The sequence below is a fragment of the Lotus japonicus genome, chromosome 2, assembly GCF_012489685.1.
Source record: "Lotus japonicus ecotype B-129 chromosome 2, LjGifu_v1.2".
NCBI classification, from domain to species: Eukaryota; Viridiplantae; Streptophyta; class Magnoliopsida; order Fabales; family Fabaceae; genus Lotus; species Lotus japonicus.
In genome coordinates, this window is record NC_080042.1 from 15,827,066 (window position 1) to 15,899,154 (window position 72,089).

Sequence of the window (72,089 nt, forward strand, 5' to 3'; positions counted from 1 at the left end):
TATGAGAAGAACATGTCACGTGATGAAGAATTATATGTTAATCACAACCGTTGAGTTTTCCTAAAATGAAGGGCTAGGATGCGGAGTAAGTTTGAAGAGTTACTCCTGGAGTAAATTGAGCCCTCCTCATTTATTAAATGATAATAACATTAAGAAAAAAATTCCATTACTTTTATGAAAAAAAGTTTATTAGTAAACATATTTAATGTCTTTTTTACAAATAAAATTTTAGCTAAATAATAGCAACAAATACTACTATAGTACATACATATTTAAAAAAACATGTCATTAGGTAGGTACATTTATATTTATTAAATATACATATCTTATTATCATTATTAATATTACAAACAGTTGTTAATACAACAAAATTCTAAATCAAGTATTCATTACAACAGCGCACAATATTCATTGTGTATGCTGCGATTGAGAAAATTGTGAGCACAGATGATTGGTATTATCATGATTGCAAATGTCACAGCAACATACTCTGATGGGGCACTATATTTTTAGACAAAGTGTAACAAGCACATCACTCCTACCATACGGTAAACTCCACTTTGAATGAATAAATTATTTTGTTCAATAAACATTACATTTGATTTAATTATGGAGGTTTACCTAATGTACAAGTTGTTGATTCATGTTGCTGATAATACTGGATCTGCAACTTTGACAATTTTTTATGGCGATGGTTGTCATCTGATCAACAAAAAAACAACGAAATTTTGGATGAAATGGAAAAAGGAAAATACAATTCAAATTAAGCACTTTTACATTGAAAAATTAATTCATAATATATTAATTTATTTCATTTTTTATTTTAAATAAATTCTAGAACGGCCGCATAGAACACCCACCAAGAGAAATTATTGATTTGGTGCACAAGGAATTTCTTTTCAAGGTCGAAGGAAAAGATAGATTCGGAAAGTGGTTTAAATCAGCAGTTAATGGACTGAAAATTTGCATGGACCCACAAATTATTTCAAAATTCAAATCCAATTTACAAGTGCACATATGATGAAGAAGATTAAGGTGGAGAAGATGTAGTACCATTCCTTTAATGTTGCTTACGCATAGATATCCTTTTGTGCTAAACTTTGCTTTGTATTTCTTTATCCACATTGAGAATTTTTACTTTTTTGGGTATATTGACCTCGGTGGTCAATTTGATTCATTTTGACAATTTTTAATATTTCATATATTTACCACGATTGTCAATTTTTCAATAAATCGCTGTTTGTTTGAAAATCTTCGTGCAGAGTAATATATAAGTGCTATTCACCCAAAAACAAATTGATATGAAACAACTACAAAACAAGTGCTCATTTTTTAGTACAATAAACCTATACATTAAACTAACAAAATAACACCCAAAATTCTATTAAAAAAAACAAAGAACATAACTGTATTTAATAAATTAACATTAAAAAATTTGTTCAACAAATTTTTAATAAAAATAATCGAGAATAAATTCCCCCGTGCAAGGCACGGGTATAAAACTAGTATATCTACATATATATTACTTATGTTCTAGTCACTTACGTGACTATCCTCCTCACACATTTTTCCTTTTATTTTAGTCATCTACGTGACTTTCCATTCTTTCAACTTTTTCTCTTTTTTTTTTGGTGATATAATAATATTAATAACAAAATCATAATTATATAAACACACAAGACACAATAAATAGCTCTCATCGCCGTTAAGCCGATAAATAACTAGTTAATTAAACGCTTAATTTATTTGGATCTTACATTCAACGTATTCCATGTGAGAGCTTGAACATCACAAAATATGATTGAAGACTGAGCATAGGAAGAGCTATACGCAGGTTGAGATTCTCTCATGACTTTTCCCTTAATCTTATTTGAATCTGTTGATCTCACTGACTTATCATTTTTCTTTGAATCCTTTACAATCATAAAGGCATGGAGAAACTACTATTGTGTTTATTTATGCTAAGTATATGTCTCTCATGTAAAATCTTTCCAATTCCTTTTACCCTTTTGTATCTGTGATTTCGCTGGTGCCCTTTTGGCTAGATGGTTATTCTGAACTTCTTTTACTTATTAGTTTAGCCTTTTCTTTTTGTTCTCTTTTTCTGTTTATAGGTTGCATTGCATATGTTCTCTGTTTCCATGATTGGTTGATTCATGCGTCCTCTTCACTTCTGTTATCCCACAGGGAAAATGTTTTTTGAGGAGCCGGATAGAGATGGTGATAGCCAAGAAACTCTTTCAGGTACCATTTTCACCCTCCAATTAAGCAACAAACAAAATTTCAAAAGCAGCATAAATTATTTTTAAGGCGAATATTGCTTTTAAAATTTCAAGGGGCATTTTGCTATTAAAATTTTTAATTCAAGATTTCACCAAAACTGACTGTTTTTCTGTACATACGTTTCTCAATTAATTTAGCTCCTTTCTAACCTTTTGATGGCATTGAGGATATGGCATCTCTTGATTCTCTTTTGAGATAATATTTGATTTCGTTGTCAATTATTTTCTCATTTTGACCATGTCCTTAAACCACTATACCTATCAAGTATCAAGCTTCAAATTAGAGAATGAAATCACTATCCTTGACCCACTACCTATATTCCCTAATTTTCATCTTTACAGGCGGGTAGGTGTCTAGGTCTGAATCCTCCTCTTCACCGTGGATGCCACTATGACCTCATCGCCATCTCATGTATGTTCAAGCATGATTTTTTTTTTATTCCTTTCTCTTGCATTTTTTCCCCTCAAGGATGGTCCTTTGCTCCATTGTCAAGGACATGACTGTTGCTGATTTAGTTTGCATTTAGGAGAAACCTTTTGAACTTTAATATACTGGTCACCAGATTTTGATTGATGGATTTCACTTTTTTGATAATGATATTAATGGTTTCCCCTATAGCCATAACCCCATCAATTACTTACGGGTTATTCTATATTGCCTGTGAAGTGATAACATAGCGAAGCGCTTAACCAAGTGGAGTTTCTTTTGAAATTATGCAGGTCGCATGGGTATTGGGAGAAGCACAAAATGATTGGTGGAAATCATGTAGACAAGGAAGAGGATTAAGGAGAAAAAGCAAACATGCAGGTGCAATGCGTTTGTATCTATCTATTTCATATCATTGTGATGCTAAACACTGCATTAGAGAACAAATGTGCTTTATAGTCTTAATTCTGCATTTTTTCTTATTTTATGCCGAATACTGCATGAGCCTCATTTACTTTGGTTTTATTAGATCCTAATTAAAATTACTTCTTTCAGTTTTATAGTATTTTTATCTGCAATCACAAATAGTTTAACTTAACTGATATTAATTGAACAAACTTTACTTTTAAAGCTTCAACTACAAGTTTGACATCTGAAGATATAACTTTGACCATCAACTCCAATGAGCTCTTTCGTTTGTTTTGCTGAGTTTTTATGAAGAGTGAATGATGTAAGAGGTCTTGGAGACACCGGGGGAGCAGAGATTCATGTCTATTATGGATGAAAACTAGAAACGAAGTTATGATGGTGAAGTTCAAACAGTTTCTATGAGTGATCTTTGATTGAAAGGTACTTATTGTTCATTTTGCAGAAAAACTATAAGGGATTTGAAGGCAATGGTTTTATTAGTTCTTCAATTATTGAATATGTCATGTCCTTTCTGCCTAATGAGTTGGACCATTTCAAGCTGTTACTCTTTTGACTCTTATTTATTTATGATTAGCAGTTAAATATTTTGCTCTCTTTTATTTGTTCTAAAGTTCTTCTCTTCTGTTGTTTGTATGTTATTGCTTGAAATGCAAAAAATGTTGCAGTAGCTGCGTTTTTAGAAGGAGAAAGCTCTTTAAGACTATGAATCAGCTGCTAGAATAGAAGGAAAATGATCTTGAAAGTCGTGGCCTCGAGCAGGAGAAGCTTCACTTTGAGATGTACTGTTTTTGTTGGGGTTAGCTATGTCTGCATATATAGAGCTTAACTGAGCATGGTAAGTTGGTAGAGTACTTGAAACCTATTCTTCCTATTGATAGTGGTAAAACTGAAATTTAAGATCTGTATGGTTAAAGTGAGATAGGATCAAGGTTTTATATAATAGTGTGGTTTTGTTGAATTGTTGTAGAATGAGTTCAATTCCATTAATGGAATGGAGAAAAGCTCTCAAATAGATGAGTGCCTGAACCAATTGGAAAGAAATTTCATGTGAGAAGATGAATCTCTACTATGTTACATACATTGCATATTACAACAGAAGAATTCAAGGCATTAATAAAGTTATCTTTAATCAAAGAAGAAGCCTATTAGCTTATTCAAGCCTTTTTATCTTTGATTAGATTTTTAAGACTTTTCAGAGCTTCTAAGTTCTATGTCTTTGGCTTCTATGTATGTTTAAGATTTTTAGGTTAAATACCAGATAGGTTTTTTCCTTAATTTATAGGTTGAAGAATATATCGGCAAATTTGCAATGACAGGTTTACTCCCATCGCTGATCGGGGTGGTTACCTTCGAGACTCGCACGATATCGCTCATATCAGTGCTGTATGTATCAGAGGAAAACTAATATAGCTTTGATTTTGTTACTTTATTTTTGGTATAGTTCTCTATCTGACTGACTTTCTCTTGCATTTTTGCCCTCAAGGATGGTCCTTTGCTCTGACTGACTTTCTCTTTAGAACTTTGATATACTGGTCTAGATTTTGATTGATGGATTGTTACTTTTTGGATAGCATGATATTAATGGTGACATAGCGAAGCGCTAAACTAAATGGAGTAGTTCCATTCTTGCAGAATGAGCTCAACTCCATTAAGGAAATGGAGAAAAACTCTCAAATAGATGAGTTCCTGAACCAATTGGAAAGAAGTTTCATGTGAGAAGATGAATCTCTACTATGTTACATATTACAACAGAAGAATTCAAGGCATTAAATAGAGTTATATTTGATTAGAGAAGAAGACTTTTAGCTTATTGGCTTTGTGGATGTTATAAGAAACAAGGTGAAGCAGGATACTACTGAGACAACTTTCTTCAAGGTGTGTTATTTGTTGAAGTCTGGGTCTGGAGGCTGAAAATGGTACTAATAGAGAATAAACTTGAGTATAACGTCATTAGTTTTTTCATAAATTTTTAAAGGCATTGTAGTTACATTGTTATTAGGATTGTACTTTCGTTCTTGAACAGAGAGTGAGTGAGCAACAGGACAAGGAAGGATCTGAAGTTGTTTTAGAGGATGAAGTGCGAACTCAGACTAATTAACCTCTCTCTATCTGTTTGTATGTTTTATGAGTTCAGGTTGAGATTGGTCATATGTATTCTGTCTCAGGAACTTTTGGATGCACCGCCTCAAGTGTTCAGGTGATTCTATAAAAGAAATGGAGGGAAGTGGGTAATGTGTTCAGGATCTCAGCTATGATACCTTAGTAATTAAAATGTGGCACATCTGAGCTATTCTCAGCAATTCTTATGATAAGATAGACATGTTCCCTTGCTATGTTGAATATGTATTTATATAGTGTGATGCCAACCTATTCGTTTATTCCAAAAACTGAAAGTGAACTTGGTTGTCCTTAGTGTTATAAATATTGTGATGAAATATTTGGAAATTAATAGAATAAAATTTGGTTGAGTTAATAAGGATTGTAGGGTTGTTATAATAAGATAAAGATTGAATGCAATGTAAACATGGTAAGGTAGACATGCAGACATGCAAATAGTTTATGTCTCAAGATGATGGTTTTAAGAAACTATGATAAACTTGCTTATGTTTCTTTCAGGTTTGCAACCATGATGAATGGTTTAACATAGAAGCACTTATGTTAGATGACTTCAAGACTTGGGACTTTCATGACTAATGTTGGAAAAACTTGAAGTATTTGAAATATTAGATTCAGAGTAGTTATTAAATTGCATGAGTTCGATCACCCATTGTTGTACTTTGTTTTTTTTTTTTACTATGAAAAGCTAGGATCATTTAAATTCAATCATTTCTTTAAGAACCGATGTAATTAGTGTGGTCCATTCATGAATCTCTTTCAATGAAATTAGCCCTGCAAGGTATTTATTAAATGTTTTCATCTCTATTGTTAGTAAATCAACCTAAGTTTTGCTGAGTTAGATCTCCTTTGCATGCATTTTTTTTAGAAGTAAAAAATGCATTAAAAACACAGATGTGCAAGAACAGTGTACAAAGTTCATGACTCCTAGGCTCAATACATTAATCGAACCATAGGCAGCTAGAAGGAACAGAACATTATATGATATTACATTAGGCTTCCCACACATATGGAAGGTAAGATACTATGAAATTGGGTCAGAGACAAAGCTACGACAACCCAATCATTAAAGACCCAACGATACCAAGAAAGACATAATGGAAAAGGTCCTTTAACTCCCTATCATACAGATCTGAGGTTCCCTATTCCACTCATAAAAAGATGATTTGAGCCACAACCAATATCTCAATTTCACCAATTACGTGCCTCCTTCCAAATCCACCTGCTCCCCTTTGAAAGCTACTGCATTTTTGTGGATATCTCCTTTGCATGCATATTCGACTTCAAATAATCAGAAACTATCATCAACTTAGAATACTATGTCAAGTTATTTACTTCCATCATGTGAGATTCTACCCGGTGTAGCACATTCAGGCAAATTGAATAGTTAGGGGTAATAAGTTTTCTTAATTAAATTTTTTAAAGCCAAAAATACATTCATAGATTAAAATAAACACTGTGATCTACTTTTATTTTTGTTCAAATTACACGGTAAAAATGTTGTGCGGAGATTAGAAAATATTAATCTATATATAATATTCATTTATGTTTAAATTATACGATTTCAAGCTCCCACAATATGAAAATTACTTTCATGTTAAAATTAATAGAAAAATCTGTTATGATAAAATTTCTCTACATTACAATTTTATGTCATGTTAAGGAGTATCATAAAAATTCAATCTACGTTCAGTTCTTTTACAAATTACAGGGAATCTTCTGTTCTTGGCCCGGATCTCGAGCCAAGACAGGAGAAGCAAGCGGGTTTTCCGATCGGGTGTTGCGAGGAGGAGGTGGCAGCGATTGGGGGGGGAGAGAAACCCTAACAGAGGGTGGCGTGAGAGAATCGGAAGATAGTGAGTGAGTGAGCGAGTGTCGGAAACATAATGAAATCGGTGGAAATGGGGATTATGAAACATGGGGTGGTTTTTTTGTTGCCCAATTGATTATTTGCTTAAAGAATGAAACTTTCTACCATTATTCATCAAAGGCATACCCAATTTTCAAATGATTCTTTGTTTTAGTACTGATTTCTCTGATCAAATTTTCTTGTGCGTCATTTTGGGTGTGATTTTTTTTTCTTCTGATTTTGCTTTGTTCGTTGATTTTAGTTGAGAATAAACAAAAGATGGTAGCAATAGAAGTAAGGAACAGAAGGGCACTCAAGGAGTTTGGTAATCTTGTGGCTGGGCTCGATGAAGGGGTAGGGGTGGTGGTAGGTTTCTGGGTTTGGGGGGGAGGGGGGCTGTGGCGTTGAGGTTGGAGGCGTCGTGGTGGGTAGGGGAAGAAGAAGATGATGAAGAATGAAGCTGCTGGAAATGAGGATGAAGATTATGAGGTTAGAAATTAAATTAGTTAAGATTTGGGGACTTAATTAAAATTAAATTATTAATTATTTAAAAAAATTACACATCATTTCATTAAATGATGTGACATGTTCACGTAGGCCCAAAGTGACACTTGGCCACAACGGCTGGAGCTAAATCGGCGGTAAGGATGGTTTAAAAAAACCGTAAGTTTGAGGGTGTGCATAGGAAGATTTTCCGGCAAGGGACGAAAATCAAATCTTGCTCAAAGTTCAGGGACGGTTTTTAAGTTTAACCCTTTAACAATAAGACATTGTGGCAGTTTTAAAGTTTAACCTCACGTTTTTTTCCTACTACATTACAATTACACCACAGTCGAGCATTTACCATTATTCGAAAGTTGGCAGTTTACTTTATATTTTTTTCTGTTTTCACATATCAGTCTCATAAATTTGCCCCTAAAACACCGTGCTTTGCTGCAACACCTACGCCAACAATGGTATATTTATTTTCTCAAAAAAATTTGTTGCTTCAATAAAAAAGAAACAACAACAAATGTGCAGAAATACAACAAAACCAAACCACGTCACTCTTATTACCCAATAAAAATTAATATTTGAACAACAAATTTTAAATTACATTCAAAATTAAATTCCCCCGTGCTAGTTAAGTGGCATTCAGGAGTTATCGTTCTCCGTCTGTCCCGTCTTTCATGTGTGTTATTAAGTGACATTCAGGAGTTTTCGTTCTCTGTCTGTCCCGTCTTTCATGGTCGTTATTAAGTGGCAGTTCAGGGGTTTTCGTTCCTCATCTGTCCAGTCTTGCGAGACATTATTGATCGATTCATTTTGGTAGTAGCATATAGCCGCATTTAAGGCACTAACATCTGATGCTATGTTGTTCGATGATTCGTCATTTAACTTGATATAAGTTGTTAATTTGATTACCATGCCTTGTAATTAAATTTCAATAGCATGTTTTTCTCTTTTTATGTGAGATAATTGCATGGAGATAACTCTTTCGGTTTGCTACTTGTTGTTTGGGCGCTTAACGCTATTAGGCGATGGAGGTCCTTCCGCCGAAGTTTAGCTATGTCGAGTTGGAGACAAGGATTGTAGACGTCATAGTAGCGACCGGAAAATAAGTTTAACTTTCTTTTTGTAGACTATGTATAAGTCTTCTTCGCCATATGAAAACTCTGTTATTAAAACCTTGTTTTCACCACTGTCTAAATATGCGTACTTATTTTGAACCCTTCTTATGATGTTGTAAATTACTATTACTATATGTCGGGAACGAGTTATTTAATTAAGGTTATGTTATGTTTTCAAACCTATGGTTGAAGTGTTTTACCAAAAAAGTGGCAGGTGTATTCGCTTTAGCAATGTTGTGTTTAGTTCTTTAAAAAAAAAGGCTTAATAGCACTTTTGGTCCCCCACGTTTAAAAAATGTGCAATATTAATCCCCCACGTTTGAAAATAGCATAATGGTACCTCAACGTTTGTCTCCGTTAACAGTTTTGGTCCCCCACCAATTTTCCGTCCAAAAACTAACGTTTTTTGCTGACTTGGAAATTTTAATAAAATTTAAATTGATAAAATTAATAAAATTAATAATAATAAAAAATCTGGGACACTCATCTTCTTCATTATCTTCTCATCTTCATCTCTGTTCTCTCTCCTCATCCTCATCTTCATCTACAAAATCAACATTTTTCTTCTTCTGTCATCCTACTCCCTTCAAATTCCCCTTCTTAAAAACCTCTACCCAGAAACCTCAAAAATGTTCATTTCTCCAACCCAGAAAAATCAAACCTAGAAAAAAGAGCACCCACCCTGATTATTGGTAACTGCCTCACCGTAACGGCTCACTCCTCCGTTAGGAGCCGCCATCCCCAACCAGTCACACCCAGATCTAGCCACGACCAACCCAACCCCATCCAGATCGAGCCTACGATTAAAATCCCAACCGAGAAATCCACAGAAACCCCAATCGAAAAATCATACTCGATCTGATGCATTTGTTAGCGTTCAGATCTGGAGAGTGAGAAACACGGATTTATCCTCTGGTGAGGGTGGTTTTGGTGAGCTAAGGAGCGGTGGGTTGGGTTTTGGGGAGGGATTGTGGTGGTTGGGCAGTGAATTAGTGATGAAGCAGGTTTGAAGAAAGAGAAGGGTGGTGGGTGACGAGAGAGGTGACGGAAGGGATGAGTTAGAGAAGAAGAAGAATCACCTGTGTAATAACCTGAATTGATATTACACATGAAAGAAGTCAATGTAATGCTACTAACATGTCAAACAATCTGCATATAGAAACCAAATGGGTTTGGTCACGAAACGTAAAATTAGATTTCCAGCTACAGGGTTCTTTTTGATTTCATATTCATGTAGCTCTATATCTGGTCTGTCTCGTTTTAATTTATTTTTGCTGGTAATTGCCAAAAAAATAAGTTTGTTGTGGCTGGCAAAGAAATTGCATTGTTGAAGACCAGCCATGGAAGAATGAATCCAAGTGTTTGATCTGGGTTTTATGGGCAAGGTGATATATTTGTAGGGAAGATGAAGATGTTTTGGAGAGGAATATTTTTTTTTCTGGGTTTTCTAGGTTGATGAAGATGATGAAGAAGGGGATATTTTTCTTGGTTTTTAAGTGTTGTTAATATTTTAATTAATTATTTTTTTGCTCAATTACATATTTACCCTCAGAACGGTTAGTTTTTGGACGGAAAATTGCTGAGGGACCAAAACTGCTAACGGAGATAAACGTTGAGGTACCATTATGCTATTTTCAAACGTGGGGGATTAATATTGCACATTTTTGAAACGTGGGGGACCAAAAGTGCTATTAAGCCAAAAAAAAAATCACTCTTGCAAATTTAGGATTGCAAATCAGTCCTTAGACTTTGATAGGTTTCCAATGTGATTCCTCAGTTGAGAAATTGGGGCGTTACATTGGGCCTCGGTGGGAGAGGCCTAAGTCCTTGGCGTGCTCCCTGTACGAGGTTAGCACTCCTGGGCGAGGGACCCTGGGGTCTCGCCTAGTTCACAAGTCCACAAGACACCGAGCTCGAGGCATGAGATCTAAGTGTGTCTTTAAGCAAAAAGCTAAGGCGAGCTCCGTATGAAACTAACTGATGCCAAAACCTAAAGTTTTCAACAAGAATAAAAGACAGTAGCCAACATGGCTTAGGGAACAAAGCGTTTCTATAATCTTGTACATTCCAGACTCCTTGCTGCGTTGCCTCCTTTCCGGGTGAATGGAGTCCACAAGTAGTCTTAAAGCAATAGTTCCTGGCTCGCTCGCCCCATCGTAGCCACGCATGTGCTCTGAGTCGTCACGCTTTGACACGCGTCGAGCCCTGAGGTAGTGTTAAGGTCAGCAAATCCCTAGAATCCCAACTGCTATTCCTGAAACGTCTCTTCGAATCTCTGTGAATCCTGACGTATCCAGTTTTAGACCAATAAGCTTTAACTTTGATGGCTTTTCATTTAATGCGTCCTTATCTATGACTCCAGCTCAAGTGGCCTAGACAAAGTTTCAGAAGGTGTTTTGGCGACGATTCTCCACGCCCTTCATTGTTACAACTGGTCCGCTCAGGATGTCGAGGGACTGCAATCTAAAGTGGCTCGCCTTCGCGATCTTAATGCTAAATTATCCGAAGAACGCGGAGCGCTCCATGCCCAGCTGATTGCCAAAGAAACCTCCTTCTCCCAAGAGCGGGCCGAGCAGGCCAACCGCACGGCGGTGAGCCTAGAGTTCCGAGATAAGAGAATTTCCGACTTGGAAAAGGCCCTTGGGGAGCTGTGCCAGGAGGTGCAACTAGAAGCTAATGCAAAGGCCGACATGGTAGCTTCCAAAGACCAAGCCCTTTCTTCGTTGGAGGCTGACCTTGAAAACCTTCGTCTCGAACTGGCAAAGAGAGACGAGGCCTTATCCTCAGTGAATACTCAAGCCCAACTTGACGCGAAGGTCTTAGAGGAGAAGATGACATCGGATGCTATCGCAAATGCCGTTTTCGAGCAAGGCCGTGGCTTTTTCCTCGCCAAAGCCCAAGTTGAGCACCTTCATCCACTGATCGACCTTCGCCAGATGGGGGCGTTCAAGAAGGTGACCTCAACAGGTTTAGTTTGGATCGAGGATCCCCCAAGCTTTGTCACTGAGCGCTTCCTGACTAAAGAAGATGTAGAGCCGTAAGGTCAATTCTGTACAGATGATTTGTTCCTTTGTTGTCTTAAATGAGAATTCCCCATCTTATGTCTGTATACTATACTCCTTTTTTTTTAACTGAGTAAGTTCGTGCCCTTATTCTCCGCCGATGTTGTTCTTTTATAAACTTTGGGCACGATTATCCCGCCAAGGAGGCTCTGTGCCGTAAATCACGCGAGTTACCCTTCTCAGAAAACCCCGACGCTTGCTTAAGTGCTTCTTTCCAGATTCCAACGGTTATTGTTGACCACCGGCCATGAAAGCTTAAGCCTTTATTGCGAGTCGCTCCTTTCCGAAGAAAAACTCCTCAAGAAATTGCTCCAGCAATAACTTCTGGAGACTGAACCGGGCTTATAAATAGAAACCACAAACACAACAATCTTCATATCTCACCCGCTTTCTAACTTCACGCACAAACGTCTTCACCGCTTCCCACCTTCTAAAACATCAAGGAAATGACATCCTACATTGCTTGTTTGGAAGAGCTCAGGAAGAAAGCTTTTGATGAAGACATCTTCATCAACGTCAGGCATCCGGAAGATCCCAACGTCGACGACCTGACCAACAAACTGTTGGGAATGGATCTGAGTTCTGAGATGGACGCTATCCTCCGAGATTTTCTCTGCTTCGAGGAGGAAATTCAAGATCTCTATCGGCGGGAGCTGGATCTGCTAGAGGAGAAAGAAACGATGATAACAGCTCTGGAGACGGTGGAAGAAGGTCATGAGAAGCAGGAGCTGAGCCGGAAACTCTGCAACTTAGAGTGCAGGCAATACCGGTTGGAGCTTGAGAGAACAGAGCAGCGCAAAGAATGTAGGAAAATGAGGAGAGACCCTCCCTTATAAATGTATTAAGTCAAGTATTTGAATAAAAGTTTTGTTTCCCGAATTGTTTTGACGTGCACTATTAGAATCATGCGAACAAACAAATAACCAAGTTAGAAAATCGTAACGACGTAAACAGATAAATGAAGGAATGAATGAATAATTAAATGAGCGAAGGATAGTTAAGCGGGCGAGGCGGGTGGCCCGCTACTTATCTTCGCCTTTCGTTCGTCGCCGCTTAGCACGTGTTTTCAGCGCTAGTCTCTTGGTTTTGTGTGAGTAATTTTCGAGAGTGTGCTACACATAACTAGGACTTTCGCTCGGTATTTTACCGAGGCTTTCGTTCGCACCAATATTTCCCGTAAGAGCAGCTGCGGCCCTTCCAGCATTATTAGGTGGGGACTTACAGTTGCTCGGGGCCTAATGGCCATATGAGTTTACCCGAGACTTTTGGCCTAGTTAAAAGTGCTTCCCGCGTTTCAGGAAGACTCGACTCGCCCAAATTTCGGGGAGGTTCTTTGGATAAGGAGCTTTATTCGCACACGCCGCCAACGAGTGGCGACGGGAAGCTCATCCGCACACGTCGCCTGCATGGGCTACGGTCAGCGCCGGACTTTCCGGAGCGATCCCCAGACCTCAAGATCGTGTTGGGATCGCCACCTTCATGAAATTTTTCCCACCAGGCTGCCGTCTCAGTTCGATAGCTAGGAGTATTGCTAAGAATATCCTTTTGTATTTGATTTGTTTAAATTTTTACATCGAGGGATGCCTCGTTAAAGAACTCTCGTGTCGGAGAAAAAGTGTGCATCTTTATTTTTAGTCCTAGCTTCCTGGTTGTTTCCTTGGTCAGAGTATTACACCCAGTATTCCATCCTCGTCGCCCTCCTTGACTTTCATGCCGTAAGAAGGAAACCTTTGCTGCTCATTCTTCCCCTCGGCGCACCGGGCTGACTTTCTTGGCCCCTTTCTCCCGTCCAATGACTGCTCGCATTTTCTCTTATCCTGGCGACTCTCACACTGTTAGTTATTTCCTCCAGCCCTCCCAAAGAATTGGTTCAACGTGGGTGGCCCCCTGGGAACGACTCCTCCTTGCTCCCCGCCAAACAGGTTGACGTTGTTCTCTACCAGCTTACTCAGGCGTCGCTCTTGCTCAATGGTGAGCCTAGGCTCGACCGCCAATATACCTCTACTGGTAGCGTTTACGCCCCGTCTCTCGCCGTACCACTCGCTGTCTTCTTTAGTAGGGGCACACTCTTTCCCTTTCTCCGCCCCGTTCATCCTTTTAACGACCTGCTTTCTTTGCTCGCCCAAGGTGTTCTGGTTCTGTGCCGCTAGATGCTCTTGCTCGCCCTTAGCCACCCGATTCTCATGACTCCTGTGTTCGTCGTCAGCTCCCCTTCGGCCATACAAGTTAAGGCAATGGTCACGACATTTCCTCGCCCCTTCATGATCTATTGTTATCCTCCCTACCCTTCCGCAGGATAGCGGGTACTTTACCGCAAGGTGAGCCGTGGATATAACTGCACGGAGCCGATTTAAGGTGTTTCGCCCTATGATGACGTTATAAACTATCACGACTTGTAGAACCAATTACCTTATCTTCAAAATCTTGGCGTCCTCGCCCCCTCCTAAAACCATGTCCAATTCCACATAGCCGAGTACCTGAACTTGCTTTCCTGAGAATCCCACCAAATTTCCTGTGTATGGCCTTAAGTCCTCGTCCCTCAGTCCCAGCTGTTCGAATGCATTCCCGTAAATTATATCGGCCGAGCTACCTTGGTCCAATAGCACCCTCCGCACATTGAAACCTCTGATTCTCACCATTACCATTAAAGGATCATGTGTATGGGTCTTGATTCCCTTAAAATCTGCGGACGATACCATTATGTCTTGGTGTCCGTATCCAGACCGAGCAGGACATCTTTGCGTCGGTGCTTTTTCCCCTGTCTGTCTTCGCCCCATTGTTGATGCGTCGTCGCCACCCTCGTGACCCCCAGCAATGATTACGTTAGCCGTTTCCACAGTCCCTTCGCCCTCGCCGCTCTCGGCTTCCTCAACTTCCTTTCTCCTCGTCGCCCATGGCTGTCTCGCCTTGATTAGCTACCTGATTTGACCGTTGAGCGTAAAACAATCAGTGGTGTCGTGGCCTTCCAAGTTGTGGTACTCACACCACTTGGGCCGATTCTTCGCCTCGCACCCTAGGTCCATGCTGCACTCACCTTCCTTGTTTATGTCCTCAATTCCTGCTTTCAAGAGTAATTTTGTCAATTCCTTACCTGAGCGTCCCTTCGGCCTCGTTCGCTGGTTCGCCTCAACTGTTCGGCGAGACCGCCGCTTGAGTTGTCCTCCCTTGCTTCTCTTAACAGATCGATAAGCTTTTTTAACCTTTTGCTCGCAACTTGCTTCCTCATCCTGTATCCGTTTCCTCGCCAGCGCCACGCTCGCCGCCCTCTCTTGCTTCCTTTTGTGTGCTTCAATTTCTTCTTCTAGGATGTAGTCTTGCGCTCGGGCGCGGACTTCTGTCATTGAACATGCCAGTTCCCTACTTATTTCGCGTCTAAACTTTCCCCAGGATAAACCACCTTTGAAAGCTCACACGCGCATGCGTGGCTCCAGTTCCTCAAACCTTGCGGATGCAGCACTGTATCGTTTCATATATTGTTCCAAGGTTTCACGCTCCCGTTGCCGCATGTCAAATAGGTCCTCGATCGTTCTCGCAGAAAAATGATCAAGGAATTTTGATGAGAAGTCGCGGAACTTGGCTAAGGATCCTGGAGGCAAAGCCACAAACCACTCCATAGCTGCTCCTCGGAGTGTGGATGGGAACATTCTACACTTTACCGCGTCGGAAACCGCGCTCATCGCCATCTTTGCATTGAAATGAAGCAAATGATCCTTCGGATCGGTTTTCCCGTCGTACGCCTCCAACGCGAGGTGTGTCATACCGTTCGACACAGTCACTTCTCGTACTGCCGCCGAGAAAGGTCTTACCTCAGCAGCGGCCTCAACTTCCTCTTCTTCTTGATTCCACTGCCGAAGGTGGTAGTACCTCAATTGTTCCTGAACACACTCATTTTGCAACCGTAAGTCACCGCTTAAAGCACGACGTGCTTCTGCGCGCCGGTGTCTATCCAATCTCGCGGAACGTGGGGAAGAAATGTAACTTCGCTCTGGCTCCTTACCACGTCGTTGGCGAGAAAGCTCCATCAGGCTTTATTGACGAACCGAGAATTCAACCATAAGCCTCCGAATTGCACAAATTTCCACAGAAAGTTGAACTTCTCCAAATCAAATTGCGAATCGCGCAGGATCCAAATCGCGATCTTCCAAGAAAAACTGAAAAGAAATCGCGCAGAGGAACGAGCTTCACGCAACTGAATCACGTCCCACGCAGTCCAGAAATCGAAGTCTGTCGTTCCCCACAGACGGCGCCAAATCTTCTATCCTATGAACATCAAATGGGGTAGAGTACCCAAAGTGTGAAGGAAACGGTATGAATGTTTTAGAGAGAGACTGAGTAACTGAATTGCAATCTGAATATTCCTCCCATGAGCTAAGAGTCCATTACAATTGATATTTCCCTTCTATTTATAGAGGCTGAGTTGGGCTTTTGTGCCTTTAATCTATCTAAATGGGCGGTTGGGCCTCGGTGGGAGAGGCCCAAGTCCTTGGCGCGCTCCCTGTACGAGGTTAGCGCTCCTGGGCGAGGGACCCTGGGGTCTCGCCCAGTCCACTTAACATAAATCTATTCTTCAACTCGAGTAGTCAAAGATCAACTCCAATCAATCCTCCCATCATAGTCGATGCCAGTTGTGATTTCAAATATCACCCTCTCAATATTAAGTTGATCAAGCTCAATACCTTGAAGATGAAAATTCAGAAAAAAAACCCACTAGTAAGGCCAATGAGTCTATCTCATCAAGTGGTCACATCTAAACTAAGATCATCTCTTAATCTATTCAATCTCTAACAACTCCTGGAATTCATACAAAATCCCACTAGGATTCATTCTTAGCTTCTATCTTTCTCCACTAACATATCTATACAAAACAACTTATAGGCTTAGCAACTTCCCTAAACCCTTTACAACTGTCCTAATCAAAACACAAACAACAGTCAACAGAATGTTTTTGATGCATACTCTCTTCCCCTATCAACAACCTAGAGTCTCTACCTGGGATACCGTATAACAAAACAGGCAAACAACAATTACAGTTAATATTTTGGTGGGGGTACTAACCATCTAGTCAGAAGTTAAAGGGTTAGTGCTCAAGGCAACAATATCAAGCAATAAACATTTAGTAGACAAAATAACAATTAATCATATAATCTATATGGTAACACTCTGTCAATCGATCAACACTCAGCCTATCAGTTACAGAGTTCAAATAACCTAACACAGAAGACCTATTCCCTAACAAGCTCTGGTTTCTCAACCAAAGCTCTGATACCACAATGTAACGCCCCGACTTTCGGGTGTCACCATAGTAACCTGTTAAAATAAATATGCAATGTTTTCCAAAAGGATTTATAAAACGAGTATTATTTTTTCTTCTCAAAGTATTTCCAAAACATGTCATGTCTACTCCCAACTGTAAATCAATTTACATCTAGTCTTGAACAAGGCGAGTACCCGAAACCTCAAATATAAATTCCTAAAAACCCTATGCAAGCTTTAACCAATAATGGTAAACTCTCTATCCCAAGGCTTTAGCCCTACACCCGAATCTATTCTTCGAGTCTTCCACAGTTCTTCAAGTTCTCATCTCCACTCGCACAAAGGTTAAGCTCCATTGAAGATTCTCCATCACATAATAGCGTTAAGCGCCCAAACCACAAGTAGCAAGCAGAAAGGGTTAACTACATGCAATTACCACATATGAAAGAGAAAACATGCTATTCAAGTTTAAGTGCATAACATGGCACATAAGCTAGCAACTTAATTCCAGATAGAGGACGGCATATATCCAACATCATAAAAAATCAAATCAGATATCAACAACATAAACGTAATCAGATATCAACAACATAATAACATAGATTTAAATTAGATAACCATAACCTCAACAATATAACATCAAATCGGATATCAACAACCTCAACAATATAACATCAAACTAGATACCAACAACCTCCACTATATAACATCAGATCAGATATCAACAACTTCAACAATATAACATCGAATCAGATATCAACAACCCCAACAATATAAATCCACTCAGATCTCAATAAAACGAACAATATAAATCAACTCAGATCTCAACAAAACCATAACGTGGAGAATCTCGCAAGACGGGAGAATCTCGTGGGACAAACCCACCTCATCGCCACTTCAAGTAAATCAAAACATCTCATCCAACTCAGTAGTCACCCAAACAACAATCACCAATTGCATAATCAAATCAAGATAATCACATGTTATTCATATTATCAACAAGCATACGTCTCATAAAAATGTATACTAACTCAGTTCCCTATTTCAACATAACAACAATCAAAGAATCAACAATAACCAATGGCTGAAGCCCCAGAAAACGGAGACGCACGTCTCTATTGTTTAACAATGGTCGCAGCCTCAGAAAACGTTTGGCACAAGCCTCAGAAACAATCAACATAAGCAAAGATGCAACATAGCAAAACATGCCAATATTTCAATCAATTGCCAATCAAGTTAAACACCTTCATCTCAAACACATGTAGTGCGATTAAACAAGCAAGACTCAAAGACACTCTAAAACTGAGTTACCCTTACTTTTAATTCTCCATCCAAGCTCGACATCAAAATTCGATCCAAAGTCAAGTTCCTAAACTCCACCAGTTCCCTGGAGCGTCCTCCTCCGTCGTGAAACCTCACAGCTTGCTCCAAAACCTTGTTCACCAGCGCAACTCGTTCCAATTCTTAAGCAAAGTATCCTTGCTTAGTCACTACGAAGCAATATAAACTATTAACAGTAATCAAAACCCGAAAAGAAGCTTTTGAAGCTTCAGAGTTTGACATTTAGGCACGAATGGACAGCAGAAACTCCGTTCGCTAAAATGCGCATAACTCGAGCTACAGAACTCGGAATGACACGAAACCAAAGCCAAAATTTTGAATACTGAAAGGGCTACAAAAAACATCAGGTCATGTTTGCCCATAATTTAATTCATGTCCCGCTACAAGCCCAACAAGTCTCGGCCATAGCAAAAAATAGGGCTTCTCAAACTTTTCTTCTATATAAATTAATTCCTAGGTATGCTTAGGTGATATCTAGGGTAAAACAATGCTCAAATTTTTTTTTATAAATTGCTATGCTACTAGGTGCTTTTGAGTCCAAACTATAAGCTCAAAACTCAAAGTTAAAATTTTTGAAAACAAATTTGACAATGCCGTAGATCGGGGCATTTATAGCAACTAATTCTGAAGGAACTAGGTTAAGTCGTGAATTTTTTGTTCAAAAAGCGGAAGTTTGGTGAATATGGGTATTTCCACAGTTTTTCATATCTACGGCGACTCAATCGAAATCGGCGCGCATCGGTGATGAATATAGGTTGTTGGGTAGTAGTAGAAGGTAGATCTAAAGAAAAATCGAAGTAAAAAGATAGTTTTGGAAAATGCTCCAAACTTTGAGCATAGAAAGACATGGTTTAAAGCTATAGAAAGTGAAAACAAAGTTATGGAATAGCAAGAATGCCTCGCTGTCGATCCACAAAATTTGAAATCGGGACAATCGGACAAGAACTCGCGAAGAAATCCTCTCCCTCTCTCTCTCTCTCTACAACTCGCGACTCTCTCTCTCTAATGGTGGGAAATGAGATATTTCTCATTTCCTGCCCTTTTATAGTAGATGCTTTAAGAGTAAACTTTGAGGTTTTCCAAAACCGATCATTCCGGTACCTCCGTCTAACGATAAGAAGTGAATATCGGGCGACTGAATGCCAGAACTCAAAATGAAGTTCTCATAATTGAAGTAAACGATATAACCGCAGTATTGACCAAAATACGCCAGAAAACTACTTTTTGCAGCTGACGTCGGATGAAGAAACTTCTTTCTGAAGAAATGTTGCAATTGATGAAAGAATTGTGACCGCGCGGATGGAAACTTTGTTTAAAGCTTCGAATAGAAAAACGTTTCCTTAAGGGTGTTAATTAAAGTCCCAGATAAGTTATAGAGTAGCTTCGACGGATTTGCGGGAAGCAAAAACTATCGTGTGTACAGTCCATAGTTTCGTAACGAAACACTGGTCATGGGAAAAATACCCTAAGGTTCTTATTCTTCCTTCAATTCTAAAATTCTCTTAAACAGTGCTCTAGGAGCGGACTTAGCCTTTTTCGGACACTCTCGACCTTAGTTGGGTGCGAATATGACTCGTGCTATTTCTTAAGCTTACTACAGTATCATCCATAGTCATACACTGAACTTAGTTATCATATAAATATTTTTCATAACCCATAATAGGGTTCGAGTCAGAAAATAACATAAGAATAATAGAATATAAATACTCAATTAATTAATATAACGAATATAAATAAATAATCTAGTTATTTATTTCAGGGTCTTACAAGGTTGTTCTTTCTCAGCAATCCCACCCAATTGCCTTCTTTGGCAAGAAACTATCCCTGCAAATGCAACACAAATCAACATATGTGGGGGGGGGGGGGGGGGATGTATGCTATAACTGAGGCCAGCAAAAAGTGGCGTCAATATTTAATTAAAATAAGTTCTAGGTCTTCACTGATCAACAAAGCGTGCGCCACTTGTTTTCACAAATCATGCAAACTCCGGAGTAGCAAAAATGGGCCTCTAAACTGATGGGGTTCGAGTTTGACATCATTTACAAACCTGGTACAACCAACAAGGTCGCAGGCGCTTTGTCCAAGAGCTTCATTCCCGACCCACATGAGCCTCCGATCTTCAGCCTCTTGACCACTGTAGTACCCGCGGTCATTAAGGAGCTCCACGATTTTTAAACCTTGGAAGAAGGATAGAAGGAAACGAATAAGAGGCTAAGTGAGAAAGGTTATTACCAACACAACAAAATGCTGTATTACAAACAGGGGATATTTTTCCTTGACTTACCCGGTCTCCGCACCACAGTCCTCACTGAAGGTATGAAAAACACTAGAAAATGGGGGGGGGGGGGGTTGAATAGGGTTTTACGTTTAAAAACTTTCCCTTTAAGATTTTAGCAAATCTTCTCGGTTTCTAAGAGCACAACGTGCAAGAGATAAAGAGAGGAGAAAAGCACACAAGTGTTTTATCCTGGTTCACTTGATAAATCCCTCAAGCTAATCCAGTCCACCCGTTAATGTGATTTCTTCCTTCGTAGAATGAAAGTAATCCACTAATCAAAGATTGTTGCAATTGCACTAGCTCACCTTCCTCAGTGACTAACAAATCTAAGAACTAGCAACACTAAGACACACAAGTCTTAGTCTCCTCAAGGAATCTGACCTACCCGGTCCTTTAAGGAAATACAAACAGATTTGATAAAAGGTTTGGGTTTACAAAGAGTTGCTTCTAAACAAGAAGGCGTAAACACAATAAGAACAATGAAGAAATATTGCCAAGGTATTCACTGGTAATTTTCACTTGGATTACACAATAGTTTCTTAGCCAATTTCTTCTCTCTTCACCCTTTAGATACTCCAATGTGAAAGTGTTGTGTCCGTTGAAAGAATCTAACCGTTGGAGGGAAATTCTGGAAATTCCATAACCTGCTGTGGCTGAACCTCGTTAAGTAAGGCGCTAGAATAGTACATTGCTTTTGTACTATTGAAAATGATCTTTGCCTTATCCTAGTTGACTTCTAATCTTGGGGACGCTTCATGTTGGAACTTGTGAAGCAACATGATAAGAGTCATGAGGAAGCTTGGATCCTCTCACCTTCATAACTTCTGCATCTGGACCGTTCACTCAGAACTTCTGGTCTTCAGAATCAGAAGTACTTTGGTCTTGAGAGCCAGCTTTCTCTTGGACTTCAGAATCTTCAAGTCTTCAGCTTCTGGACTGTTCGCTCAGAACTTCTGGTCTTGAGAATCTTTAGAACTTGAATCTTCAGACCCCACATCAAAGCTTTAATCTTCATAACATCTGAAGCATTTACTACCATTCAGAAGAACGTAGTGATTGCAGAAGCATTTCACTGGTTACTCTTTGGTCTTTAACTTCTGATGAATATGTCTATGGATCAGAATCAGAACCTGTTTGTCAAACAGCTAAAAGACAAATGTTAGAGTATCATAATTTTTCATACACTTGTTATCATCAAAACATAGAGTTGTACAGCTTGGCCAAAACTTGGTCTTACAATCTCCCCTTTTTTGATGATGACAAAACCATGTATTTTGATGAACAGTTCTTAAACAATAAACTGAATACACCCAGAGTTTAAGGTATCAGAGTTAAACTTATCCGGATATGTATAGTTTATCTAGCTCCTTCTGAATCCAAGTCTAGAGCTTGATTCTGAGCTAAGCTCCCCCGTAATCTAAGACTTAATGAAATCGTTAGAAATGTCTAGATTCTGAGCTAAATTTGAGATATGTGATCAGAATGATATCAATCAGAGCAATATATAAATAGTTTGACATGTGAAATAAGCATTGTAATTGTATCAGAACTATTGATTGATCAGAGCTTATAACCACTTCAGAAGAAGTGAAATGTATTTCATGTTGTTGCCTCATGAAAGATCTATGGTTATAACAATTGATCACTTAATCTCTAAAACTTTTAAATTATCAAAAACATAGGTTATACTCCCCCTTTTTGTCATAAGAAAAAAGAGTGTGAAAAACATAGCTTTAAAAACAAGAAGTACTAGGTACTCCCCCTGGTTCAGGTAAATAAGAAAAAACTAAGTTCACATAAGTTAAGATAAACAAAAGAAATAAAGAGGTTAGATGGTAAACTTATATATATAGATAAAGTAGGAATGTAAAAACTTCAAAAACAAGAAGAAAACAAGAATATAAATCCTAAGAGACTAAGGCTTAGGATCTTCTGGATCAGAGAACTTCTTCATGAACCACTCCATCATCCCAGTAAGACGTTGATTGACAATAGTTTGTTCCTCAATATGCCTTGGGAAAAGGTCGAGTCTGGAGACTATTGCAAAAGGTGCGGCTTGAATAGAAGGTGCAGCTTGAGCAGAACTTGTAGCAACCTCTGAGCCAGAAGCAAGTGCCTGTGCTTTTAAGGCGGCAGCTTCAGATGCCAACTTAACAGCCCTTTCCAGAGCTTCTAAGTGAGCAGCTTCTTTCTTTGCATATTCAGACATTTTAAGGCAGCAACTTCAGACATTTTATTGTCAACATTCTGAAATCTCTTTGCCTTAATCAGATTCATTCCCAGAAGTTGAGCGATTGACTTCTCAGTAATGACAATTCTTTTGCCCAAAACATGTGAGACTACTTGATAGTCATCGCAATCAGCATGCTTCCAGAACTCTTTCACCAGTTTCTCATACACTAGTCCAAAGAGCCTATCAAAGTAGCTCTTCCAACCTTGAGCCATCATCTCAGGAATGAGATTTACTCCATTTGCAGCCATATTCTCAAAATACACTCTCAATTCTCTAAGAACAGTGAGTTCTTCTACCTTGAAGTTGCAGGTAACAGCGGCTTCCTTTTCAGAAATTGGGATCACTTGTTCTTGCTCTTTCATGTCGATTTCCTCTTGTTGTTGCTCTTGAACTCTTGGTGTAGCTTGACCAGTTGGAGCGGATTGCACGTGTAACGCCCCGATTTTCACGAGGGTCACTTTAGTAACCTTTCCCAAAACGTGGGTCAATTTTACCGAATTAAAAATAAACTGACAACTGAAGGAGTACATGGAATGGATAATTCCATTTTAATAATAAAATCTTGATTACAAATGATTCCTTCAATTTGAAAGACATAGGGTAAACTAATCCTCGACCACTCCTGAGCCAACACAAAAAGAAAGTCTCTAGGTTAGTGTTGACCCGGGGATATAAGGGTATTTTTGTGGGTCTTTTATTTTCTTTATAATTTATTTTCTAAGTTTTAATTAGCTTTTATGGTATTTTTAAGTAATTTTCGTATTTTTAATTATTTTAGGATTTTAGGAGTTTTTATTATGATTTGATAGATTTTAGTAGTTTTTATCTTATCATTAATTAGTATTTTTTAAATTAAAGATTTAGTCAGGATTTAGGTTGTTTATTTTTGGGTTATTATCTTCCTAGTATTTTATTTTGATTTATTTTGTGATTTTTATTTTATTTCATTTAGGATTTTCGGAATAAAAAGAAAAGAGAAAACCAGGAAAAGAGATCTGATCCGGAGCTGCAGGTCCACGGAGCTATTGTGCACCCGCAGGAGATCAAACGGCTGTTACTTTGTCCCCGGCCATGTGGCGCGATGGTTGCACAGGCCCACCGTAAGACTGTGGTGCGAGTAGCACTAGATGCCGCCCCTTTTAAAGCACAGGCCAACTGCTGGATGACACGTGGCAGTGGTAAAGGACAGATTTTGACTTTTCCCCAAACCTGGACCACGTGATTTTGAACGGAAAAAACAGTACTATTAGGGATATATATATATATATAGGGGAATGCTAACTTACTCCCACTTATTTTTTAGAAGGAGTAAGTTAGCACTCAACACTTTTTCATTTAAAGAAATTTAACCCCACTTTTTATTTTTAAAAACATTCAAACTTTATGTCTTTTGGTAATTTTGCTTACTCGCTCCTTTTCTCTCTCCAGCATTCCCATTTCTCTTCTTAAATTTTTGTTTCTTTTCACATGTTCAGCCCCTTTTCTTTCCTGCCATCGAAACACAAAAATGTTAGTCTTCCCCATCAACAATTAGTTTCTACCATCTTCCCAATCCCTTTTACTTTTCCTTTCAACTCTTATATGTGTTTCTGGACACTGGAGTAGCAAGTCGAAGCTGGAATCTCCCGTGGCGAAATTCAGTTCTCGTGAGGCTGGAACTACCCAGACTGGAAGTCTGGAACAACCCGTTCCCGCAGCAAAAATCAACATCATTCATTAGCATCTCTGCACCCCAAAATTTGTACAAACCAAATTTATAGATCTCTTTTCTCGATTACTTGGACTTCCATTTTTTTCAAAATCTCCAGATTAACCCACAATCAAATTATAAATCAGAGGTAGAAATTTGAGGTAGAAATAAGCCAAAAAAAAATTAATTCCAGACCGAGAGCTAACACTGACCAAGAGGAGGAAAATTGAAGATGCAATGAATCAAAATTGAAGGTTACACACTTACACTCTAGAATACAAACCCAAAGTAAATTAAATTACTAATTTCTAGAGGTAAAGAAAGAGAACTAAATTGAAATTAGAATCTGTCGGAACCGCCTCTGTCACCCACCACTGCCTCGCCCTCTCTGCCGACAGCTTCATCTTTGGCGTCTGCTGTGGAGCTTTGAACCAGGAAGCCATTCGAGAAGAGAAGTAGTGGAAGGGAAGGTGAAAACTGAAAGGTGTTAATGAGGAGAGAGAAAAATCATTAACTTTGCTTGGTACGAAATTACAAATATACCATTACCTAACTCTTTCCAAGAAAAAAAGTGGGGGTTAAATGTGTCCAAATAAAAAGGTGTTGAGTGCTAACTTACTCCTTCAAAAAAACAAGTGGGAGTAAGTTAGCATTCCCCATATATATATATATATATATATATATATATATATATTTATATTGGTAGAAGTATTAGGGGAGAAGCTTTTGGTGATTGGAATTGAGCACAAACTTCTTAGGGTTTTGAGAGTTTTTTCAAGGTTTCTCCTGGAGACTTTAGGTGATATTTTTCTTATCTCTTGAATTATTGATTATGGCCATGCTTGGCTAAACTTCTTTTAGTACTTGGGTGTTGAACCTTTTTAGTATTATGTTTTGATTCGAACCTTTGCTTCATATGAATTTTATTTATTAATCTACGTAGTTGTTTCAATTTATCTTGATTATACTTGAATGCATGCGAGTAATTTACTGATTCTTATGAGAACGGAAGTTGATTAGGAATTAGAGAAACAAGGAAACAGTTAGATTAGGTGTTCCCTACTGCTTGATTCAAGAGTAGAACCTAATTGCGTTGGCTAGTATAAATATGACTTAATCTTCAATTCCCTGGTCTAGGTGCTCGTAAAACTGACTTAGTAATTGAATTGAAAGTTTAGGGCGTGTGAGTTATCAACATCTTAGAACATAGCTTAAATCGTCGTAGAGGATTTTATTAAATTCATATGAACATTGTTAGAATAAAGGCATAAGCCGAATAGGTGAAACAAGACCCAAGTACTATCTTTCTCATCTGATTTCATAAACTCTTTGATTTTCACTTTTACTTTTTATTAGTGATTGTTACAATCTTTAAAATCCTTAAGTTCTTATTTTCATAATCTAAAAACTAGAAGTTAATATAATTAGTATTGAATCACAATCCTCGAGGGATCGATATTTATTACTACGGGCAACTTTGTACACTTGCAAAGGAGCTATCAAGTTTTTGGCACCGTTGCCGGGGGTTGTCTTTCCAATACTAGTTTTAATTAATCTATTTTGTCTAGATTTTTTTTGTCTTTCAATTTTTTTTTATTTCATCTTTATTGAACGGGTGCTTCTAATTAGTGTGTTCAGTGTATGCGAGGTACAGTTGATCCAGAGACATTTCTTTTTGATCCAGAAATTGATCGCACCTTTCATTACCGGTTAGCACAACAAAGAAGAGCCCTTGCATCTGCAATGGCAGCTGAAACAAATGCTGAATTGGAAGCGCGACTTCGAGCGGAGTTCGCAAGGACTCAAGAGGAACAGGTGCAGGAAGCCGTGCGCCGAATCCAGCAAGAAAGAGAATTAAAGGAGGCCAACCGCCCCCTCAGGGATCTGAATGAGCCTGTCATGAGTTATGATTACCCAGGAAGTATAGCCCCTCAGAATGCCGAGGCTCAGAACTTTGAACTCAGACCTACACTCATCAACCTGATCAGTCAACATCAATATGGAGGATCTGCCACTGAAGATGCACATGCTCATCTAGAGCGGTTCATCAGAAACTGCAGTACTACACGTCTTCCCAACCCCGAGCTTGTTCGTTTGCAACTTTTTCCTTTTTCACTAAGGGACACAACTGAGGAGTGGCTCAACTCCCAACCTCAAGGCAGCATAACAACTTGGGAAGATTTAGCTAAGAAATTCATTAAAAAGTTCTTCCCTCGTACCTTGCTGAGGAAGCTGAAGAACGACATCCTGGTTTTTAAACAGGAAGATACTGAGAATCTCCATGAAGCTCTAGAGAGGTTCAAGAAACTGTTAAGGAAGTGCCCTCAGCACAACCTCACATTGGGAGCACAGGTGGAGAGGTTTTATGACGGCTTGACTGATTCCGCCAGATCAAACTTGGAAGCAACAGCTAGTGCCGAATTTGATGCTCTTTCAGCTCAAGCAGGTTGGGACTTAATCAATAAAATGGCTGAAAGTGCAGTGAACTCTGCTAATGACCGCCAAAACAGAAGGGGTGTACTGGAAATAGAAGCGTATGATAGGATGGTTGCTTCAAACAAGCAATTATCTCAACAAATGACAGCTATGCAACGACAGTTCCAGGCAGCCAAGATATCTAATGTGGATAGTATCCATTGTGGAACATGCGGAGGTCCTCATGCCAGTGAAGAGTGCGGAACAGATTTTGACGAGGAAGTCAAGGTTTTGGGCAATTCCCAAAATAATCCTTATTCCAACACCCACAATCCGGGGTGGAGGAATCATCCTAACTTTTCCTGGAGGGAACAGAACAACTCCAATCAAGGAGGAAATAATCAGAGGCAATATTCAAATCAACGATTTCAGTCTCAGAATTCAAGACCTCAACAAACTCAGGATCAAGAAAGTGGCAGTGGAAAGAAAATCTTAGAAGAGATGATGGAGAATTTCATTAACAAAGCAAATACTGGTTTCAAAAATCATGAAGCTCCTATAAAAAATTTGGAGACTCAGGTGGGACAGATGGCCAAGCAAATGTCAGAAAGACCCCCAGGTATGTTTCCTTCAGATACTGTCATTAATCCTAAAGAAAATTGCTCTGCCATAACTCTTAGGAGTGGTGCTACCTTGAGTGAGCCTAAACAGAAAATTGTAGAAAACAATAATGTCAATGATGAGTTTGTAGGAGATATTGAACCTTTAGGAGAAAATAAGAAAAAACAGAAAGAAAAAGAAGAGGAAAAGAGAAAAGTAGAATTAGAAAAAAAGTTTACCAAAGTCCATTTTCCCCCTTTCCCCACTAACATAGCAAAGAGAAGGTTGGAGAAACAATTCTCCAAGTTTGTATCTATGTTTAAAAAGTTGCGTGTAGAGCTCCCATTCTCTGAAGTTTTGGAAAAAATGCCTCAATATGCTAAATTCATGAAGGAGATACTCTCAAAGAAAAGGAGGTTGAGTGAAGAGAATGAGATCGTTGAGCTTACTGAGGAGTGTAGCGCTATTCTACAAAGGAAGCTTCCACCCAAACGAAAGGATCCAGGTAGTTTCACCCTACCTGTTAATTTTGGGGCTTCAAAGCAAGTGAAAGCCTTATGTGATTTAGGGTCAAGCGTCAACTTAATGCCTCTATCAATGTTTGAGCGACTTAATGTTGGAGAACTGAAGCCGACAATGATGATGCTTCAATTAGCGGATCGCTCCATAGTGGCTCCATGGGGAGTTGTTGAAGATGTGCTAGTAAGAGTAGGAGAGTTCGAATTCCCGGTGGACTTCGTGATAATTGATATGGATGAGGACTCTAAAATACCATTGATTCTGGGAAGACCGTTCCTAGCCACTTCACAAGCGAAGATAAATGTGGGGAAAGGAACAATATCTTTAAGGGTAGCTGATGAGAAGATCAGTTTCAACATATTTGACCTGAAGCCAAAACCAGTTGAGAAGAATGATGTATTTTTGGTGAAAATGATGGAAGAGTGGAGTGATGAGAAGCTGAAGCAGTTCTTCCTTAAAGAAAAAGCTGGAGCATCAAATAAGAAGAAAAAAGAGGACACACAGATAAATCAAACTGAACAAGTCTACTCAATGAACATGATTGTCAACTCTGAGCAGAAGGAGGAGATCGATTCCAAGCAGAAGGAGGAGATCAACTCAAAGCAAACGGAGGAGAAGGTAAAAGGTGGGTGCTTCCAATGGAATCCAAAGCGTAAGAAAGAAGAAAAATCTTCTATCCCTCTTAACTCTAAACTTAATGATTGTGTTTTAGCTCTTGAGGTTGCATGCAAAAATCTAATTAAGGTGTGTACTCAAGTGAAAGATCCCGAAAGTGCAATGCACTATGGGATAAACCCTGGATGACATTCTGAGTCCAGGGGAGTCTAGCAAAGACTATAAAATTGCGCTTCTTGGGAGACAACCCAAGTGATAGTTTTAGTTTCATTTTATTAGTTTTAAGTTTTATTTTCGTCTTGTTTTCTTAGTTCTAATAATTTTTTTGCTTTTGTTTCTTGTTTCATAGTGTTCGTATTATTTATTAAAAAAAAAGGAAAATTCAGTCAGTCATGGCCACTGGAATTTTTGCGTGGAAAACGGCATGAGTTGGTGTTAATTCCGTGCAATTGCAAGAGCAACATTGCTTCTGGAAATTGCAGCATGGAAATGGTGCCATTTCAAGGCTATTTCCAAGCCATAGCATGAGTCAAGGCTAGGAAAAAAACGCTTCTGAAATTTTCAGCATTGAATTTGGCGCGGTTTTAGTGTATTTTCCGCGCTGTTGCACGAGACAGAGGTGGAGGCATTAGTTCTGATTTTTTCAGCATCAAAAACGGTGCTATAGCACCAAGTTTGTGTTAGATAAAACAGTTCTGATTTTTTTCAGCTCCAAAAACGGTGCTATAGCACCAAGATTGTTTCAAAAAAAAAATTTATTTTAAAACAAAAAAAATAAACAAAAACACGTGGGCACGAGGATAAAAAAAAAACTACTTTATATAATAGAAGATTTGGTTTTTATAACAAAAACAAAAACAATATTACTATATCTTAAACTTATCTTTTCACCTAATAAAAAAAAACTATCTTTCTTCAATCAGTTTTGTTTTCAAAAACGTGCTCTTCTACTCCTCTATTTTTTCCCACACAATTTTCTTCTTCTTCTCCTCCTTTAAAATTTTTCTTCTCCCTTTAATCACCTTTGTTGAATTCTTTATTTTCTCAGTGTGTGTGTCTCTCGACCGAGGTATGCTTTTTTTTCTCATATATTCTTCTTGTCCTCCACTCACTTGTTTCGAGTTCTGCTAAGACTTATGGGTTAATTTTGAGTTGAAATTGTATGCTAAATGTTATGCTCACCAAGGACAAAGAAAATTGAACTTGGTTCTGCATTTTTTTGTTAATATCACTCTTTGATTGTGTTTTAAGGTCTTTTTATAGGATGAGCGTGGATAGAGATGATCTGAGCATTGGAGCTGACTGGGAATTCTGAAGCTCAAAGTAGCGGAGCAGCTGGAGAGGAGGATGATGATGATGAGCCTCAGAGCTCAGATTGAGGGAGTTCTTTCCCTTTCCTTTTACTGTTTTATTTTAGCTTTCGTTGTTTCTTATTTTGTTGAGTCTTGCATGCTAGTTAGTTTGTGTTTTGTGGAGTCAGTTTACCCTTATATGCTTGTGTTGTGCACCATGTTACTTGCATGTCTCAAGCGGTTTCACCCTAAATTTAGATGCTTGTTTTGTTTGTGAAAATTGCTGAAAATAAGTTATTTGAGGTGATTCACATGTGGGGAACTCTTTGTGTTAAGAGAATGAGAGCTGGGTAGCTTTGGGAACCTAAGTTGAGTCTTTGAAACACTGTTTCGAGTTCTGATTATGGGTACACTTACCGTTTTGTTTCTGAGTGTTGAGTGAATATTCTGACATACTTGTACCTGCTTGAACCTGTCTTGATTTGCATCTCGGTTGAATATGTGCAGTTTTGTGATTCAGAGAGAGACTTATAGGAATTTTTGTTGGCTTTCAGAATTTGCTTTCATATTTCCCTTAGTAGCCCCTTTGAGCCTTAATGATTATTTATTTGGTGCCTTGCTTTGGTGATTTGTTTGGTTGTTAAGTGATCTTAGTTACTTAAAAATTGGAAAGAGCTTAAAAATTGCAGGCTTCTATTCTCTCAAAAAAATGAAAAGGAAAAAAATGTACAAATTTGAGGTATGTGCCTCGGAACAAAGGAAAAAAAAAGATAAAATAAGTGAGTAAGGTTATGGGGGTGGTCATCCCACTTTCTATATTCCCCAATCACTTCATTGCTTTGTTTCAAATGAAAACAAAGAATTAAGAGAGAGAGAGCCTAAATGTGTTGAATCTATTGCTCTTTTGTGCGTCATGAAAAAAGATCACTTAACCAACATTGGGTAGCCCTTTGAGTTGTCAATTCTTTCAATTCCATACCTACATTGCACCCTTAGCCACGTTACAACCTGATGAGGTCTCTCCTAATTGCTTTACTGTCTTATTTGATTTTGCGTTGAAAGATAGCCAGGTTGGATGCACTGTACTTGTTTGTTCATGAGCTGAGAGATGTGTGCGCTTATTTGTTTCCTTGCTACTTGTAATTCTCACTTACTGAAGTTTATTCACTTTCCTATTTTAGCACTTGCATGAACTACTGTGATGAACTCTTGGTTTTTAGACTTAAAATTTGGCATCTGATTTAGGGGTGATTAGTTCTGAGCTTGAGGACAAGCTATTTGAGTTTACGCTTGAGGACAAGCTGTCGTTGAGTATAGTGGTGTGTTGACCCGGGGATATAAGGGTATTTTTGTGGGTCTTTTATTTTATTTATAATTTATTTTCTAAGTTTTAATTAGCTTTTATGGTATTTTTAAGTAATTTTCGTATTTTTAATTATTTTAGGATTTTAGGAGTTTTTATTATGATTTGATAGATTTTAGTAGTTTTTATCTTATCATTAATTAGTATTTTTTAAATTAAAGATTTAGTCAGGATTTAAGTTGTTTATTTTTGGGTTATTATCTTCTTAGTATTTTATTTTGATTTATTTTGTGATTTTTATTTTATTTCATTTAGGATTTTCGGAATAAAAAGAAAAGAGAAAATCAGGAAAAGAGATCTGATCCGGAGCTGCAGGTCCACGGAGCTATTGTGCATCCGCAGGAGATCGAACGGCTGCTACTTTGTCCCCAGCCATGTGGCGCGATGGTGGCACAGGCCCACCGTAAGACTGTGGTGCGAGTAGCACTAGATGCCGCCCCTTTTAAAGCACAGGCCAACTGCTGGATGACACGTGGCAGTGGTAAAGGACAGATTTTGACTTTTCTCCAAACCTGGACAACGTGATTTTGAACGGAAAAAGCAGTACCATTAGGGATATATATATATATATATATATATATATATATATATTTTGGTAGAAGTATTAGGGGAGAAGCTTTTGGTGATTGGAATTGAACACAAACTTCTTAGGGTTTTGAGAGTTTTTTCAAGGTTTCTCCTGGAGACTTTAGGTGATATTTTTCTTATCTCTTGAATTCTTGATTATGACCATGCTTGGCTAAACCTCTTTTAGTACTTGAGTGTTGAACCTTTTTAGTATTATGTTTTGATTCGAACCTTTGCTTCATATGAATTTTATTTATTAATCTACGTAGTTGTTTCAATTTATCTTGATTATACTTGAATGCATGCGAGTAATTTACTGATTCTTATGAGAACGGAAGTTGATTAGGAATTAGAGAAACAAGGAAACAATTAGATTAGGCGTTCCCTACTGCTTGATTCAAGAGTAGAACCTAATTGCGTTGGCTAGTATAAATATGAATTAATCTTCAATTCCCTGGTCTAGGTGCTCGTAAAACAGACTTAGTAATTGAATTGAAAGTTTAGGGCGTGTGAGTTATCAACATCTTAGAACATAGCTTAAATCGCCGTAGAGGAGTTTATTAAATTCATATGAACATTGTTAGAATAAATGCATAAGCCGAATAGGTGAAACAAGACCCAAGTACTATCTTTCTCATCTGATTTCATAAACTCTTTGATTTTCGCTTTTACTTTTTATTAGAGATTGTTACAATCTTTAAAATCCTTAAGTTCTTATTTTCATAATCTAAAAACTAGAAGTTAATATAATTAGTATTGAATCACAATCCTCGAGGGATCGATATTTATTACTACGGACAACTTTGTACACTTGCAAAGGAGCTATCAGTTAGGTTCGAACCCTACAAGAAAACTCGGCTCACCCCCCAAGTACTAACCCAAAACCATGATACCACTCAGACACATACATAGTTCTACGTCTGACATCCGCCTGTCCCTTGAACACTTCCTCAATCATATAGTACTTTCTCGGCGCGGTCTATCATTCTTTGGCGTTAAGCGCCCATGCAGCACACAGTCAAATAAGCAAGGGTCAACTCTCAAACAACACATATAACTGAAGGTATGAAAAACGGTAGAAAGGGGGGGTTTGAATAGCGTTTTCAGAATAAAACTTCCACCTTAAGATTTTAACAAATCTTTCGAGACACAAGTAAAGTGCTTAAGATAAGAGATGAGAAAAGCACACAAGGATTTTATCCTGGTTCACTTGATGAATCACTCAAGCTAGTCCAGTCCACCCGTGAAGGTGATTTCTTCCTTCTTAGAATGAAGGCAATCCACTAATCAGAGATTTGATACAACTGCACTTGAAACCTACAAGTGACTAACAATACACTGACTTAGCTCACACTAAGATTCACTCTCTTAGTCTTCTCTAGGATCCGATCAAACTTGATCTCCTAAAGGTAAACTAAACAACTGTTTAGGAAATATTGTTTACAAAGAAATTGCTTCTGAAAAGCTTGTAGTAAACACAATGAATTCAATGAAGAAAGAATGCTTAGAAGGTTTGAATATTGCTTGCGCGTATAAGTTTCTTCCAACGGCATCTTTCAGTCTTCAGCCTCTATATATACTCCAAGGATTATGGTTTGAACACTGCATGGGAATGCTACCATTGGAGGGCAGATTTGGGATTTCCAGCTTCTGCTGTGGCTGAGTATGTTAGATTAGGTCGTCAGGATAGTACATTTGCTTTTGTACTTTGGATAGTGACTTGACCTTTAACCTGGTTGACTTCTGATAAGAGGAATGCTTCGTGTTGGAACATGTGAAGCTTGTTGATCAGAGTCAGAGGGAAGCATGGATCCTCTGACCGTTGTACCTTCTGATTCTGAACTCAGAGGAGAAGTACTTGGTCTTCAGAGTCATTTTGCTTCTGGACGTCAGAGTCTTCACTTTTCAGCTTCTGGATCTTCAGAGTCTTCTACACCATCAGAACTTCTGAGCCTTCAGAGTTTCTGGGTTATCAGAACGTCTGGATCTTCAGAACTTCAAGTGAGTTGAGTCCATATCAGAGCTTGATTAACTTCAGATCTTCTGAAGCTTTTCTACTGTTTAGATTGAACATAGAGATTGCGAAAGCGTTGCTAGTATTACTCTTTAAGCAAAGTGCTTCTGATTTGTGTGAGATTATGTCAAGGTCAGAGCCTGTTAAGAGCACACTTAGAAAACACGTTAGAGTACCATAATTGTTCATACTAAAATGTTAACTTGTAATCATCAAAACATAGAGTTGTACTACATGATCAAAACTTGATCTTACAATCTCCCCCTTTTTGATGATGACAAAACCAAATATTTTGATGAACAATTCTTAAACAATAAACTGAATTCACTCAGAGTTTAGAGAAATAGAATTAGGCTTATCCTGATGTGAATGGTTTATTTTGCTCATTCTGAATCCAAGTCACAGCTTGATTCTGAGTTTATCTCCCCTTGAATCTAAGACTTAATGAACATATTAGTAATCTCTAGATTTGGAGCTAAATAATAAAAGAGTTCAGAGTGAAGACGCATGACATAGATGAAATGAAATAATCAGAGCGCATAAGTATTCAGAGTCACGAGTAGGGTATCAGAGTCAACCAATATCACTTCAGAAGAAGTGAAATGTATTCCTTGTATTTGCCCAGTGACACATCTATGGTCATAAAGGTGGAACTCTTAAATTCTCCAAAAGAAAAAGAAATCACACTAACACAGCTTACACATAAAAAACTGGGTTATACTCCCCCTTTTTGTCATAAGCAAAAAGCCTGGGGTGTGAAAAACTTAGCTTGAAGTACAAGGTACTCCCCTTTAGAGAAGGTCTAAGTTTCGAAGAAATAAAAAAATATGATGAAAAAGAGATTAGCGAATTAAAGAAGAATAAATGCAAATGTGGAGCGTTTACCACCGGCCACGGGAGTAAAGAGAAGCTTCAGTTACCAAAGACTTATCCTCGAGAAACTGCAAGAGCAATAACTTTCGGAGAGAGAAGGATGCTTATATAAAGCGATTAGGAACACAGTAAGCTTCACAACAAGATTACTTTCGAATCACATAATGGCTTCATACATGGTTGCATTGGAAGAGCTCATAAAGAAGGCTTTTGATGAAGATCTGTTCATCAATGTGAGGCACCCAGAGGGTTCGAGAACCATACATGAGATGACTACAACGCTGCTGGAAAAGGATCTTAGTCCAGAATTGGAGAAAGATCTGAAAGAGGTCCTCTACTTCGTGGAGGAGATTCAGGAGCTGTGCAAGCTGGAGCTGAATCTGTTGGAGGAGAAGGAAGCAATGGAGAAAGATCTGGAGACGATGGAGGGGAGTCTAGGGAGGGATGAGCTGAGCAACAGGCTCTGCAACATAGAGTACATACTCGATCGTCTGGAGAAGGAGAGAGTAGAGCAGCGCCAAGAGTGTAGGAGAATGAAGAAGGATCCTCCATTCTAGAAAAAAATGCAGATGTATGATGATGTAGTATGTAATATTGAGATATGATATATAAGAAAAGAAATTTTCAGATATACGTTGTGTTAAATGCAAGAAAAACGAAATAAATAATCACATAAGGCAATAATGAGACTAAAAACATAGAACAAATAACTGAAAGTTTATCAAACAAAGAAGAAAACGAGAGAGATCCTAAAAACTAAGGTTTTGCAGTGCAACGAAGGAGTTCTTGAATGGCTTCATTCATGCTGAACAGGAGAGTCTCATGAGAATCAAGACGTTGTTCCAAAATAGCAAGTCTGGAAGAACTTGGCTGAGTAGAACTGGATGGAATATCCTGAAGATTGTCTTGAGCAGAGTGAGGAGCTTGAGTGGAGTGTGAAGCAGCACTTGTGAAAGACACTGGTGCAAGAACTTGACCTCTGAGAGCATCAGCTTCAGCTTGTAGCCTTTCAGCTTCTTTCAGAGCTTCTAACTTTGCATTCTCAAGTTGTTCAGCTTCTTGACGTGCAGCCTCATCTTCTTGTTCTTTCTTCTTTCTAGCTGCCTCAATAGCTTCAAGTAACTCAACCCTTAGTTGTTGTTCATGCATAGCCACTCTTCTGTTGAAACGCTGCCTTGCAGCTTCAATCCTCTGATCCCTTTCAGCTGTGAGATGACTCATCAAGATAGGAACTTGAGCAATCATCCAATCACACAGATGATCCCATTCTTCAGCAACAGAGTCAGGGTTCTCATGAAGGTCAGTGTGACCTTGCACATTGCGAACCATTAATGATGCTTCATAATTAAACACACTGATGCACTCAAGAAAGGAGTTGGGTTTGAGATAGGTATAGGGAACAATGAAAAGAATGGTTTCAGGAGAAGTGAGATGATTACTGCTGTTGGCTTCAGAAGCACCTTGAGGAGAACCAACATCTAGAGTTGGGACATTTGATGTGTTGATCTCAAGGTTAGGCTGAGAGGTCTCAACCTCAAGGTTTGGAGATCTAACCGAGGAATGATTAGAAACCGAGTTTTCTTGTTGTGAGGGAAGTGCTGGTTGTACATGAAGAGATGTTGCATTCAGAGGGACCAATGGAATAGGGTGATCTAGATAAACTAGACGTTCTGGTCTAGGTCCAGGGTATGTCCTTGGGCTAGGAATGGTCTGATAGTACTCAGGGATAGCAGACTCTTTTTGTTTCCTAATTTGATCAAATTGGCGAATGGATTCAGAGTTATTTGAGGGTGAGGAGTCAGCAACATTTGTGGTAAATGATACAGAGGGACAAGGAGCAGTAGTGTCTGTATCAGTTGTTTTGCGAGCAGGATGATCTGATGCTCTGCGGACAGAGTGATCAGAGGTTCTGGGTTCATGGTGAGATTGGTCAGAGATAATGGGTTCAGAGGCTTGTGGATTATATTGAATGGTTATAGGTGAGGTAGGTTCAGAGGGTTTGGGAGTCTGAAGCATATTCCAAAGAGGTGCTTCTTCATCAGAGGGTTGAAAAAAATGAAGATCTAGGTGAGGTAGTTGGAGAGGGGTTTTGGTCAGCTGGTTGAGACTCTTGAATGGGAGAGAGTGGGGTAGCAGTGCGATTAAGAAGGTTAGAAATGGGTAGTGCATCAAATGAGCTTAAATCATCATCAATAAATGAAACAACAAGCTTACTTGATGATCTCACTGCAGACCGAGTAACCCTGGCAGAAGCCTCAGTTCTGATTACCTCAACAGCTGGTTCCACACGAGTTGGCTTCTCCACAATTCTGAATTGCTTTTTCAACTTCTTTGGTGGAGGAGCATCATCATCATCACCATCAGATGGAGCATCTGGCTTGGAGGGTTCCTCATGCTTCCTCTTAGGCTTTTCATTCTTCTTCCTCTGGTCAACATCATCAGAGGGATCAGTCTCTTCAGAGGATTCTTCTATAATTATTCTTCTCTTCTTCTTCTTCTTGGGAGGAGAATCAAATTCTGAAACTGGAGGCAGGGTTCTGAAAAACTCATCCACATCTATTTCAAAGCCTTGTTCCCTTAGATCAGCTAGATAGTGCAAGATAGCAACTGGGTCATCAGCTTGGGACCATAGAGGGTAATCAGTCAGAGAGACTCTTCTCTGTCGGATTTCATCAGAGGTGTCTTCATAAGCAGGTGCAACCTTTGTCTTAATCAATCCCATCTTTTTCATGGATGTGGAAGTGAAGACATCACCAACAATAGTCGTCAGATCCTCTGTGCAGCCTGCTTTGATCAGATCTTCTATCAATTTGCTTTCCAGAAAGAGGTCTGAGAGCAATCTTCCAAAAGGAATGTATCTGATTGCAGACTTTGTAGAAGCAGTTGTTCTAGACTTCTTGATGCAATCTTTGAGATAAGAGAACAGGAAGAAGGGAAGGCAGATCTTCTTGTACTCTTGAATGAAGAAAAGCATCACTTTCTGACAGAAATTGATGTAGTCTGGAGAGCTTCCCTTTGGCCTTTGATTGATGCAATGTAGGAGAATCTTGTGCAAAATCCTCAGCTTAGGATGAAGTTCTACCACTTTGCAGTCACTTTTGCCTGGCTTCCAATTTGTGTAGAGAGCTTGATTAACAGCTTCTTTGGTCTTGAGTTTCACCTTTGATTCCGTCAGTTGGAATCTGTAGCCTGTACTGGTGTTTTCACCCAGAAGATCAACAATTGATTTCTCTGTGATGATAATTCTTCTGCCAGCAATGTAGGAGACCACTTGGTTGTCATCGCAGTCAGCATGTTTCCAGAATTCCTTTACCAGTTTGATGTAAACTAGACCACGAAGCCTTTTGAAGTATTCTTCCCAGCCTTGAGCTTTTACTTCCGGGCGAAGATCAAACCCATTGGCAGCAATGTTGTCAAGATCAAATCTCCATTCAGCAAGAACCTGGAGTTCATCAGGAGAGTAGACACACGTAACAGCACAACCCCTTTGTGCGAGAGGAATCATCTGGCCTGTAGCTTGAGCTTCTGGTTGATTTCGCTGAGTTGCGGAGCTCGATTGACCGGTAGCCTGACCCACCACCATGACAGGAAATCTCCTTCCTTCAACAGTTTCACCTCTGTTGGATTTCACCATTTCTGAAGCGGTTGAAGGTTTGGGTAGAAAGAGAGAGGATGAATGAAGAGAGAGAGAGAGATTGTGGGGATTAAGGGTTTTGCAAACGAGAGAGAGAGAGAGTAAAACAATAAGTGATGGAGAACGTGTGTGCGTAGTGGTTTTTGAAAATAGCCGTTGTTGATTAAAAAGCAAAGTAAAATCAACGGTTAAAAATTAAAGACATCATTACAAACAATTAATACACATATCACACAGTGGAGAGAAGCACATCAACCCTCATTACGACAGATTGTCAGCACGGGCACAAGAAACGATGTATCATAGCTACTGACACACATTTACTGTCTCAGCTTCAGAGTAAGCACCAATGGGTACTTAACCTCTGATGGAGTTACCTTCTGAACTAGACATCTTATGATAAAGAAGCATCATAGTCAGAGGTTCTGATCCATCTTCATGCTGGACAAAAGTCCATATTTAGATTTTTCAGAATGAAATTAAATCTATCCTCTGCTAAGGGCTTTGTAAAGATATCTGCCCATTGATGGTCAGTATCAACAAACTTCAGAAGAAGTACGCCCTTCTGAACATAATCTCTAATAAAATGATACTTTACCTCAATGTGTTTTGCCCTTGAGTGTAAGATAGGATTCTTACTCAGTGAGATTGCAACAGTATTATCACAATAGATTGGGATGTTGCTCTCAAGGATTTGATAATCCTCCAGCTGATGTTTCATCCAGAGCATCTGAGTGCTGCAAATTGCTGCTGAGATGTATTTTGCCTCTGCAGTGGAAAGTGCTATGGTTGATTGCCTCTTGCTTGCCCATGATACTAAGTTACTTCCCAGAAATTGACAATTTCCAGAAGTTTTTTTTCTCTCAGTTCTATCTCCAGCATAATCAGCATCACAATAACCTGAAAGCTTATACTCTGATGTTTTTTTATACAACAAGCCAAGGTTAGTGGTACCTTTCAGATATCTCAGGATCCTCTTAACAGCAGTTAAGTGGGTTACCCTAGGATCTGATTGGAAACGAGCGCATAGATGAACACTAAACAGAATATCTAGCCTAGATGCAGTTAAGTATAGAAGTGATCTTATCATACCACGATAGAGCTTCTAACAAACTTTACCACTTGCATCTTCTTTCTCCAGGATGCATGTAGGATGCATTGGAGTCTTAGCAATTATAGATTCTATCATGTTGAACTTCTTCAGAAGTTCTTTAGTGTACTTACTCTAATGAATGTATGTTCCTTCTGTTGTTTGATCAACTTGTATGCCCAGAAAGTACTTGAGTTCTCCCATCATACTCATTTCAAATTCAGCCTGCATCATCTCAGAAAACTCTTTGCATAGAGATGGATTAGCAGATCCAAATATAATATCATCAACATAAATTTGCACAATTAAGATATCATCTTTGTAAGTTTTGCAAAAGAGAGTTGTATCTACTTTACCCCTTACAAACTCATTTTCCAGAAGGAATGAGCTGAGTCTCTCATACCATGCTCTAGGAGCTTGCTTCAGACCATAGAGAGATTTCTTCAATTTGAAAACATGGTCAGGGTTCTTCTCATCTTCAAAACATGGTCAGGGTTCTTAACATCCATCTGATGAAGAATTATGTTGTGATTCACTGAGAATGAGATCAGTAGTCTGATAGCTTCTAGTCTTGCTACCGGAGCAAACGTTTCAGTATAGTCTATTCCTTCCTGCTGACTGTAGCCTTGAGCAACTAGCCTTGCCTTGTTTCTGACTACATCTCCTTTCTCATTTAGCTTGTTTCTGAAAACCCATTTGGTTCCGATCACATGAATGCTTTGAGGTTTCTTCACTAGGCTCCAAACATCATTCTTGGAAAATTGATTCAGTTCTTCTTCCATAGCCAGAATCCAGTCCTTGTCTTGAAGAGCTTCATCAATTGACTTAGGTTCAATTAAGGACACCAATCCTTTCAGACTGAGCAAAGTCTCTTCAGAGGGTCTGAAAGCTGATCTGGTTCTGACTGGTTCATCTTTGTTACCCAGAATCAATTCCTTAGGATGAGACGCAGTGACTCTGCTCTTCTTCTGAGGTTGTGAATCAGAGGGACCAGCTTCTTCTGGTTCATCTTCCTCTAGCTCAGCTTCCTCTGGAGCTTTGCCTTTTTCAGGAACATTTATACTTAAATCTGCAAACTTTTCAACTAGCTTTGATTGATCAGAGTCAAGCTTATCATCAAATCTAACATGAATATATTCTTCAATAGTTTTAGCATCAATATTATAAAATCTAAAACCTTTAGATCGATCAGAGTAACCAAGTAATAGACATTTAGAAGATTTAACATCAAACTTATGCAATCTATCCTTAGTGTTTAAAACATAGCAAACACAACCAAAAGGATGAAAATAAGAAATGTTGGGTTTTATATTCTTCCACAATTCATAAGGAGTCTTATTCAGAATTGGTCTCACAGAGATTCTGTTCTGAATGTAACATGTTGTGTTTACTGCCTCTGCCCAAAAGTGCTTTGCCATGCCAGTTTCTTGGAGCATGGTTCTAGCCATCTCCTGAAGAGTTCTGTTCTTCCTCTCAACAACACCATTTTGTTGAGAATTTCTGGGACAAGAGAAATCTTGTGCAATTCCATAGGAATCAAACAGACTCTCAAACTTGTCATTATCAAACTCTCCACCATGGTCACTTCTGACACGCACAATCCTACAAGCCTTCTCGTTTTGCACTTGGGTTATGAAGGTAGAGAACACAAAATAAGACTCATCCTTTCAGGATAGAAATTTTACCCATGTCCAGCGGCTATAGTCGTCAACAATGACCATCCCATATCTCTTGCCACCTATAGACTTAGTTTTCACTGGTCCAAACAGGTCGATATGCAGAAGTTTCAACGGCCTTGAGGTAGAGACAACATTCTTTGCCTTGAAAGGGACTTTTGTGAATTTGCCTTTCTGACATGCTTCACAAAGAGCATCTGAAGAGAACTTCAGAGCGGGTAAGCCCCTGACTAGGTTGAGCTTACTCAACTGAGAAATCTTTCTCATACTGACATGTCCTAACCGTCTGTGCCATACCCATTGCTCCTCATTAACAGAAAGAAGGCACTTCACATTCTGAGATTCCAACTCAGATAATCTGATCTTATAAATGTTGTTCTTCCTCTTGCTGTTAAACAGAACAGAGCCATCGATCTGACTTACAGCCCTGCAGGACTTTTGATTAAAAATAACATCATAACCATTGTCAGCTAATTGACTTATAGACAATAAGTTATGAGTTAAGCCATCTACCAATAGAACATTGTCAATGCATGGACTACTATCAACACAAATAGTACCAATACCAACAATTTTACCCTTCTTGTTGCCACCAAAGCCAATTTTGCCTCCAGGCTTAAGTTTTAGCTCTTGGAACATACGCCTTTCTCCCGTCATGTGACGCGAGCATCCACTATCCAGATACCATGATTGGTGTTTTAGTGGAGCTATCAAGGATATCTGTAACATAGATAATCTTATCCTTAGGTACCCACTTTCTGGGTCCTCTTTTGTTAGTTACCTCAGAGGTTCTGATCACCTTGGGTTTCTTAACATGATAGTGTAAAGGAATTTTAGCATGATATTTAGACATGGAGAAAGTTCCCTTTTTGAGAGGAGGGTTAGAAACTTTAACAGGTAATGGTTCAGGCAATATAGTACAAGAGGGTACAAAACATTCACACAAGGATTTAGCCTTAGGCATAGGAGGCTCATTTCTATTGGGTCTAGAATAGCCAATACCATGCATTCTATTTCTGCTTACGCCATAGATCATTGAAGCCATTAAGCTTCCGTCTACGCTTTTAGCCAGGAATCTTTGAAAGGATTTGTAACACCCCGATTTTCGGGTGCCACGGTAGTAACATGTTAAAGTAAATATGCAATCTTTTCCAAAAGGGATTTATAAATGTGAGTATTTATTTATTTATTTATTTATTTATTTATTTATTTATTTATTTATTTTTCTTTTCGAAGTGTTTCTAAAATATGTAATGCATACTCCCAACCGTAAATAATTTACTTCTGTCCTCGATCAAGGCACAACATAAAGTACATGACAAATAAGCTAAGATCCAACAACGGACTCACTATGCAATGACTCCATAAATCCAATATACTCCCTATGATTTCCACACTGGGTAACCATAGGAAAGCAATGCACCGGAACCTACCCAAAACCTCAAATACAAATCATAAAATGATCCTGCAAGCTTAAACCAATAACGGTAAGCTTTTCTACCCAAAAGCTCTAGCCCTACACCCGACTCTATTCTTCGAGTCTTCTATAGATCTTCCACGTGGAGTAGCCTCTGCTCACATCACCTCCTTTCGTCGTCTGGCAGCAGGCCGACCGCCCAAACACAAACATACAACCAAAGCCAAGGCGCGAGGGTCAACTCACAGTATACAATAGATATACAAGCAACATGCGACAAAAGGGTATAGATATATATGTTTATATATATATATATAAATAATCCTAGCATGTTATTGGCTCTAACAATGCTTCAATAATTCAAATAGCATACAATTCCAGTCAGAGTGAATGTATGCGTGAAATACAATCAATATGATCCGGATATATGTGACGCGTTCCCGTTCGCCACAAGTGAAGCATTCCCGTTCTTCACTATGGATGAACCATTCCCGTTATTCATCCTCGACAAAGCATTCCCGTTCCTTGTCGAATATGCATCGGTGAACCATTCCCGTTATTCACCTAATGATGCATTGGTGAACCTTTCCCGTTATTCACCAAATGATGCAATGGTGAACCATTCCCGTTATTCACCATATGATGCATGATGCAATATGGTTAGCCAAACATCGAATCGTCCTCACAACACAAGTGTTTAGCTCAAAACCCAATATCAAAACCCAAGAGTTAGTGTCGGTCAATACAACACAACTCGGAGTTAGTGTCGGTCAATACAACACAACTCGAACAACCAAAACCCAAGAGTTAGTGCCGGTCAATACAACACAACTCGAACAACCAAAACCCAAGAGTTAGTGTCGGTCATCACAACACAACTCGGATAACAAGAGTACTAGAGTACTCGGTGACTTTCAATCATCACCGTAGCTCACCTCAGTGGCTTTCCCCAATTCCCAAAACCCATAACAAAAGTCGACTTTTCCCCGTCTTTCGCAATCATTTTCTCCTTTAGGTTCCCTATATTTATTCGTTTAGTAAAACGTTTCGAATTGGATTAGTCAAGTTATGAGTTTAATTCTCAAAGTCTAAGCCTCCCAAAGTCTCTAGTTTTTGAAATTCTAATCATTCTAAATTTTCCAAAAACCCTCCAAAAGAAGTTTCTCGGGGAAAGTCTAAGTATTCCAACGAATACCAACGAATGGCTAAGTCTCAAACCCCACGTTTGAACTTGCCTAGGGTTGTTCATCCAACCCGAAATATCAAACAGCACCAGTTCAATGAATCCCCACTCCGAAGTTGCGTCAAAACGCACAATTCATCAACATCTCAACATCACAAGTTATGTAAAACATCATAACATCAATTCATCAACATAATCAACATCAAAGCAAAACATAAGTCGAGTTTATCGACGCCTATCATGCAGTCATAGCTATTAGTAAGTTGCCCTAACCTTAGGCGCTTTCCTTACTAAGTTGCGACTCAAATCAAATCCAGTCATATCTTTGCTTTCCCGTGTTGGCTCACTTTCGTTTGTTCTTTGGCTTCGTCGTCAAGCGCTTCCGTTATTTGTACCCTTCATAAGTACACATAACATAATCACTAATTGAGCTACCTACTTTCCAAGTCTAAAGCTACACTCTCAAGCAATTGGCTCGACGAAAACACAAGTTAAACTCAATCTCCTTAATGGTTATAAACCATCAAGATCAACCGCAGAAATTAAGATAAGTCATCATAATGACAACAAAGCAATAACAAAGCTTCAAAATCTTATGACTTAGTAAATCAACTTTAAAACCAAATACTCATATGCTTGTCAAAATAGATAAGTACACATTACTAGTACTTACTCCTCTCATTTTCCTTAGAGATCTCAGTCTCTAATAGGATACTCATTGAGGTATTTTCGCAATACTACACACCACTCCCCGTTAAAGCAATTAACACAACATCTGCAATAGCATTCTCCTATCATCATCCTTAAGTAATCTCTTCCCGTTTTCTATTCCATAATCCTCTTTATCCTCAATACTTACTTATCAAGTCACCTACAACAACTTAATGTCTCAACTCGCTCTCACGATCTATTCCTCAAGCCAACGTTGTATCATTATCAATTCTTATCAAAACCACTAACTCTTATCAAGTAATCCATAAACCATAGTTAACTTCCAAGGCAAACAACTCTTCTTATCTAATGATTATGTACTTATTCATGACTCATAAGCTCCTTCAAAACGATCGAATCATTTCTCTTAAACTTAAACTCGCGATATCTCATTAGACACACAACCCTAGTCTCTTCGAAACTCCACTTTGGTTCTACAAAAATCCCAACTTATAGATAAGTCATCAATCTCTAAGAAATAACTTCTAGTCCTCAATCAATCCCTTAATCACTTCTAAGTCCTTGAACTTCCAAAGTTTCAAATCTAGACCTTCTAAAACCAAGTATTTATAGTAAAGCTTATAGACTTCTTGGAATTCAAGATTCAATCCTAAGTCATCTTCCAACATCAAGATTGCAATCACAACTTAATCCATTCTAATTAATACCTTTTGGAGTCTAATTCCTCACTCGGAAATCCAAACTTAATTGCTCTAACTCCATCCAATCTTGTTATTCCTAAGCATCCATCGAATAGCGAGATAGTATCAATACGCTTATTCCCTAACACTCCGACAACTTGTTCGACTTCAAAACCTTTCGTAATCGCTTTTTAACGAATAAATGTGCGTGAACTCAAACGTTCTCTATTTTCATAAACGGATAAACAACGTACGTAAGTAAGTTTAAAAATATGTTTTCCTACTCCAAGGCATTGCAATATCGATTAAAATAAAAGGTTTTCTCATCTTTTTCCCAAAGCAATTCTTTTCACTTGAAATAACTAATTTTGTCAAACGATTATAAACTGTACAGCGACTTTAGCTAATTTTTAAATACGTCAAATGAACTCCGAAAAATCTAATATTTTTATCCTGGCTTCATCTACAGGTTTTGTAAATCCTCATAAATTTTCAAGTCTAAATTCAAAGTACAAAATTCAGGAAAAATCGAATACTACAGCAGTTCGTGAGAAACGGGGCAGCTTAACCCGTGCTCACCAAAATGCGTATAACTTGAGCTAGACAAATCGAAACGACACAAAACCAGTGGCAAAAGTTTGCTAACGGAAAAAGCTACAACTTTTATGAAGAACACAGTTCGAAAATCTTAACCGAAACATACGAGTTTAACAGAACAGCGGCTACTACTTTTGAAAACAACAACAGTTTTATGTGAGTTTTCGCAAAAGCTTTTCAAGCACATTAAGGGCTGAACCCTCATGCCCTCAGAATTCAACAACCATAACACTATTTAAAACCATATTAATTCATCTAAACCCAGATAACTTTAGAAATCAAATATACAGACATACTAATCAAGAAATTAAGGCTTTTACCAAGGAAAATGAGAAGATGATGGTGAAGGAGCTTAAATCCCTATTTCATGAAATGATCAGATCTTGTTCTAAGAATTTTGAAGCATGTAAATGAAGTTTATCAATCAGAGATAGCAAAGGAAAAGGTTTTACCACCTGAGGAAGTAAAGTGGCATGGTGATGGTGTCTCCTTGTCATGATATGGATGATGAAACTTGAACAATACCATATGATAAATGGGGCTGCACGTTTCCTTGTGGTGCTGGCCTTCTCGTGGTGGCCATGGAGAGAAAGAAGAGGAACATGGTGGCTGCCATGGGGGCTTTCTTGCGTGAAGAAGGAGGAGGGGCAGAACAAGAACATGTTTTTGGTGATGGTTTTCATGGTGGAAAGGAGAAGAAGAACGTGATTATGGTGGCCTCTTGGCTGGACTGTTGCCATGGTGAGGATGAGGGACGGTGGTGATGGTGTGGGTGCTGCACGTGAATGAAGAAGAAAGGAAAACCATGGTGGTGATGGCTGGCTTCGTTGTGGCCATGGAGAGAAAGAAGAATTTGGTGTTGGTGATGAGGAGAAGAAGAGAACAAGAAAGGAAGAAACATAAGAAGAACAAATGAAATGGGTATGCAGCAAAAGAAAGAAAAAAACGTGAAGGATGAAAGAAATGAGAGTGAGCCGAGGATGAGGTGGACGGAGGGATAAGGATGGTGAGATATTTTCTAAAGATATTTTGAGAAGATATTTTTAAAATCGGTATGAATTGATTTAGATACTGAATGATTTAGCTCATAGAGTTAAGATAAAAATATAAGGGTGACATATTATTATCCCAAAAATTATGAGGAACTCTATGAAATGATAAAATATAAATTTGAATCACTTTGAGTAAAATAAAATGATTCATAGACCAAGAAAGAAGTAGAAACTGAGCTAAAGAATAACTGTGAGACAATTAGAACAAATATGACGTCGTCATATTATGCGTATAAGTCAAGTATAAATTATAAGAAAATGACAATAGTACTTATCATCATTTGAAAGAAAAAGACAATTGTCAGATAGCTCACGGAGCGTTGAATTGAGTTTATCGAATAAAACAAAGTTACGACTTATTAAAATTAAGAAGACTAATGATATTATTTCTATTTTCAATGAAACTATAGAAAATAAAATATTTTGAAATTAATTATCATTTAAATGATTTCCTTGATTTTTAATTAAAATCAAGTCAGGAAAATAACTTTAAAAATAATAATAGATTATAAACACTCAATTAATTAATATAATGAAATTAAATAAATAATCTAGTTATTTATTTCAGAGTCTTACAGGATTTTTCATATTTAGATTCATTTTTACTATCAGAGGCATCACAAGCAACAACTTCTTCTAATTTAATAATCTGGTTCTTAAGCACAGAGTTGAAATTCACTAAAGCATGATTATTATTTTTCAATTTAGAAATCATTTTCTCATGTTCAGAAGAAGTCTTAGAAGCAACAGAGAAATCCTTTTTCAACTTTTTATGCTTAGTTAATAAGGAGTTATACTTATCCATAATATCAGACAAAGCATGTTTTAGTTCAGAGGTTGAGAAAGAAGCGAATACCTCATTTTCATCGTCTGAGTTAGGATCTTCTTCTAAAGCTGAGTCAGAGTTAGTTGCATCTTTTGACTCTGCTTCTTTGTCTTTGACGATAGCCATGAGTCCTTGAACTTCACCATCAGAATCAACATCCTCTGACTCTGATTCATCAAAGGTCACCATCAGACTTTTCTTTGTTTTGAAGTGCTTCTTTGGCTTCTTGTCCTTTTTCAGCTTTGGACAATCACTCTTGTAGTGCCCTGATTCTTTGCATTTGAAACATGTGACTTCCTTGACTGAGGACTTCTTCTGGCCTGATGAGGATTCAGACTTTCCTTTGGCCTTTCCAGAGCCCCTGTACTTGCTCTGCCTGTGCTTCCAAATGCGGTTGAGCTTTTTGGAGATCAGAGTTAGCTCATCTTCATCAGAATCTTCTGATGCTTCTTCAGATTCTTCTGCTTCAGCTTGGAGAGCTTTTGACTTATCAGATTTAGACTTCTCAGATTTAGATTTCAAAGCTATAGACTTCTTCTTCAGATCTTGCATCTCTGAGCGCTTCAGTTCATGACATTTCAGTATGCTGATGAGTTCTTCTAAACTCATACTCTCAATATCTCTTGTAAGCTCTATTGAAGTCACTAAAGGCATCCAGCTTTCAGGAAGACTTCTGATAACCCTTATGGCATCATCTTTTGTAGTGTAGCTTTTGTTGAGAGGTCTTATTCCAGCTACAAGCAACTGAAATCTGGAAAACATATCCTCAATGGACTCGTTAGGTTCCATGATGAAGGATTCATACTTCTAGATCAAGGACAGAGCCTTTGATTCTTTCACTTTCTTATTTCATTCATGAGACATTTTCAAGGCTTCAAAGATACCCTTGGCAAACTCACGATCTGTAATCTTCTGGTACTCTTCATAGGAAATAGCACAAAGAAGAATAACTCTAGCTTTATGGTGCTGTGAGTAAAGCTTCTTTTGCTCAGCAGTCATCTCTGATATGGAGATCTTCTTGCCATCAGCATCAACTGGACGCTCATAGCCATCCACAATGATATCCCAGAGATCTGCATCGAAGCCTAGAAAGAAACTTTCAATTCTGTCTTTCCAATATTCGAACCTTTGACCATCGAACATAAGCCATTTGTAACCATCTTTGCATTGTAACCATCTTTTTGCATTTCACTGGTGGTAGCCATTTGTTTTTCACACCGGCCCGGATCGCTGAACACTGTTAGGTGTGGTAATCAGAACATGCGCTCTGATACCAATTGAAGGTATGAAAAACGGTAGAAAGGGGGGGGTTTGAATAGCGTTTTCAGAATAAAACTTCCACCTTAAGATTTTAACAAATCTTTCGAGACACAAGTAAAGTGCTTAAGATAATAGATGAGAAAAGCACACAAGGATTTTATCCTGGTTCATTTGATGAATCACTCAAGCTAGTCCAGTCCACCCGAGAAGGTGATTTTTTCCTTCTTAGAGTGAAGGCAATTCACTAATCAGAGATTTGTTACAACTGCACTTGAAACCTACAAGTGACTAACAATACACTGACTTAGCTCACACTAAGATTCACTCTCTTAGTCTTCTCTAGGATCCGATCAACCTTGATCTCCTAAAGGTAAACTAAACAACTGTTTAGGAAATATTGTTTACAAAAAAATTGCTTCTGAAAAGCTTGTAGTAAACACAATGAATTCAATGAAGAAAGAATGCTTAGAAGGTTTGAATATTGCTTGCGCGTATAAGTTTCTTCCAACAGCATCTTTCAGTCTTCAGCCTCTATATTTACTCCAAGGATTAGGGTTTGAACACTGCATGGGAATGCTACCGTTGGAGGGAAGATCTGGGATTTCAAGCTTCTACTGTGGCTGAGTATGTTAGGTTAGGTCGTCAGGATAGTACATTTGTTTTTGTACTTTGGATAGTAACTTGACCTTTAACCTGGTTGACTTCTGATCAGATGAATGCTTCGTGTTGGAACATGTGAAGCTTGTTGATCAGAGTCAGAGGGAAGCATGGATCCTCTGACCGTTGTACCTTCTGATTCTGAACTCAGAGGAGAAGTACTTGGTCTTCAGAGTCATTTTGCTTCTAGACGTCAGAGTCTTCACTTTTCAGCGTCTGGATCTTCAGAGTCTTCTACACCATCAGAACTTTTGAGCCTTCAGAGTGTCTGGGTTATCAGAACGTCTGGACCTTCAGAACTTCAAGTGAGTTGAGTCCATATCAGAGCTTGATTAACTTCAGATCTTCTGAAGCTTTTCTACTGTTCAGATTGAACATAGAGATTGCGAAAGCGTTGCTAGGATTACTCTTTAATTAAAGTGCTTCTGATTTGTGAGATTATGTCAAGGTCAGAGCCTGTTAAGAGCACACTCAGAAAACACGTTAGAGTACCATAATTGTTCATACTAAAATGTTAACTTGTAATCATTAAAACATAGAGTTGTACTACATGATCAAAACTTGATCTTACAATAACATGTAACATGATTTACATAACATCATAGTAATAAGGTCATCAATTCTAATACATCATTTGCAATCTCATGCTCATGTTATATAGGTAAAGAACTAGCATATAGAGTAATAAACCCAAAAGCATAAACAAGTCCACCTAGAGTCCAGTTAGACTACATGCTCATGCATATGCTAATTTTAACGCCAACAACGACATCTCTGAAGGCGAGACAAAATTCGACTCCACAATTGGGGTTAGTCTACGCTAACGCACCTTCATCGAATCACTCGCACGACTCCACAATTGGGGTTAATCTTAATAACGCACCGTCGCTTTCATTTTTCCACTTCTTCGGATATGTCGTTATGCCCTGACAGAATTTTATATCATGGTTCAACCTAACCGGTTCCGAACCACATCAAAACATGCAGAATGTCATGAGGTCAGTCAACACAACATCGGAACCGTCGTCCTCACAGTCCGAACTTATAAAAATAACTCCTTATTGAGTATCTGGTTGCCCACTAGGAAAGGCATCTCTTGCCAACGCTCACATCTCAAATTTGTCATAAATCACAATATTCAATTCACATGCCAAAGCATAATAACATGATTTCAAGTTTAATACATCATATTGCAATACTTGCATCATCAAGTTCAAACAAACAAACATCATATAAACAAGCATCATATAGCACAATCACATGCAGATAAGTCTAGACCGAGTGCCCTTACCTTAAAAAATTTAATTTCTTTCGTAAATGCTAAACTTCAAGATCCTAGCTCCACTCTCAAAAGCTCCATAATTTATACCAAAAACTAACTCTCTCAAATAGCATTGACTCACATAGATAATCCTATTGTGGATATTGTCTGAGAGTATGGCTTTGTGTGTGTGTTGCACTGATGGAAAAAATTTCAGTACGTGCCTTGCCTTTTATAGGCTTCCAAAGATAATAAAATAATCAAACTTCTTGGTGAAGAAATCAGAAATGTGGATAAAGATGAGGGAAAAGTGAACGTGTGAGCTATGTGGTTCATGAGAGCTAGAGTTGGAGGTGTCAAGTTGTGATAGATGGTAGAGTATGTGTTGTCAAGAGAATGAAAAATGATTCAGCAATTGAATTCAAGTGTCATGCTTAAGGATTCATGGACAACGTGGTTCTCTGCCACGCAAGGAAAAAAAATCTGAAGAAGCTGAAGTTATATAATATTTTTATGAGATGATTTTGGTAGTATAAGATTTAATTCATAGAGCTATAAAGAAAATACGATGAAGATAAATCCCTACCCTAAAAATTATAAGAAACTCTATAATGTATTTTAAGATCACTTTGATCTAGTTTAAGTGATTAAGTGTAGAAGTGTTAACAAAAATATATCTACATATATATTACTTATGTTCTAGTCACTTACGTGACTATCCTCCTCACACATTTTTCCTTTTATTTTAGTCATCTACGTGACTTCCATTCTTTTTAAAACAATAGTGGCATTTCATTTTTTTTTAGTTCTAGTTATAACCGCCATGCTATGGAATAGGAAATTACATTGGCAAGCTAATGGAGGTTTGAGCTGCGAGTAAGCTGAAGAGGAAATTACGTTGACAGAATAATGGCGGTTTGAACCTAGCTCCAATAATCTGAGAAGAAACTATGATGACATGATATTGAAAAATGTTATGTCTTATGACTGCTCTAGGGCTCATGACATCTTAGACGAAAATTTGGTTTCACATGAAGCAAATTCAGTCAAATTTAACAGAGATAAAATCACAACAAAGGGATAAACTGAGACCAAGATGACACCTGGAATGAATTGACTCAGTAAGACAACTAAAGTACGTTTTCTAGTGGTTGATTGTCATGTTTCTTACAATGTCTTGTTAGGCCAGCCATCCCTGAACAATCATGGAGCGGTAGTTTCTAAGCGATACCTCATGATGAAGTTTGTGAATATGGGAGGGGTAGTCATTGCCATTAAAGGAGTCAGCTAGAAACTGCTATAACAGTTTTGATGTTGGTCATGCAAGATTTGACGAGAAAGAAGATCCGGGAAGATGCGAAAAAGAATGAGGACTAGTTGAGACCTCGGATAAAATGATCTATCATCTCTAAGAGGTACCTACTTTTATTGTTCAAAATCGTCTTTAACTTCTCTTGCAGTTTATGTTTCAAAGTATATTTCAAGAATTATAAATCAATAAGCTGAATGTCTGTACTTCGTACTTGAGAATCCGGTACGACCCTCTATTTGTTAAGCTGTTGAATCACAATGAAATTGTGTGGTTATGGACATGGAAGTCACGACGAAGCTTTAGGTTTCATGACGTGAAGAGGGTATTTGCGAAAGAAACTCGACGCTCAAGTCAGTATTTGTGTAAGATAGGTTCTCAAAAACTGAAATAAAATTCTCTTAGTGAAAATGCTTAATATGAATAGCATGTTATGTAAATGAACTATATAGCTTGTATTTACAGGGTCAAAGTCATTGACGATTGTCTCTGCAAGAAGGAAGCCCCTTAAACAGGGCGTCCGAGCAAACAAATGGCCTTGTGCCTCCATGCCTTGACTTCTTAATCTCGATATTTTTGTGACCGAGCAAACACTATCGAGTGGGGTTGTCCTTCCCAAGCCTTGTGGTTTATGCTCCGATACGAGCCTCTTGGTCAGTTGAGACATTCTCAGGCTGGGGGTTGAGAAGTTGACTATAACACTGACCATAAGTTTTAGACCCATTTGTTGTACTTCTTCTCTTATTGTAGATGACTTATCCCAAACAAGATTAAAAAGACTTATCCTTAGCCTTGTCTAAGTCGACCGGTGAAGATAGGGAAAATTATATAAGACTTGGCCTTATTTGTAACGCCCTAGTTTTGGATTAGTGGTCACAGTAGTAACCTTTCAAAAACAAGGGACCAATTTTTTTAAAATAATTTGAAAACTTCATGCTATAAAATGCAAGAGTGTATCCGAGAGCGAGGTTCCTAGAAGAGAGAGGTGTTCTCCCGAAGGATGTGCTTAAATACCAAATCTTTCCTAGTCAGAACAAACTGGAAACACCATCACAAAACAACACGAATATCCAAAGCCACATTTTCATAAAACTTCAATCAAAGATCAACTAATAATTAAACACCGCGTAATATTATAGAATTAATCAAACGATATCCAAATTAATAATATTTATTCAGACATGTGCTTAAAATTTAAAATGAAACTAATTCAAAAATAGTCACTCACTACAAAAAAAGCGTTATTTAGTGGGGGTTATTTAGCGGGGGTTTTAATAACCCCCGCAAATGTTATCAATTTTTTTTAGTTAAGGGGGTTTTAATAACCCCCGCAAAATTTTCATTGCACTACCGCAAAAATGGCTTACAGTGCCACGAAGCATTCCTCTTTCTCACTCTTGCGAACCAGTTTCCCTCCAATATTTCTCACTCTCGCTCTCTCTTCCCTTCTCTTTGCCCTCACTCTTCTTCCTCCGAACCCCTATTTCCTTCTGCTATCGACGGTTGCGGCGACGGCGTTTGTGGTGGCTGCGACCACACTGTTCCCTTCCCACTAGAAACCTATGTCGCAGCGGTGATCTAGGCCCCACAGATCGAAGGAACTCGCCGTTTCTCGATTCCACTATACGAGCACGATTGAGTGTTCCATCAAACCCTAATTCCCCTTTCAATTCCTATTTCTGCGCCCACTCTGCTTCTTATTGTTTCTTCTTACTATTGATTGTTGTGAATTTAACTGCTGAATTTGTTTGATTTGAATAATGTTTCTTCTTCATCCTCATTGCTAATTCCTCTAACTTTTTGTTTTGTAAGATTGCACTAAGATTTTGGCTCAGGATGGAAAATCAGTCAGTGTAGACATGGTACTCTCGATCTAAATGTGTGTGAGTGTACAATTTCATGCTTCATTGCTCTAATTGATTTACTTGTGCCCCATGCAACCTCTTTTTGTAGTAGTTATTTGAATACTGGAAGGGTCCTTACTTTGAAGTTGATGGGAACCTCTCTTGTTTGATAACATTGTATTGGATGATTTAGATTTTCCATTGTTTGTAAATATGTGGAGTGAAATTGTTTGCCTCATTTTTCTTGTGTATTTTAACTGCAAACTCTTCATCCTCTGCTGATGGCCATTGGGATTGTCCACTTAAGTGGTGAAGGTAGAACTAGTTTGAGCTGAGGAACCCTGCAATATGACAATATAACATAATAGAACTAGTCCATTATTAAGGTTTGTCTGTTTAGGGTTCTCTTATTTTGTTTCTAATTTAAGTTTCTTTAAATTTATTTGGTTTTTAACATGGCGTTCTCTTATTTCGATGCTAACTGATGAGTCTTTCTCCATTGATGTTTGAGATGCTTTAATGTTTTAGTTCGATTACTTTGTCACACCACATGTACATGGTTAATTTATTGCCCCGCTTAATGGTTAGTTTTAAAGTGACTGATGGAGTTAACTGAGTTTGGAAGCTAACATGATAATAATTGTAGGAACTGTGTTTGCCTACGGTGTGACAAGTAGTGGAAAGACACATTTCCAAATCAACCTATGAGGTTGTAAGTTTTTGCATTCTTCACCTCTCTTCATATCCTTGTTTTCTCTTCACTGTTGATTTCAAATGTTTCTCTTCACTGGGGTTTGCATGCAGGTTAAAAGTATTCAAGGTTGAGCTGATTTTGTTGGATTCAATCCTTTAGATCTTTTTTTCTCTGTCATAAGAGTTGAATTATGGAACAAGGTTGAGCTGATTTAGTTCATGCTTTCTTATTATTAGTTTGTGTCTTCTTATTAACAATGGTATATACCAGTTTTGCAACTAGGGGATGCAGTTTTATTATTAGTTTATGTTACATACCACTAGCCTTCAGGGTTATAACTTATAACCATCATTTTTTATGGTTTTCTTCTAATTAGTTACATTTTGTAAGTACCTTACGTATTGGCAAATGAAGCCAGAAACAGAGCTTGGAGGTGGTCTAAATGAGGATTCTTCAACCTCACCTTTACCCAGACTTTTTAAGGTAAGTTTTGGTGTTGATTTTCGTCAAGCTAGATTTGCATTCTAATGATTGTCAAGGCTGAATCTGGAAGAAAGTATCCTATTCTTACCCACATGCACATTAACATGGATAAGAATAGGGCATTCTAATGTTTATATTGGAGAACCTGCTGAAGATATGAAAGCCTTTGCAGCTCTCATAAGGGTTTTTAGTCAGCTTTCCTTTTTGTAATCGGACACTTTCAGTCTTACACCCACTCTCTCTCTAAAAGTTTTAATTTTCTTTTGAACAATGCACATTGCTGTATTTTTTGCCATCTCCATTGGAATCTTAGATTTTCTTTACACTGCTGATGATCAACTGACTTCAGGGGAATCTTAAGGCCAACAATGGATGTGAAGAATATGACCAAGCTGAATGAGGTAATCTTTCTGATTTAATAGATTCCAGAAATATTGGTAATTGAACTTGGTTTCTTACTTATAATCTGTCTTTATGTGACTAGAATGTCAAGACTTGCCTCCCTAACTGCAGAGTAGAAACACTTAATAGTGAAGAGGCTCAGAATCTTTTACCTGGTGTGTGTTTACCATTCAACTCACGTTTCTATATGCCCAAAGCTCTTAACATCCGTTCTCAACACTATCTTCAGGTCAGTATAAGTAATGCAAATTTCTTTCTATTGGTTAAGTTCTATGTTTCTCTTTGTTTTTCAAGTTCACTTTCACTTATTTTGATAATTCTCTTAGGCACTTTTCCTAGCATGTGAGAATTTGGTGAAAGAATCCTCCACCCTTGACTCGGGTCAGAAACAGCTCAATTTACACAAAAGAGCTGTCCATAGACTTTCCGAGTTTGAAGGTCATAATTCATTGCTATGAGTTTTGTTCTTTTGCTGATATCTGACTGCTTTTTTCTTTTTCCTTGAAAGTGAGTGAATGGAACAATTTAAACTTAGTACTTCAAGAAAATGTTTTGAAATATTTTTGCTTGGCTTATTTTTTTAATAGCTTAGCTTATGAGTCGCAATGTCACTTTTGTAAGTGCTTTTCATTGTTCAAGACTATGTGTGCGTTTCGGTAAACAACTTAATTAAGTGCTTATAAGTTAATTTGAGCTTATTTAAATAATCTCAAAATAGCTTAAAGGTAGGTATCAATGCTTATTCATAAACTAATCTTTGCAGTTTATGAAAATAAACTAAAAAACAACCTATAGGTAGGTCATAATCTTACTCAAATACTTGCATAATAGCATAAGTGCTTATGCTAATATTATTTGTGTCTCAGGGGAATATGATGCTGTCAAAGTGAACATGCTTCCTGAAATCTCCGGGAGGCTTCCTTTGAGGACATGTAGGGGTGTAATTGTGCACCTGGAACTGCCTGATGATATGAGGTAAAGTTTATTGTTTTGCCTTGCATATGCTCTAAATTTGACAATCTATATTTTGGTAGGTTTCTGTCTCATGAAATGACTGTTGAACTGTATTCTGCTTCAAGAGCATTATTTTCTGGGAAAGGGCCTTCAAGATTTCTCCCATGTATTTCACAACTTTCTGCTCTTTGTTTTTCCAAAGGTTATCCTGAATCTGGGCCCTCCATACTATCAGATGCTTGGATTCATATCATGTGCATTTAAATATTCAATAACTGTGTATTAAAGAGGTGAATAATATTGTATGTAGATATTTTTTATGACAGGAAGACTAGTTAGGATGTTTAGAAAAACTCTTTAAATGGTTAATAAGTAAACTCAACAATTAAATGAGGTTAAAAATGTCCCTAGAATAAACTCTAGTAACCAAGGGAGGTTTAATGCTGTAAATAATCTCTTGCATTTAAGGGAGGTTGAAAACTCCCGTTAAAAAAAGCTTGCAGATAAGGGAGGTTTAAAACCGCCGCTAAAAACCGCCGCTAAATGTATATGCATGTACCAGGGTTTGCTGAAAAAACGCCGTTAATGATTTGTGGGGAGTGTAACTTCGGGATTTTTCAAAACCCCCGCTAAGTAACTCGCGGGGGTTGAAAACCCCCACTAAAGGCAAAAAAAACCCCCACTAAATAACGTTTTTTTTTGTAGTGACTAGCAAAGATGGAAAGAAAGTTCTAAGGTTGTCTTGAAACCATAGGTTCAAGGAATAAGTTGCAAAAATCCTCCTTAGGCGCCAACAGCTTCTTGTCGACCATCTTCTCTACTATCCTGATGGAAAATGTCATGAACTACTCGGTATCTCTTGTAGCTCATCTAATGGTGTTAAGTGCCCCTACAAACACCCAAACAAGCAGAAATTGTTAACTTCAACAATCAACAAATATTCAAACAACATATATATCATGGTGAATAACAAGTGTAACATCCCGATCTGACAACTGGCATCACGGTAACAACACGAGTCTTTTCAGTGCGCTTTGTCCTCACTCGCGCACTTCCCGGGAAAACTTCCCAGGAGGTCACCCATCATAATATTACTCCAAGGAAAACACACTTAACCTTGGAGTTTTTATGAGTTAGGTTCCTGAAAAGAAGATGCATCTTATTGTTATGAGTAGTACCAATCAAATCTTTTATGCCCTCTTCAATTGTATAGTTGTGAGACCCAAGTTTTTAAGCTTAGAATAAACCGAATAAAATTCATATTCACGATTAGTTTCGATGTAACGTGAAGGAAAACCTGAACAAGTGTTTATCAAATGGAATAAATTTATGAAGGAGAAAGTTCAGGACAAGGCTAAGGATAGTATTAAAGTCGATATAAGCTATAGCGCAAGTAGTATTCGCTTATACCTAGGACGAGAGCGATAGTAAACGACTAATTTACACTTAAAGACACGATGGAAACTAATTCCAAAAATCTTCAGAGAAATGTTAGAACTTCTCTTCATCTTTCCATGACAAGCATTTCGATACGAAACCCTGAAATGTACGAACATCCGATTCTAATTCACGGAGGTTTGCCGAAACTAAATCTCTGATAACTCAAGAAACTTAAAATAAACGGTCGATGAAGAGTTTTTCTATTCGGAGCTTCAAACGAAGATTCCACACGCATACACCTATTTCTTTCGAGGTTTCTAATCTTTCTTCAGAAAGAAGTTTTCTCATCCGACATCAATTGCAAAAAGTAGTTTTTCGGGTAAAATCGATTTACACCGACTTTGGATCGTTTGTCTTAATTCCAAGAAATCTATTCTGAGTTTTGGATTTCCGTCGCCAGAACCTATCTTAGAAATCACAGAGGAAGGCACAGGAAAAATCGGAATCGCGAAATTTTCATTTTTCCGCATTTTCCATAAACTATAAATAGCTTGAAAAAAATCAAAATTTTCCAAACCCATAGCCATTGAACCCGTGAGCTTGGAGGAGAAGGAGGAGGAAAAATATTTTCGCCGTTTCTTGCTTGATCGCTGCACCGACAATTTCTATTCGAAGACCTCGAGGTATATATGCTATTTCTTACTTCTGATCGTCAATTCTGTCGTTTTTCTCTATGTCTTTCTGTGCTCAAAGTTTAAAGCTTTTTGTAAAACTGTCCAAATAACTCGATTTCTCTGTCTAAACTTATTCCCTGCATGCCCAAGAGCATGTTTAGCGGATTACATTTTGCCGAATGTCGCCGAATTGCCGCCGAGTTTCAATTCTGCTCGAAAAACCCATTTTTAACCAAAGTTTCGTCCTTTAGACTTAAAACTCTCGACTGAGCTTAGCGCCAGTAGGATTAGTTGTCATAAACGTCGTTGGGGACGTCCCCATCAAATTTGTTTTTCGAAATTCCAATTTTGAAATTCTGAGCAAAAAACACTGACCAAAATACCCCTGCGACAGTTTTCGATCCGATAGTTTTTCCGAGCTTTAATTCGCCTTAGTTACGACTAATGATAACCTAGGAACCAAGTTTGATCGAAGAAAAATCGGCGCACACAATTAGTGTGTGTGGCCAAGAGCACCTCCATAGGGGGAGGAAAATTTCGTTTTTCGAAAACTTGTCTTATCGCGTTAGATTATCGTACTTCGGAGTTTATGATGCTTCGTGTAACTTTATTAATTGTTGTCTGCTGAGTTTCTGACTGATTGTGATTGAATTCTGTGGTTTTCGCTCTAAGGTTCGTTTGAGGAATTCCAAGGAGCGGAAGGATGAGATTGTGAAGGAACGCTTCAGGATCACATTGGAGGAGCTACAGGTGAGGGCTACTCACTGAATACTAGCTAATGCTTTAGGTGTCGACGAATTCGACTTGATTTACTGTTTATGCACTTGATTGTGATTGACTGGGAAATGTTTTCTAAGGCTACGGCTGACAATGGTAATCATTTATCGCTTGAATTGTTTTTGATTCTGATTCACATGCTATGTGCTAAATGGTTAATCTAGGATGTGTTGATATATGTGCCATGACTGTTGGATTGTGTTACTTTGAGTATGAAATTACACATATATTTATTGTACGTCAGAGAGGATAACAGGCAGTTATGCCAAATTTATCATGAGATTTTGGGAAAGTTTGATGGGACGAACGGAGATTCGGGCCCTTATTCATATTTTAGTGGATTGAGACCTTCTCTGGGAATTACTTGGGATTATGGGATCTTTTAAACTCAAGATTAGAGATAAAACTAAATGGAAACTATTTTACAAGGAAAATTCATAAGACACTAAACAACCTCTGAACCTTTAAATAATGATAACTATCTCGGATGAAAGCTTAGGGTTTGAATATTAGTTTTGGAAAAAGAGAAGTGTCGTCTAATCCAAGTTTTGGGGAAACTAATAAGTTTCTGAGTATGTTAATACTCTTTTGCTCGATGAGCAGTTTTGTTGTTTGACTATCTAAAAGATAAGCCGGGAAGTTAATAAGTTTCTGAGTATGTTAATACTCTTTTGCTCGAGGAGCAGTTTTGTTGTTGGGCTATCTAAAAGATAAGCCACGAAACGGATAGTTTCCGAGTATGTCGATACTCTTTGCTCGCTGAGAAGTTTTTTACCATCGGATGGAGATGAGTCGGATGATTCGAGAAGTCATCATGAGATAATACACTTTTTATAATTAATTGTCTTTTGTCGCAGAATCGACATTTACCTTAGGGTATTCTTTTTAGAGACAATAAGTTAGCTAGAACACGTGACGACGTGACGAGTGAGGTCGGAGACGTTGTTTGGCTAATCACTTTGCATTTCATGCACACATTTCTGGGGTTCATACATGGTGGGATGCCGGACCTCGGTGGATTCCAAAATGGTCATAAGACCCGGATTTCCACATAAGAACACTGCGGTGATTCTTAGTAGCAGACGGAAATGGTAAGCCTGCGGGTATACTGCTGATCTGACTACATTTTGTTTGGTATAAGAGACACCCGAACGAAAATGGTCCCACTTTGGCCGGTGCTAGGATTGACTCGATGGCGCCCATCCTTCCGGATTGCATCTTGTTCCTCGTCATCTCATTCATGCACCATGCATACTGACTTAGTTGCCGAGTGTGATTTTTACTTGTTAATTTTATTTGATACATGTTAATTGTCATTATCTGTCATTTACATTCAATTGGAAGATCTACAATTTATAATGCTATCACAAACTTCTAAGCCTAAGTAGCTATCCTTTAAACTTTAACTACTGGGTGTATTACTTATGTAATTCTTTGGAGTTGACCCTCGCGCCTTCTGCTTGTGTTTTGTCGGACTACGCCTTTTGTCAGATGTCCATGGCGGATTGGTTCACGATGGTCCACCCTTCGGGGGGGGGGGGGGGGCTAGGTTTGAGATGCTTGATCAGGAGATCCCCGGCTCATGGGTGGTCGACCCCGCTGGCCACAGACCGATCTACTCGGGGAGAATAATGGAAGATCATGTCGATAGTCTGGGACACTTGACGGAGGGAGTTCTGAGGCATTACACTGTCAGCTTCAACCTGCCACCTGGCGTGCACTGCGGACCCGGTGTAGGAGCACCACCACCACCATCGTCTTCTGACGATGAGGACCCCTCGGAGGAGGAGCCTGTGGGAGGGACTTCATTGGACTCTAGCTCACTTACTGTTGTCGTCGCTGCTGACCTTGGTTCGGGTTCGGGACCCGAGAGACCAGCACAGGAGCTTGTAGCAGTAGCGAGAGGAGGGATGATCGCAGACATTGACCTAGTCGTCCTGGATTCTGATTCGGACGATGATCACGCTAGCATGTAGTTGTGAGTGCTGGGGTGTACTCCTCTGGACAGGATTAGGGTAGGAGTAGAGTTATAGCTCTGGTCGTCATGTTCGTATTTTGGGGCAGGGTAGGTTCCCGACCGTTAGCTTTTTGTGTGGTTTTCTTTATGGAAATCACAGAGAGTTGGTTGGACTAGGAGGTCTTATTCAGGCCGTTTTGGACTGACCTACTTTCATTTTGGAGGACTGTATTGCGAACACTTGACCTTTCACTTGGTTTGTACATATTGCCCACGGGCACTACTTTCGGCTACTTCCCGTCACTGGAGGTTACTCGTGACGTGGTTCTCTACTTACAGCGGGGGCTGTAAATATATTGTACATTAGTTATGTTTATCTTTCGTTGTAGAGTTTTTATGTCGACAAGTCTTTAAATTTATTATCTAAACAAATCAAATCGAAAAAAAATATTCACGTTTTTCCGCTTTATTTTCTTTTTGGTTACTAAAGTCACGCCACCGAAATCGGGGTGTTACAATAGTCCCATACCTATACAGTCTCATAATACCTCTTGTTCGGGTGCAAGATCAATTCATTCATGTGCCCCTTCGCCTAGAAGCCTGCCAGGAGCCGGTCCTTGTCTGTGCCTCACTGCACCGGGATCACTCCTCGCCCTCGTCGGCCCCAAGTATCACATACCCACCAGCTTCTGCCTGGTTCGTCCTCGAACCACACTCTACTGGGAGAGGTTGGCTGTGATACCATTTGTAACATTCCGATCTGACGACTGGCCTCACAGTAACAACACGAATCTTTTCAGTGCGCTTTGTCCTCACTCGAGCACTTCCCGGGAAAACTTCCCAAGAGGTCACCCATCATAATATTGCTCCAAGGAAAGCACACTTAACTTTGGATTTTTTATGAGTTAGGCTCCCGAAAAGAAGATGCATCTTGTTGTTATGAGTAGTACCAATCAAATCTTGTATGCCCTCCTCAACTGTATAGTCCCATACATATATAGTCTCATAATACCTCTTGTTCGAGTGCGAGATCGCTTCATTCATGTGCCTCTTCGCCTAGAAGCCTGCCATGAGCCGATCCTTGTCCGCGCCTCGATACACCGGGATCACTCCTCGCCCTCGTCGGCCCCGGGTATCACATGCCCACTAGCTTCCACTTGATTCGTCCTCGAATCACACCCTCCTCGAAGAAGTTGGCTCTAATACCATTTGTAACATCTCAATCTGACGACTGGCCTCACGGCAACAACACAAGGCCTTTCACTGCGCTTTGTGCTCACTCGAGCACTTCTCGGGTAAACTTCCCAGGAGGTCACCCATCATAATATTGCTCCAAGGAAAGCACACTTAACCTTGGAGTTTTTATGAGTTAGGATCCCGAAAAGAAGATGCATCTTGTTCATATGAGTAGTACCAATCAAATCTTTTATGCCCTCCTCAACTGTATAGTCTCATACCTATACAGTCTCAGAATACCTCTTGTTCGGGTGCGAGATCGGTTCATTAATGTGCCCCTTCACCTAAAAGCCTGCCAGGAGCCGCTCCTTATCCGTGCCTCATTGCACCGAGATCACTCGTCGCCCTCATCGGCCTCAGGTGTCACAACAAGTATAGACAAAGATTAATCGAAACAATATAGTTTTCACTAGAGGTCAACATGTATAAGAGAAGATTGATCATAAAACTGTGGTTAGTTCCTAAGCAACTATAAGTTAACTACCAAAAACCTGTCAAAACTAAGATGTAAAGAATTAACACAAGAAGGGGGTGTTGAATTGTGTGTATGCTAAAACTTGGTTTTCCAAATGATTATGAGTTAAAAAACCTTTTCGTAAACGTTTAGTGCAGCAGATAAAAAAACAAAGTAAGTAAACGATAGGCACATGTAACACCCCAATTTCTAAATTAGGGATTACATTAGTAACCAACAAGTCTAGGGTATAACTCGGAATTTTTTTTTTCAAAACGGTGATGTAAATTTTGAAAAAGTAGGCTCATCATCACCCAAGCAATAGTCCAAGATTTTCCCAAGTGAGCTGGCCCGGCACAATGCCTGATTAAAACCCCTTCTTTCCTTAGACAAAACAGCCCAAGAGTTCTTACTTGAATTCAAATGAAATTATTCGTTAGCCATCACTTGATAAAACAATTCAATTTTAATATTTTAAAAAACCTTGTAATAAATATATTACCCAATAAATATCGCGTAATAGTAACCAAGGTTAAATTGTATAGACAACGGAAAAATTCAAAATAGTATCTAAGAAATTTAAAGATCTCCATCTTCGCCACCTCAAGCTTCTCGTCGCCTTGACCACAATATGTAGCCCTCTGCGTCGCCACGTCAAAAGTCCACGCATCAAACTCGTCGTTCTCGAAAAGATCAAAGTTCACCACTTGGTTCTCCATCGTCTAATAGCGTTTAGCGCCCACATAGCAATTACCAAACATAAAGGGTTAACTTCAAAGACAATGACCACGACAAGTAGATAACCCAATTTAAATTTCAAACATACATGAGTGTTAGAAATTACATGGATTTCTTCAATGGGATCCCAAACATAGCGAAATGGAGAATAGAGAAATTGGAGAAATTGATTCCAATATTCATTCATTATCAAATTTGATAGTAAAATATTACAATGGGTTTCCTATTTATACTAGAATTCTAATATCTCCCCGCAAGCTGGAAGTGGTAAGAATTAACACTACCAGCTTGAAAACATAACTACTCAAAAACAAAGCAAAGCTAAAAACAACAACAATAAAAGCACAGGATATGCAACAAGGCAAAAACAATCAGCACTTTTGGACAATTTCAGTCCTAACTCAAGACCTTGAGAAGCACCCAATTCTGAAATCTGAACAAGGTTCTGTAGCATATTCAATCTCTAATGAACTGAGAATCCAAGCTGATGACCACCCTGTAGCTTCTGATAAGCCACTAAAAAAAACTTCTGCATTTTCTTCTTCAAATTCTGAATCACAGAAAATCTCTATAGGAACATGCTGATGAAGGCTTCTAGCTTAATTGGAGTAGCAAGATCTTGTAAGTACTGAATCAGTCTCTCCCTCAGAAAAGATGATCTTATTTTAATGCCTTTGAGTTTGCTATTCAGTCCCTTCTTGCAGCTCTTGGAACTCAAGCTCTCATATAGACAAGAACTGAAGAACTTGCCAATTTGTGAGCAATACTTGACACATGTCTGGTTTCTCTGATAAAAGCTTGATTCAGCAAGCATGCTATCATCTTCATGACCATATCTATAATTGACTCCCACAACTTTCCTTTTCTTCTCAGGTATACCAAGCTGTATTTCCACTGATGCAAATATATTTCCCTACTAGTAATCAGCTTGATCAAATCACAAATTAATTTCCATGCCATCCAAAACCACAACATGTCAACTACTGCAACAACATCAGCATCCTTGCACACAATGAAAATGGGTTGAATTTGAAGAAAAGAGCCTTGGAAGAAGGTCTTTGTATGAAGCAATATGAAGACTTCAAGAACATGTCTAGTAAAATTCAACTTGATAGTGAATGAATTTGATATATTAATCTCACACTTCAATTGATCAAAACGATGGTGTCTTTTGTGGAAGAATGAACTTGCAGTGAACAAATCACGGGAAACAAAGACACAGTCTATACCATTCTTAACCCCAATTCTATCAGCTCTTTTCTTTGAAACCTTTTTACAAACAGCTTGTCTACCACTTCTGGATTCACCAGGATCAAGTGGAATTTTCCTAAACTGATTTCCTATCTGGGAATCATTTCCACAAACACCTTTTGAGCAACACAAGAATCCATCAAGATCAAACTGAATATTTGCTATCTCTGAGGATTTTTCACAAAAAAGATGTGAACAATCCCAAAATCCTCCAGGATCAAATGAAAGTTTCTTAGGAAGATTTACTATCTCAGAGTAATTTCCACAAACACTTGGTGTGCGAAAACAAGGAACATCAATCTCAAGCAACAAGTTCGAATCATTCTTCTAATCAAAAGAGATATTCAATAATCCTAGCCAAGACAATTGAAATTCTTTGAATGAAAGAAGGATTTGAATTACCTCTGTGATCAAATTCTTCATGAGACACGAACCTGCTCCAAGATTGATCGCACCCTCACTGAAATCTCCAAAAACATAAGCATTGGTGGCAGGTTTCCATGCCGGAAATTGAACATCTCGATCGACAAAGAAGGAAAGATGTGAAACAGAAGAAGATGCTACAGCAGGATCGGTGGTTGGCGCAGAATCAGAAGCAATGGCTTCAAACACAAACGAATTCATCGACGACGAACAGGAACAAGACAATTCATTGGACGCCGAAGATGAAGATGAATCTGGATTAAGCGACGAATCCAGTAGCGAAGAAGAACCAAAGAAACCCTTGCTGAAAGTGTCGAAACTGAAAGGTTCAATCGCCGGTTTCCACGCCGGAATCTTGATTTCTCGATCAGCGAAGAAAGAAACAGGCAAATGATCAAGAATCTTCTCAGAAATCGATTCATCTATGGCAGAATCAAAGCACGCAGATGAAAAAGGAACTGGAGGATGCAAGGCATAATCCTCATCTTGAACCTTCACGAATGATTCTTGCACCATGAGAGAATCAGAAGCCATGGCCATCGAATCAGAGAACGTTGAACACGAACCAGAGCTCATGACTGAATCAGAGAACAGCGAAAGAGAAGATGAACCTGTGGTGATGTCTCCAAAATCAGCGATCAAATCAGAGAAATTGAAGGAAGATAATCTCGCAGTGGTGCTGCGGCGGCAGCGCTTGAAGCCACGACGAGCAGGTCGAAGGAAGCGCTCGTAACTCGGCGACGGCGGCGATGGAAGTGGCGGTGAGCTCCATTGGAGCTCTGATACCATGTTAGAAATCACATGGATTTCTTCAATGGGATCCCAAACATAGCGAAATGGAGAATAGAGAAATTGATTCCAATATTCATTCATTATCAAATTTGATAGTAAAATATTACAATGGGTTTCCTATTTATACTAGAATTCTAATAATGAGTTCAAAATTGAAATAAATAACAACCTTATCACCAATTTTTGAAATTAATAACAACATATCTTCAAATTTGAAAATTAACAGCATATCATCAAAATTTCTGAAAACAAGATAACAACATACAACTAAAAATCGTCCAGAATGGTCACTCCTAAAGAACTACATGCTTCTACCAAGAAGGATCGATCAAAGCCTCAAAAGGGAAACGCCACGCGCCACTATTGTACTTGCACGACCCGAAGGTCAACCAATTGAACTAACATGATTAAGGTATATCCCCTTAAGAAAATCAAACAACAAGATTAAAGTTCACCCTTGATCAAACTAATAACCAACAAGTTAATTTCGCAGTTAAAACATACCATGATACATAAATATTTCTCCAAAGCATGTAATAGCCTCCATAAAATTTCAGCAAAACAACGTACTCAAATTTTCATTCAACAGAAAATCCTCAACAGTAAAAGTAATCATATTATCAACAAGAAAAGCAACAAAACATGTCAAGACAATAAGCCAAAAAATCAACACACCGCCTTTAAATATATTCAAATCACATATCATGCAAAAGAAAAGAGAAGAGAGCACACAAACGCACGCACTACACGGAAGTTACCAATAGGACCTAGAACAAGAGACAATAACTACCATTAATATGAGTCCAAAAACAAAGAAAACCATCCCCCTTAACCCCTATATAACCCACGGCCAAGAGAAGAAGAGAGGAGGGAAGGTTGTTTTTTTTCGAAATCCTTTTCTTTGCCCAAAAACCCTCATGAACCCAAAATCCCAACATGAAAAAGAAGGAGGTTTTCAAATCATGGAGTCTTTTAAAATTTCAGAACCAAAATAAGAGGATAATTTAAAATTCTAAAAGGTTTTCAAAAGAGTTTTGAGAAGGAGATGCCATAAGAACGGATACCCAAAAGGAGAAAAGATCGAAGACGAACGAACCTTGATTCGAACGAAAGGAAAGGAACCAAAATTTGACCAAAAAGACAGGAAGCAGAGGGGTTCTAATAGCAGTGTAGGAGTGGTTCTTGAGATTTGATAATTCTCAAGTGTATTTTTTCAAGTGGGGGATGCTGCTTCTAGGTTTTTCTGTGTTTCTACCCAATTAAAGCCCTATTTATAAGAAACACGCTTAACCTAACCCTAGGCGTCTGAAATTTCGGCCACACACTCTATTTGGGAGAGTAAATCTTCTGAATTTAATCTCTCCATCTTTTCCCTCAGATCTTGGTTCAACAGATAACCTAATTTCAAATTTTAAGATAAAATCTTAACCGATTCTTTTTGAAAATTCCCAAAATAAATACATTTTATATCTCACAATACAAAAAATGATCAATTAATAAATTTATAATATTCTTCCTAATTTTGAAGCTTCTCCAAAAATTTATATCTAAAATAACTCAATTTTCCTTACTTAACAAGTAATTCTATATTTAATTAATTAATTAGGAGAAAAATACCAAAAATTCCAAAATTAATTACTTTATTTCTTCCAAAATAATTATAGTCATCTTTAGATGTTTTTCTTAATTTTATAATGACACCCCTTTCAAATTTTAAAACATATCTTCCTAGATACAACTTTTAGTTTTCCTATTTTAACATAGTTAAAAAAAAAATCAACCAAAATTTATTTTTTTATTATTATTTTAGATGGTTGTTGGTCAATCTACAAGTTTACAAATACCACACGGTTTTAAAATATCGAACCACAGGGATTGTGAGTGAGAATCGTTGGTCTTAGCCTAAAGCTTGTGAGTTTGAAAAGCAATAAAATTCTGATTTTAATGTTGGTTGTTGGTGACAAATTGTTGTCAAAATAGCAACGGTGAAAACGTGAGAAATATCAAATGTAAAGGCGCTTTGGGTTGTCGATCATCTATTCCATTCTAGTCTACCTATCCTATGCATGTGAAACCTTGAACCTATCCTTGATGCTATAGACTATCCAATTACCTATTGATGTCTCACATAAGCAATTCTCTTAAACTAAATGATAAGCCCAATTCCTTGCGTACTTAAACATTCATTTGAGGCACTGAGCATGTCATTTTCAGGCCAACACAACTCAAGTCTGCCTCTATTCCTAGTAGCAAGCATTGAAGGATCAATCCTAATTCAGTTTCATAAACTAGAATACAACTTCCGTTTTGATATTAGTTTAGCATATAGCAAGTGTGCACTCAAGCTAATCATACATTCCAGATTTAAAATCCAAAGATAGAAACAAGAGCCCATGCATAGAGATAAGATTAACAACTAGAACTTCATAGAATCTCTAAAATCCAAAGCAATAAGAAAACTAGCCAAGCATGGCTAGAGAATCCATACAAAACAATGTAAAGAACCTAAAAATTACAAGGTGAAAGCCTCCCACAAGCCCCAAGTCGCTTCTCAGTCTCTTGACTAAGGAAAATTGTAAAAAGTGTCTAAAAATGTTCAGAAGTCCCCTTAGGGAAAATGACAAAATCTTATTTATGGATAAAATGGGCGAGACTGGGCGCTCAAGCGCCAGAATGGCATGTTTGAGTGCCAATTGCTCAAGCCCAAAACAGAAGAATTCTGATCACATTGGCGCTTGAGCGCCAGAAAACTATGCTCGAGCGCCTACTTCTAAAGCTGCCAACCAATGTTTCTGTTGAGGTGGTGCTTAGGCGCCAATTAGGGGCGCTTGAGCGCCACATGCTCACCTGAAAACCCTTTGAACTTCATCTTAACTCTACTTCAATGTCTCCTTTAAGTCTCCAAGCTTCGTGAGCTTCCCTCTTCGGTTGTTTCAACCTAGAAACTTGATGAAAAAGCAAGGAAAATATCTAGAAACTCAAAAGGTTATTTTGCACAAAGGCCCAAAAACAAGTGGAAACTGCATAGGACCTTGAACATAATTAAAATGAAATAAAAGTCCTCATAAAACAATAAAATTACTAAACTAATGCATATGCACAAATAAAAGTAAGAATGCATAAAAATGCATGAAACACGACATAAGACACAAAAAAAAGACTCAAAACCAACAAAGAAATGACACTAAAAACAAGACTAAAAGAGGGTCGTCAATGGTATTCAGATGACTAACTAATTTTATTCAAGTTTACCATCTTTTTCTCAATTTCCAAAAGATTTTCCCAAGATATGTGCAAGATTACCCGCAAAAATCTAAGTTAAATCCACTAGCACACTCTTTCACTCTCCAAAATACTATTCACGAAAATTTCAACTCAAAAGGGAATGTATAAATCAGTTTTATCTTTATGATATTTAAATAATTAATTTAATTACTTTCAAGCCTATTTCTACAATAATTTTCGGTTTTATTAATAATGTAAGGCTGAAAATTATTCCTACACAACAATCACATATTTGACCAATCCAATACTCCCACAAGTTAAAATACACTCTTACTCATGCACACAATTAATTTCACTTATTTCTTCATACATTTCGACTAGTAAGTTATCAGTGAGCTAACAGAATAGTGTAACACCCCGATTTCGGTGGCGTCACTTTAGTAACCAAAAATAAACTTAATGCGGAAAAACGTGAATATTTTTTTTTGTTGATAAATATAGACAAGAGTGAAATAAATAAAACGCAAATGCGAAAAATAACAGAACTAATATACAATATATATTACAGCCCCCGCTGTAAGTAGCAACCTCGTCACGAGTAACCTCCAGTGACGGAAAGTAGAAAAGTGTAACGCCCGTAGGCAATATGTACAGACCAAAGTAAAGGTGAAGTGTCCGCAACACAAACCTCAAAAACGAGAATAAGTTAGCCCAATCGGCCTGGAACAAGACCTCCTAAGTCCAACCAACTCTCTGTGATTTCCCGTAAGGAAACCACACAAAAAGCTATAGGTGGGAAACTACCCTGTCCCCAAAGAAACAAATGACAGTCAGAGCTAAGACTCTACTCCTACACTAATCCTATCTCGAGGAGCTCACACTAACACTCAATCCTACATGCTAGCATGATCGTCGTCTGAATCCGAATCCAGAACGACCAAGTCTATGTACACTACCCGTCCTCCTCTCGCAACTGCGATGCGCTCCGGTGCTGGTATCTCGGGCTTAGGGCCCGAACCATGATCATCTATAACAGCAACGGTGGGTGAACTGGACTCTGAAGAATGCACTCCCACAGACTCCTCCTCTGAGGGGTCCTCAACATCCGAAGACAACGGTGGCGGTGGTGGTCCTCCTGCTCCTGGTTCGCAATGCACACCGGGTGGCAAGTTGAAACTGACAGTGCATCTCCGCAGCACTCCTGACGTCAAGTATCCTACCCTATCTACATGGTCCTCCATGATCCGCCCCAAGTACGTCGCTCGATGGCTAGCGGGGTCAACCACCCACGAACCGGGGTCATCCTGGTCTATCATCTCGTATCTAATCCCCCCTAAAGGGTGGACCATTGTGAACCAGTCCGCTATGGACATCTGACAAAGGCGTTGTCCGCCAAAACACACACAGAAAACGCGAGAGTCAACTCCAAAGAATTATGTAAATATTAAACCCAATAGGTACAGATAAGAGAATAGCCACTTAGGCTTATAACTAGAGATAGCATCCTAGGGTTGCATATTCCATAACAAACATAAATGACAGTAATAACAATTAACATGTTCCAAATAGGATTAACAAGTAACAATCACACTCAGCAACTAAGTTAGTATACATGTTGCATGATATGCAGATGCCGGTTAACCCAGTTAACCAATATGCATTCCGGAAAGGATGGACATCAACGGATCAGCCCTAGCACCAGCCACGGTGGGACCATTTCGGCCCGCGTGCCTCTTACTCCAACAACAACGGTAGTCAGATCAGCAGTAAACCCGAAGGTCTGCCATTTCGGTCTGCTACTAAGAGTCACCTAGCAGCGCTCTTACGCGGAAATCCGGGTCTTATAACCATTTTGGAATCCGCCGTGGTCCGGCATCTCACCGTGTTTAAACCACTTAATGAGTGCATGCAATGCAGTGATTAGCCAAACAACGTCTCCGACCTCACTCGACACGTCGCCACGTGTTCTAGCTAAATTAATGTCTCTAAAAGCTTACCCTAAGGTAAAGTCGATTCTGCGACAAAAGACACTTCTTTACAACAACATAGTAACTCATGATGATCTCCAAATCATCCGACTCATCTCAATCTGATGGTCAAAACTGCTCAACGAGCAAAGAGTATCAACATACTCGGAAACTACCCGTTTCCTGGCTTGTCTTTCAGATAGCCCACAACACAACTGCTCCCAGAGCACAAGAGTATCAACATACTCGAAACTTCTTGACATTCTGAACACTTGGATCCGACGACACTTCTCACTTCCCAAAACTAAGATTTGCATCCTAAGCTTCCTTTCGAGTGTGTTATCATTATTTGAAGATTTAGAGGTTGTTTAATGTCTTATGAGTTTTCTTTACAAAATAATTATCCTTTTAGTCTTGTCGCAAATCTTATGAGTTTTCAACATCCAAATATCCCAATTAACTCCCCGAGAATGTCTCGATCCATTATAACCATAACAAGGCCCGAATCTCATTCGTCCTATCAACTTTCCCCAAAATCTCAAAATAAAATCGGCATGACCTGCCCGCTATTCTCACTACTCAGAATCACAGATATCAGTGCAAGGACATAATTAAATCAGCACAATCAACAAACATGTCATATATCAACACATTCTAAAATAACCACGTAGCATATAAAGCATGCATCACACATCCT

General features: G+C 38.5%; 1 protein-coding gene, 2 long non-coding RNA genes and 1 other non-coding gene across 4 annotated transcripts; 3 read left to right on the forward strand and 1 right to left on the reverse strand.

The window, feature by feature from the left end:
* The first annotated feature begins 1,756 nt into the window (after positions 1–1,756).
* LOC130735273 (uncharacterized) lies at positions 1,757–3,864 on the forward strand. Its single transcript, XR_009018364.1, has 6 exons — positions 1,757–1,834; positions 2,188–2,244; positions 2,625–2,694; positions 3,003–3,090; positions 3,430–3,558; positions 3,807–3,864. It is a non-coding gene; the product is annotated as an uncharacterized LOC130735273 (long non-coding RNA).
* A 22,346-nt stretch (positions 3,865–26,210) lies between these two features.
* Positions 26,211–28,907, forward strand: LOC130736119 (uncharacterized). Its single transcript, XM_057587966.1, has one exon. It carries the CDS (start codon positions 26,211–26,213, stop codon positions 28,905–28,907), a length of 2,697 nt encoding a protein of 898 aa, XP_057443949.1.
* LOC130741601 (small nucleolar RNA R71) lies at positions 26,799–26,905 on the reverse strand. Its single transcript, XR_009020489.1, has one exon. It is a non-coding gene; the product is annotated as a small nucleolar RNA R71 (small nucleolar RNA).
* Positions 28,908–54,614: 25,707 nt separating the features above from the next.
* LOC130735274 (uncharacterized) lies at positions 54,615–56,099 on the forward strand. The gene is made up of 3 exons (XR_009018365.1): positions 54,615–54,879; positions 55,647–55,793; positions 55,891–56,099. It is a non-coding gene; the product is annotated as an uncharacterized LOC130735274 (long non-coding RNA).
* The last annotated feature ends 15,990 nt before the right edge of the window (positions 56,100–72,089 follow it).

What these genes read in the sequence shown, in the direction of transcription:
- LOC130736119 (XM_057587966.1), top strand. Translation starts at nt 26,211, where the DNA reads ATGCGAGGTACAGTTGATCCAGAGACATTTCTTTTTGATCCAGAAATT.